The 60,948-nt window shown below is 45.6% G+C and overlaps 2 protein-coding genes across 11 annotated transcripts; both read right to left on the bottom strand.

Moving 5' to 3' along the window:
• Positions 1-3,504: 3,504 nt before the first annotated feature.
• Positions 3,505-19,292, bottom strand: TXLNA (taxilin alpha). Of its 5 annotated transcripts, none has more exons than XM_087970469.1 (11): positions 19,105-19,292; positions 16,998-17,254; positions 16,517-16,834; positions 15,971-16,062; positions 13,612-13,782; positions 10,828-11,022; positions 8,429-8,548; positions 7,427-7,501; positions 6,695-6,787; positions 5,471-5,566; positions 3,505-4,063 (listed from the first exon to the last, which is right to left on the bottom strand). In XM_087970469.1, the coding sequence occupies exons 2-11, from the start codon at positions 17,218-17,220 to the stop codon at positions 3,734-3,736; spliced, it is 1,713 nt and encodes a 570-aa protein (XP_087826595.1). In that variant the 5' UTR covers positions 17,221-17,254; positions 19,105-19,292; the 3' UTR covers positions 3,505-3,733. The 5 variants fall into 5 exon arrangements, with proteins under 5 accessions (XP_087826595.1, XP_087826594.1, XP_026529495.1 ...); XM_087970468.1 differs by having other exon boundaries at positions 19,112-19,270; XM_026673710.2 differs by having other exon boundaries at positions 19,101-19,266.
• Positions 19,293-21,551: 2,259 nt separating this feature from the next.
• Positions 21,552-51,762, bottom strand: KPNA6 (karyopherin subunit alpha 6). 6 transcript variants are annotated; one of them, XM_087970275.1, is made up of 14 exons: positions 51,502-51,762; positions 41,340-41,476; positions 39,156-39,251; positions 38,610-38,709; positions 38,031-38,125; positions 36,755-36,886; positions 35,652-35,740; positions 35,468-35,567; positions 33,507-33,670; positions 31,443-31,521; positions 29,216-29,341; positions 28,136-28,263; positions 26,472-26,650; positions 21,552-25,071 (listed from the first exon to the last, which is right to left on the bottom strand). In XM_087970275.1, exons 1-14 carry the CDS (start codon positions 51,593-51,595, stop codon positions 24,884-24,886), a joined length of 1,707 nt encoding a protein of 568 aa, XP_087826401.1. In that variant the 5' UTR covers positions 51,596-51,762; the 3' UTR covers positions 21,552-24,883. The 6 variants fall into 6 exon arrangements, with proteins under 6 accessions (XP_087826401.1, XP_026529496.1, XP_087826402.1 ...); XM_026673711.2 differs by having other exon boundaries at positions 51,474-51,746; XM_087970276.1 differs by having other exon boundaries at positions 31,434-31,521; positions 51,474-51,745.
• Positions 51,763-60,948: the final 9,186 nt, after the last annotated feature.

Genomic DNA, 60,948 nt, shown 5'->3' with positions numbered 1-60,948 from the left:
GAACGCCGTGTTGGTTGAAAATCCTCCTGAGCTTTTCAGATATTTCTGCACCGTATGGAATGACAACGTTGCTTCATTTGTTGTTCTCGTCTTTTTCAGCTATGGAGGTGCTCCTGCTGGGTTTTTCTAGATTTGATGAAGGCCCAGCTGGGATAGCCACAGTGTCATGCCCCTGTTGGAGTCTGATTCCAAGGGAGTGGAAGTGTGGCTCCGGAGGTTGTGGAGGAAACTGGGGAAGGGCACAGGCCGGCTGGGCAGTCAGAGGAAGACACAGGCCCATCCCCTCTTCTTCCTAGGGCACACAGGGAGGAACGGAGAAGGGAGCAACGTCAATGGCATGGTCTACGGGGAGGTAAGGGCCTTGATCCCTTTCATGGGCTGCAGCTGTGAGGACTGTTTAAAAGGACGGACTGCGCATGGGCCAGTGCTGGAAACAAAGTGAAAATATTTCTAGTCTGTCCATTATCATCTGAGTTTGGCGTCCTTCCCAGTGTTTGTATTTTGATATCTGTGGACATCTTCAAGCCCTTATCCTGCCTTGTCTCAGTAATTGCTTCAGTATGGTTTGTGTTGTTTTTTCTATTTATAATTTATATGTACTTTGAGTTTGAACGGAAGTTCTTCCTTTTTGTTACTGTTTGTGGGGGTGTTTTTTGTCTCCAGTCAATGATAATTGGAGCTTTAAAGCCAAGTTGAAGGAATTAAAGAGACTTCACCTATTTTTGTGACTGTGTTGCTTTTGTATACCACCCTGGGTCATCACACACTGAGGGTTCTGTGGGTTTCCTTGATGTGTTTTAGTTCTTTTCTTTTCCCTCTTTACTGGTAGGCAAACTTTCATGCCGGTGGTGTAGGGTTCTGAACACTCCCATTTTGTGTTGACCACCCACTTCGATCTCCACATCTCTTCTGTACTTTTCAATAGCCTGCTTCCACCTTTCTTTCAATCAGGTCTGTCTGTCCACTGATGTCCTTTACCACAATCTGAACTCCTTCTGACTTAAGAGATCTCTTCAAAGATCTTTTTCCATGTCTGTTTCTACCTTCAGTGTCGTTACAGATGTAATATTGTGCCTTGTCTTTACTTTCTCAAACTCTTTAGTCTTTCCAAGATATCATCTTTCTTGGCTTTGGCCTCTTTTTTTTTTCTTCTTGACAATTTCCAGAGTTTGTTCTGACATCCAGCGTGCCTTCTTCTGTTTCATCATCTTTAGCACTGTTTTAACTTTCACATTTGATACCCTTCCATGGTTCCTCTGGTTACACATCAGAGTTCAGGAACTCAAAGCAGATTCCTGAGGTTGTCTTTGAAAATAGGGGTTGAAGAGCATATTGTGGGAACTAGTAATCTTTATTCTTTTGCTTTAGTCCAATTGGAAATTTGCATATGAGCAGTTTGCAATTTGTCTCAGTCAACCCAGTCCATGTTTTGCTATTACAATTGCACTTTCTCATTTCTCAATATAGTCAATATGTATCAATATAGTCAGTTTGATTTCTGTCTGGGCATTATTCTGATTTGAAGAATATGATGGCAAGAAATCTCAGTTTGATATAAAATGACAAATTGTTTTCTGATTTATACCTAAGCCATTTAGTCCAACAGTTTTTCTCATTATTTCCAGCTTTGGCATCATTCAGCATTATATCATCGATCACTTTTAAATTGTTTAGCCACGTGGTAAAAATTGGTAAAAAGACAGGCTTCCTTCCTTGTTTTCTCCTCATTACAAGATGCCTTTGCTTGTGGTGACAAAAATGACTGTTTGCCTCCCACATCTTCCTGTATGGCTGCTGCCCAGAGAGAGAGGAGGCCTGCTTCTTTGGCTGGAACCTTTAAGGGGCCTTGGCCGACCCCGCTGGGTGTAAACAGCTTCCTGCCACTTCAGCTCATCTCTCCCACCATCACCCACCCCAGACAGTATGGAAGGGCTCGGAAGGAGAGGTGGAAACATCTGCTGTGTATCAAATTCTCACAGTATCAAAACGGGTGACACGAAAGGAAGACAAACAACAGGTACATGTTGCATTTCTATTGGGTACAAAGATACATACAACAGAAAGTCTATTGTACAACAGCATTAAAAATTGGAAGATTTTCTTGACACCGCAGAAGACAAGAAAAAAATATGGAAAAAAAAGGTGACCTCCCCAGCTTTACAATCTCCTCTTCCTCCTCCTCCTCTTGGGAGAGCTGTAGGGCCCTTTCCCAACTATTCATTCTCTTCTTGCCAGCTGACTGAATGGAGGAAAATTTCAGCAGCAACTGAACCCCAAAGAAAACAGGGGGCCCGATCTCCCACTTGGGGCAGGGGTTACATTGTACAAACTGTGGTAGTAATTATCATTTCCTAAAACTTGGCTCTTATTTTTCCAGAGGAACTGCTGGGGGACGGGACACAGCAGGCAGACTGGCCTCTTTACTCAACAACGAGCAGCCTCCCCTCCCAAACCCCTCCTGAAGTGGAAAGGAAGCTACCAGCGATAGAATAATTTTATATTAATACTTTAAATGGCCCTGATTAAGCATCTGTCTAAAAGATTTAAGTTTATGATTGCTTTTAAGACCAAAAGTGGCACAAATTAAAATGATGAATTGGCTGAAAGTGAAGAAGGGTCCAAATGAACAAAATGACCCTCCCCAAAACCCTCTTGGGACACCTTCTCATCACATGATACTGTAGATAAACAATCCATCAAAAGTGCTATTAGGACACACCTCAGGCAGCCAAAGAGTTGGACCAAGGTTGTTCTGGCTCCTGGGCCTATCGCCTGTGTGGTCTAGACTTGGGAGGTTAAGTTTTGTCTCCTTGAAAGTTACACACAGGAGAATTTACTTTGCCACCCAAAATTCACCAGGAACAAACACAGGCAGGAATGCTTAGCATGTGCAAAACAGTTAAGGAAGCAAACCTTTGGATTAAATCTTTAGTACATACATACACTCGCTTTGTCTGTGTGTTTATGTGCATGCACACATATAATCATAGAGGCAACTGTGAAGTCAATAAGGCTATTGAGACATCGATTCTGGAAGTAGCAAAGTCCTGGAGAGGATGCCTCCTCCACCCACACCGCTGAAGGGGCCACCTTGGTCTCTGTCCCCATGTCACAGTAACACATCAGCTTTATTCTCCACCTTCTCTACCTCACCCCCACCCCGCCGTGCCCTGCAAACTAGACTAAAAAGAATAATCTACCACATTATCAAACTCCTGAGTCTCCAGCACTGGCTTTAAAGGGCAGGTCTGGTAATTTATTTATTTTTTAACGAAAACTTTAGGGGGGAAAAAAAGAATCAACCCTCAAAGTCCCACTGAGATTTTTTTTGCTTTGCATCTGCATTAGTATGGCACTCAACTGAGAGCTACAACAGCCAGATGTGAAGGTGGGAGGAGGTCAAAATTAGCAAGCTTCCCCTGCTTTGCTCCCCACCTTTTAAAAGGCTCCTGGCTGGATTTGCCACACACCCCGCTACGTGTTCACACAGCACCACGCAGAGAACAGGGTCCATCTCATTTATAAGATCGATATATAAAAGGTGGATGTTACTGCTGTACATCGTGTTGGATAATAGAGAGAGATTATTTTAAAAGCCAAAAAAGCATTCAGTATTGTCAAAAGCTTTAACCTGAAAGCCCCGGAACAGTTTTCACCCAAGTTTTCATGGGGCTTCGAAAGGGGAATGGATCCACCTGGAGGAAGCTGCAACCTGCCCGCGTTTCCTTCACCTTTATGGGGCAGAGTCAGCAGCTTCCTCTGCTGGCTGCCCGGGGGCCAGGCCTGTGCTCAGTGCCCCAGGCTGCTCAGGGGGCTCTGGGTGGCCCGTTGTCTGGGCCAGACCAAAGGCCTCTTCTGCCCGGGGGCCCTGCAGGGCCAGCTCCTCCGGGATGCCGTGGGGCTGGTCCTCGACCTCTGTCCCCGTGGTCAGAGACGCAAAGGCACAGAGATCCTGGACCTTTTTGTTCAGGTCGTTGCGTTCGGTCTGCAGGGCCCGGCACAGCTTCTCGAGGCGCTGGATTTTTGCTTGGAGCCCTTCCAGTTCTTTGTCCCGGAGGGTTTTCTGCATAGAAACAACAGCAGCAGCAATTTCAGAGTCAGTGTCATGCCCTTGTTGGAATCTGATTCCGAGGGGGAGTCTGAGCAGCTGACAGGGAGTGAGAGTGTGGCTCCGGTGGCTGTGGAAGAAACGGGGGAAGGGCACAGTCTGGCTGGGCATTCAGAGGAAGACCCAGGGCCAACCCCTCTTCATCCTAGGGCACGCAGGGAGGAACGGAGAAGGGACCAATGTGGGTTACAGGGGAGAAAGAGGCCCTGATTCCCTTCATTAGCTGCAGTTGGGAGAACAGGATATAAGTGGGTCGTTTTAAATAGCTCTTTGCTGGAAGCAGAGCGTGTTTTATCTTGGTCGAGGCTTATCAGGGTTTTGGCGTCTTCCCAACTGTGGTTGCTGCGCTATCTTGTGGAAGTCTGCAATTTATCATCCTGGCCTGCCGTGTTAATGACTCCAGTGTGGTTTGTGTTGTGTTTTTTATTTCTAATTATTTTTACTTTTGGTTCGGACTGCATTTGCTTTCTTCATGGTCTGTTTTTTGGAAGAATTTGATATCAAGTCGAGGATAATTGGACATTGAGGCTCAAGTTGGAGGCATTAAAGGGAATTTATTCTACTTTTGTGACTGTGTTATTTTTGTGTCACGCCCCGGGTCATCACAGTCAGTTTTGGGAAGGAAACATCAGAAGACGGTCATCGGAAGGAAGTTCAGATGATAATCCAATAGATTGTCTCACCCCAATGGAATTAGCCCACCCCACTCACTTCAGCAGACCCCCAACTGTCAAAGCCCTTGGGCTGGAAAAGAGCCTTTTGCACTGAGGCCTGAAGAACATCCTACCCTCAGCGGTGGGATCTCCTCCCCTGCCCAGCCTTCCAGAGAGGCCTTAAAACTTGGCTTTGCTGGTTGGCTTGGAGCTGTAGGTCCTTGCTGTAGATCAGGGGTCCCCAAACTTGGTCATAGAAGGACTCTGGGCATAAAACTGTATACAGTATACAAATTTAAAATAGAGGCAAGGATATTTAAAATTTGACATTAAAAATAATTAAAACTTCTATGAAAATGCTAGGAGAGGGCCTTATAAAGAGACTAACCGAGGGCTCTCCAAACTTGGCCACTTGAAGACTTGTGGACTTCAACTTTTAGAATTCTCCAGCCAGCGCTGCGAGTTGAAGTCTTAAAGTGGCCAAGTTTGGGGACCTCTGCTGTAGATGGTTGACAGGATAAGTCCTCAGCCCTGCCCCATCCATCTCCTTGATCTCATATCTTAGACAACTTTAAAAACGTTTCTAGATTTATCTTTTATTTTTTTTATTGTTTGTAAGTCTTTTGTGAGAGATAGATGGCTTAAATCTCTGCTTAGGAAGGCTGCCCTGTTTGGCTCCGTTCCCCACCAGAAGAGAGAGCCCCGTTACCTCTTCCGCCATTTCTAGAAGGGCTTTGTTGCTACTTTCCCACCGGGACCTGTACATCGTTGTTTCTTTCTCCAGCTTCTTAATCTTCTTGGTCATCTATGGAGTGGCAACAGAAACAAGGAAAGAGCCATTACGAAGCGCCTCCTACTATTCCAAGATTCTGTGAGCCTGTCCTGTCGATCTTCAGCAAGCCAAGAACTGGGATTATCGACTATTATAGATTGAGTTTTATATGGTTCTTGCTCTTGCAATCAAAGGAAGTTGAGTATGGATAAAATCACTGATTCCTTTACAAGGAAGAAAGCCATAAGTATGGAAAAATACAAGAAATGAAAATGTTTCACTGAGTCCTGATAGGTACAAAACAGTGGCAGTGCTACAAACTTGTCTTAGAAAGAACCTGAATGAGGAAATAAACACTCCTAAGTATTTATCATAAACAGCTCCAAGAACTATAACAAATTTTCAAAAGAATTTAATTTTTTCTGACATTGATAATGCTGAAAATATATTCAAGGTGAGAAGGTATTTAGAGAGAATTAATGTGCAATAATGTCTAGAAAGCAGGAGACTGGGAATTCTAGCCCTGGGCTTAGCCATGAAAGCCGACTGGGTGGCCTTGAGCCAGTCTCTCCCTCTCCCTCAGCCTAACCCACCTCACAAGGTTGTTGTGGGGGGAAATAGGAGGGGTGTGTATTGGATGTGTTTGTTGTCTTATTTGTAAAAATAGTAAAGATGGGATATAAGTAAATAAACTGATGGATATATCTTAGGGAGTATAAGATTCTGCAAAACATTTCTAAAATTTTAACATCTTCAACCTGCAAGAATGGGAAGGGACATGGATGCTGCTGCCACAGAGCAGATCGGCCCAAACTGGCCTATTTTGTCTGATATTTTTTTCTCTAGGCCAGAGTTGCCCTAAGGCTGCAGGCGGGCAAAGATGCCGTAAAAGCTTTCTTAATCCCAGTGGCACCTGCTGCAGCCCCAGCTCCCTCAATACCCTCTGGCACAGCAGGACCACAAAGCAACACACACACACACACACACGGTCTGGGCCAATGTGTCCCAGCCTTTGCTGCCAGTTTCGGAAGCACAGTGGAAAACATCGGTCTGGACTCGAGCTCTTCCCTTGGAGGTTTTGGCACCGGTCAGTCAGAGACTGCCCCCCCCCGCATCCCCCCCACCCCCTCCTGCCCCCAGTAGCCTTGGTCCACTGCATACCTTCTCCATTTCTTGCTTGAACGTGGTGAACACTTCGCTGCTTTTGGAAAGGGTGTTTTGGAACTCTTCAAACTTCTCTGTGTAAAGAGCCAGCTGAATTGGAGAAAGCAGAGAGGGATGATTGCTCGGGATATTCAAGTTTGCAGCTGTTCTACGGGGGTCAGGTGGGAGAAAGGAAACCAAGGTGTATGCTGGCAGGAGGGCAAAGTCCTCTTTTCCAGCCCTGGGAGCGGTGGCTGTGGCCAAGTCCGATCGCGGGATGTCTACGGGTGCAGGCCGTGTCCACAAAGCCAAGATGGGAGTTGGAACCAAGTAAACCTCTGCTCCTGTGTTGATATTGCACCACTGCCTAAAAGCCACCATGTGGACTCAGTCACTTGTCTGCGACGGCATAGGCTTTCCTGCTTCAGCAGGGGGCTGGACTAGAAGACCTCCAATGCCCCTTCCAGCTCTATTCTCTTCTAAATGGCCCAGATCTACCCAATTTGCTTTGGGAAAGACGGTGTCTCCTTTCTGGGAGCCTTGCAACCCCAAAGCCAGTTCCAAGCTTCCTTTCTGGGAAGTGACGAGCATCCCTTAGGCTAAAAAGGGGACCTCCAACCTGGGCCATTTTAAGGCCTGTGAACTTCAACTCCCAGAATTCCCCAGCCAGCCATGTCCACAGGTCTTAAAAGTTGCCAAAATTAGAGACCGCCAACTGAACCAGAGCAAAGGTGCCCCCTGCCACCCCACCTGCTGCTTAAGGTGCGCCTCCTGTTGCTTCATCAACTCACACATTCTCTGGGACTCCACGGCCTCTTTCAGCAGCTGCAGGAGAGAAGGTAGAGGAGGACGAGAGGAAAGTTAGTGGCGAGAAAAAAACGGAAGTCTCTCTGACTGGCAGAGAATTCCCTTCCATAGAACCCCCCCCCCCTCTGCTTCCCCCACCCAGCTGCTATTCAGCCTCTGTTCCCAAATGCTGGGATCCAAGGATGAAAGCAAAACCAATCCCCAAAGCTTGGCACCTGCTCCCTCCAGGAAGTTCTTTCCAAATCTGGACCTCCGTGCTTCACTGACCGTTGGGTCTGATGAGGGCAACGTATGCTGCTGCCCCCAAGGAGAGAATGCTGTGGACACTGGTGGGTGCACACAGGCAGTCCTCGGCTTAGAACCCCAACCGGGACCAGGATTCCCACTGCTGAACAAGGCCGTTAAGGCTAAATGGGTTGTGTGCAATTTTATTACTTTTTTTGCCATGGTGGCTAAGCAAAAACATGGCTTAGCTTTGCAGGGAGCCATATGGTCGTTAAGCAATCTGGATTACAGCCACTGACTCTGCTTGTTGGAAGCCAGCTGGGAAGGTGGCAAATGGCAATCATGTGACCCTGTAACTGTCCTAAGTGGATGCCAGTTGCCAAGCACCTGAACTCTGATTATATGACCATGGTGGGACCGCCACGGTGGTTACTAAGGGAACAGGTCATACATCACATCTTTCAGTGCCATTGTAGCTATGAACAGTTGCAAGTCAAGGACTACCCATAACTGGTCATCAGAACTCTTCCTGACAACTCCACCACAGTCTCCTGGGATTTCCATCCCCCGCCGCCTCTCCCGTGGCAGCTCAAGATCCTTTCTCCTTTTCCGAAGCTGCCCCAGCATCTGCTTTGCCCCGAACCCTTTCCAAGGCCTGCTGGAGGAGGGCAACGTGGCCGCCCTCCAGCCTTCTGCCTGCTAAACCACGCAAAACCTCACAAAGTCCTTTTCCCGCTGGTGCCTCTCCTCCGCCTCCTTCAGCATCTCCTGGGCCTGCTGGAGCTTGGCGTCCACCAACTGCTGCTGCAGGTCCTTGTGCTTGAAGACCTTGTCGATGTGCTGCCGAGAGAAACACAACAAGCGTCAGTCCAGGGCGGCCACCACTTAGCTCCCGAGGCAAAGGTCCTTCCCCAAAGGCAGCCTCCCTCGTACCCACATGGATTCAGCCCCGGGGGAAGGGCTGAGATATTATTTCCTGGGCACAAAATGTTGCATTTGGATACAAATCATGACAACACAGGGGTACAGAAAGGTTTTTCTGAAGGGGGCTACCAACTAAGGAGAAGCAAAGCTTCTTTCAAGCTAAGCTCAGTCCCTGCTGACGCAGGCCTCCCGCGCGAATGGCAGCAATATGGAGGGGGGAGGCTGCCCCCTGCCTTCGTCCAGCATGGCTTGGTAGCTCCCTAACTGAACCCGCATCGCTGAAGAAGAATGCCGCAGAGCTCGCGTTAGCAATTGCTTCTCCATGGAGACCGAGGGGAGCAAGTGGCCAGTTTTAAGTTTCTGGGTGTTACCCTAAAAGAGGACCTGAACTGGGGGGCTCACATTGCAGCCCTGGTCAAAAGGGCCCAGCAGAGATTATACTACCCTGAGGCTTCTCAGAAAACAACTGAATGAAAAACTGCTGGTGACCTTCTACCGCTGCACCACAGAGAGTATCTTAACTGACTGCACCTGTGTCTGGTTTGCCAATTGCACAGTGACAGATAGGAAAGCACTCCAGAGGGTGAACGTCATTGCCCAGAGGATCAATGGTTGCCTTCTCCCCTTTTTGGAAGAGCTTTATAGCTCCTGCTGCCTTAAGAAAGTTCAAAACATCCTCAAAGATCCATCTCATCCTGAGCACCTTTTTTTGAACTATTACCATCTGGCAGACTGTACAGGATAATAATAAAAACAAGGACAAATAGGCTGAAAAACAGCTTCTATCTCAGGGCAGTAGCTCTGTTGAATTCTACTGTATAGTGCAGTGTTGGTGTGGTGTCGGGGTTTTTCGGTTCAATGTGTGGAGTGTGAAAGATGTGTGTTTGTGTTTATTTCCATGGTCATGATGTGCACTGAAGATGGTGTTTGATTTCGTTCTACGAGGTGCAATGACTACAGTAAACTAAACTAAAGCAAAGCAAGTTGCATTGTTGCTGTGTTACACAGCCGGATCCCTGAAGCAGCCGTCATTTTTTGAGCAGCCACAATTCAATGCGGCCGTTTGGGAAATGGCACCTGCTTCCAGCCTGTGGCCCAGCAACGGAGGGGCCTGACTTCCCCTCCCCTCCTGAGATCTTCAAAGGGTCTAAGTGAGGGGGAGGGTGTGGGGCCCAGTGGGGTGGGAAGCGGGCCCAAGAAGTGGAGGGACCCCAAGGGGCGGGAAGTGGAGCAACCGGTATCTCACGGGGTGCAGGAGGCCTCAGGATTAGGCCTCTCCCCACGAGAGACACCCCGTGCTACTCTTAATGACTGCATCAGGGAGAGTAGGGATGGGGAAGTCGCTGAGTGAGGTGATCTTGCTTCATGACCATCACCACTTTGGTGTTCTGACCCAGGCTTCATCAATCGGAATTATTCAATCAATTAAACTTGTTTTAAAAGCAAGACCTATTTTATTGCAACGCTGGGAATTGTTTTCATTCCTAGCCAGAACTAATCGTAAACAGTTCCCCAAGATAAGCACACACCTTTCAGTTCTGTGGCATGCTGCCAAAAACAGAAATATCCAAGTAACTATAAAAGAAAATAACTGAAGTACAAGAAAAAAACCAACCAAAATACACAGAGCTTCCTGCAAAGGTTTCCTCATTGAGGTCTGGCTTTTATCCCTTATGGGAGGGGCCATCACCTCCCAGCCGAGTTGCCCCTACTGCTTCAGCTGCTCTCGCCTTCTAGCAGCTCTGCACACAGGCGCACTGGGGACAGGCTCCCCTGGGTCCTCTTCCTCGCTGCTGCCAGACTCCGGAGGCTCTGAAGGCAGCACCCCACTCCCAGGTGGCCCTGGCCCCATCCCTGCATCAGACGCAGGACCCTCGTCCGAGTCCTCTCCAGACTCCCTGCCTGGTCCCCTTTCTTCCTCGCTGTTGGATTCTGCTGCCAGCTGCACTGGCTGCCGGTGAACCACAACATTGAGACCGTAATGGGGAACCTGCATTACGGCCGTAAGTCAAGGACTACCTATACACTCTCATTTCTAGAGCTCAGAGGAAGAGCTGTCGAATGACCAAGAGGCCAACCAAACCTCCTTCTCTGAGGGGAGGCCTGTCCAAGGGGCTGGCGGTACAGCTGAAGAGCAGGCCAGGGAGGGAGGGGAGCCTCCCCTCAGCTTCTCCCTCCCTGCTGCACCTGCTCACCTCCTCCCGCAGCTCGTATTGCTCTATGAGCTTCTTCAGCCTTTCGGCCAGCTCCATGTTCTCCTGGCGCAGTTTGGAGTTGCGCTCGTTGTGCTGCTCCATCTGCAGCTGGATGTCATTCAGCATCACCTGGAAGTGGGAGGTCACCTCCTTCCTCTTCTCTTCCTCCTCGCGAGCTCGCTGGACACCCTCCTCCTGCAGAAGCAAGTTGAAGAGCCTCACAGAGCAGAACAACGGCTCTGAAAATGGGAAGGACCCCGGCTCACAAACCCCAGGGGAGCTGCGGCCGGGCCAAAGCGGACGGTCTTCAAAGGACGACGAGCTGCAATCAGCCATTCAGAAACCTTCCTTCCCTCCTGAATCTGAGGCAGACTCTTTCTCTCTTTCCCTCCCTCCCTCCCTCCCTTCCCTCCCTTCCTCTTTCTCTCCCTCCCTCCCTCTTTCTCTCCCTCCCTCCCTTGCTCTCTCCCTCCCTCCCTTTCTCTCTCTCCCTCCCTCCCTCCCTTTCTCTCCCTCCCTTGCTCTCTCCCTCCCTCCCTTTCTCTCTCCCCTTCCCTCCCTCCCTTTCTCTCCCTCCCTCCCTTGCTCTCTCCCTCCCTTCCTCTTTCTCTCCCTCCCTCCCTCCCTTTCTCTCCCTCCCTCCCTTTCTCTCTCCCTCCCCTCTTTCTCTCCCTCCCTCCCTCCCCCCTTTCTCTCTCCCCTTCCCTCCCTCCCTTTCTCTCCCTCCCTCCCTTGCTCTCTCCCTCCCTTCCTCTTTCTCTCCCTCCCTCCCTCCCTTTCTCTCCCTCCCTCCCTTTCTCTCTCCCTCCCTTCCTCTTTCTCTCCCTCCCTCCCTCCCCCCCCTTTCTCTCTCCCCTTCCCTCCCTCCCTTTCTCTCCCTCCCTCCCTTGCTCTCTCCCTCCCTCCCTTTCTCTCTCCCTCCCTTCCTCTTTCTCTCCCTCCCTCCCTTCCTCTTTCTCTCCCTCCCTCCTCTTTCTCTCCCTCCCTCCCTTGCTCTCTCCCTCCCTTCCTCTTTCTCTCCCTCCCTCCCTCCCTCCCTCCCTCCCTCCCTTCCCTCCCTCCCTTTCTCTCCCTCCCTCCCTTGCTCTCTCCCTCCCTCCCTTTCTCTCTCCCTCCCCTCCTCTTTCTCTCCCTCCCTCCCTCTTTCTCTCCCTCCCTCCCTTTCTCTCTCCCTCCCTTCCTCTTTCTCTCCCTCCCTTCCTCTTTCTCTCCCTCCATCCCTCCCTCTCTCTTCCATTCTCTCTCTCCCCCTCCCCCTTAGTGTCATGATGGGGCAGCGATTGTGCCTGGCCTCCCGTGGGCTGTCTGGGAGAGCCCTTTGGCTCTCGGTCTTTATCGCTCGCGATTGTGGCCAAGAGGCTGGCTATTCTTCCCATTGTGGAGAGAGGATTTTTATCATTTTGTATTTTTAAAAATACACACTTGTCTCATTCATGATACCGGGACGCTAGTCGCACTTGAGGTGAAGGACAAAGATATACAGATGGTCCTCGACTTACAAACAGATCTGAGGCTGCAGTTTCAGTCATAAGTCGGGATGGTTGTAAAGTGGGTCATCACGTGACCACTTAGGACCTTCACTGCAGCGGCCGTGGTGAAAACCCTTTGTTCACAATGGGGTGAGATTTCACCACAAACCAGAAGTAAGAAGTAAGTCTTTCTCTTTCTGGAAAGAACATAGTTGACCTGCAGCCAGGGGACTGCAGGAGGTTGCAAATGGCTGTAACTGCGGGCCTTGCCAAGCTACCAAAGCACGGGCAAGGGACCCCGGGGGGGGGGGGGACGACAGAACTTTGGGTCACAAGTCCCTTTTTAAGGGTCCATCTTAACTTCAATTGGTCACTGTGATGACCCAAAGGGGTGTGGCACAAAGGCAACACAGTCAGATAAGTAAGAAGAGTCCCTTTAATTCCTCCAACTTTGCCCCCAATGTCCAGGTTACCTTCGGCTGGAGAAAAACTCTCCCAAGTGGAGAGTTTAAGTGGAGAAAATTCAGTCCGAAAACAAAGTACATGCAGACTGCTACTAAAAATCCAAACAAACCAAACTGAAGTAATTAACCTGACAGGGCAGAAGAAGGAATTGCAGACTTGAAAGCCCAGCAAAACACACACAGTTGGTAAGACGCCAGGAACCCAGATAAGCCTCGACAATACCAGATGATTCACAATTTGCTCCCAACAACTTTGCTGTGCGCAACTTTCTCTTTTCAAACACTGTGTTCCCAGCTGCAGCTAATGAAGGGAATCAGGGCCCTTTCCTCCCCCGTAAGCCACGCAACTCACGTTGCTCCCTTCTCCATTCCTCCCTGCGTGCCCTAGGATGAAGAGAGGGTGGGCCTGGGTCTTCCTCTGAATTCCTTCTCTCTTGTTCTACCCTCCCCTGCTCCTCCCAGCCGGACTTTGCCCTTCCCCAGTTTCTTCCACAACCAACGGAGCCACACTCCCACTCCCTGTCAGCTGCTCGGCCTCCTCCTCCGAATCAGATTTCAACAGGGGCATGACAGTCACTAAAGACTAGTCATAAATAAAGGACTATCTATCATCAGCCTCTCTGGCTCCCAAACCTAATAACCCTTTTCCTCTGGCTCAACACTCCGTTCAGAGAAGGAAGAAAGCCTCCTCCTCCTCCTCCCTACCCTTCCCTTCCCCCCAAAGGGCCAGGAGATGCCTTGAAAATTCCTGGAATGAGCTGCCACCTTGGGCTGGGGGGGGGGGGGTTGGGGGGTGAGGAATCAAGGTAGGTAATGACAATTGCATCAGCTGCCATTGGAGCCTTGTGTACCTTGAGGGTGCGGTTATGTCTTTGTAGCTCCCGGCACAGGCTTTCCAGTTTGGTGCGAGCCAAAACCGCCTTGTTGTGCTCACTGCGGAGATGGTCCTTCTCTTGCACCAACTGAGTCTGCTTCTTCTGCAGGATCTTCATCTGCTTCTGGGAGTTTCGGTGCTCCTCCAGCTGATGGGACAGAAGGGAAGGAAGAAAAATAAGGAGTGAGTATACCATGCAGCAGCAACATCTGAAGGATCTCCAAGAAAAATAAGAGCACGAGGAGATGTTTAAAAAGCCAGTAACAAAATTGTCAGCCCTTTGAGGCAAGTCAGATAGGAGACACCCTCATGTTGAACTCTACTTAATCGAGAAAGGCTGGAATAACGGAGCCTTGGAAGTAGGACATGGTTGCTCCCTTAGACTAACAAGATCCAAGGAAGGGCCACAGTGGGTTTCTTTCTCATGCTAACCTGTCTTCCCTGGCTGAGCTCCTGTTTGTAAAGTTCACCCTGTATCTTCTACAACAGGAGTGTCAAACTCACATCGTCACGGCTGCCATCACATGGCATATTGGAACACTTTTTCCCCCTTCACTAAACTGGGCATGGCCAGCACGTGAGGCATCTGGCCCATGTCCCGGGAGTTAGACAGCCCTTTTCTATAATGTTTCTCTTTCCCAGCAAGTTTAAGATGGGTGGACTCCAACTCCCAGAATTCTCCAGGCATCTTAACATTGTCAAGATTGAAAAACAGGCTTTACAATCATGGAGAAGAAAGGTTCTGACAAAGGCCTCTCTTTCCTGCTGCTAATGGGTTTTCCTCTTCGATTCTTTGCCAACCAAGCGACCCCTGGATCAGGAAGGCGGCTGATGTAAGGTGAAGCAGAATGGAGACGGCCCCTCTGACTGAGGTATAGTTATCTAGATACTATAGTTATTTTCCATCTACATTTCCCTTGAATATGCATATATGCAGACAAGTTATGTTAAATTAATCAGTCTTTTTTAACCACCGCCCATTGCAAGAATTTTCTGATCATCAAGGATGCTAACACACATACAAAAAAACAGTTCTGTCTTCTAGAACTGAACACAGTTCTAGAACTTGGATGTAGAGTGAAACAAAGGAAAAAACCCAGAAAGTCCAGTCCGGTTTTGGGGGAAAAAAACCACCTTTGGGATAACTTTGACTTGGATGTTGTGAGAATCTCCACTGATACTTGGGCTTATTCATTATCGAATCAAAGCAACTCAACGAAGAACTTTTCTACTTTTTAGCAAGAATAATCGAAGTTTTCTCTGAAGGATACTCCCTGAAGCAGTGATGGCTAACCTATGACACGCTTGTCACTCGTGACACGCCGAGGCACTTTGACTGACACGCCTGTTGGTGTGGGGAAAACCTGCACATTTAGAGGCTGCCTGTGCTCTGCTCCAATCCCTGCTCCCTGCTTGTGGCGTGGAGGCGTGGTGTCACCGCTGCCGCAAGATCTTTGCAGCAGAGAACCAGTTTTAACCACCATAAACTGAGGTTTGTCAGTTTCCTTACCTCAGGAACGCTACAGGAGGAAAGGAGATCCATGAGGTTCACAGCCCTGTAAGGTGGCCTTCCGATCCCCACATCCTGCACCTGCAGCCCTGAGACCAGGGAGACGAGTTTCACAGCCCTGTGTGATCACCCCAGCCCAGTCCGTCATAAACCAAATTATTGATATTTCTTGAAGTGACACACAACCCGAGGAAGGCTACACTTTTTCCCGATTTTCGACACACCAAGCTGAAAAGGTTAGCCATCACTGCCCTGAAGCATGCTGCAACATTTAAAAATAAATATTTCTAGTATTTTTACTCAGGCTTCCTATATTATTTTATTTCTCCCTCAACTATAACTTCACAGAAGTTTCTGGGAAGTACTTGAACCTGAGTTAGTAAATAATTTGGCCTCATCCTATGCAACTGAATCATGCAGATTAAAGCTTAAAAAGCAGCTAAAATAAACAATATAAACAAAAAAGCTTCTGATATCTTAAATGATACTATTCCATAAATTTTCACATCATCCTAAATTTGGTTTCTAAAACCAGTTTTTAAGCTTTTAAGCTTTAAATCTGGTTATTTTTGCTTCCCAAGAGTCAAGTGGCTACCCTGATTCAAGAAGTAAAACTCTGCAGCCCCACTAGCTCCCAAAAGCAACATAAAATTTTGCAGCTTGGGTTGGAAACGGATAATTCTTTTTATCTCCTGCAGCAGCCCAAGCGAAGGTGATCCGAAGGCACCCAACTCCCCTTCAGGGCACCCCGTTTCTCTGCCTAGGTGAGAGTGGAGAACATTCTCCAGCCTACTCAGCCGCCTCTCCAGACTTGCAAGGCACTGACCAGTTCCGCGTATTTCTTGCAGAGGGCTGCCAGCTTCTCCTCAGACGTACTGAGGGTGTTGAGGGTCTGCATCAGAAGAGTGATCTCCTTGCCTGGAAGTAAAGGACAAAGCATAGGCTCATTCAGAGCAAGCACAAAGATATGGTGGCCGGGCAGCAGGAGACGGCTGGAAATAGCACCATCTTGGGAACTAAAACGTCTCTAGAGCGGGAAGCAAAACTAGACACATTCCAGGTATAGTCTGCTATAATCGCCCAAGGTAAGGTAGCTGGGAGCCTCCCCGTATTTTAGTTACAAAGCCACCTTAAGAGGTAGGTGGCTTGTGGGATGCCAAAAATCACCCCAAATGATTTAACGTGGTTGCCCCATCCAACATTAACCTCTTAACTGCCAATGCTCTCCTTGCAAGTTTTCTTAAGGATACGGAGAGCTGGGGTGATTTAGCAACTGGGTGTGTAGGGAAAGGGTTCCTTCCCCAACCCTCCTCATTGCTTGGTTTTTGAAAGAACAAAGGGAATGCAGGGCTGTCAGCAGAGAACTTCCTACCAAGCCCTCTGGGCTTCTTTTTCTCCTGGACTCGTTTGTGGTCACGTTCTCCACTCTCCTCGCCGATTCCCCTGGGACCCTCCTTCTCGCCATTTATCTCAGGGCAGCTCTGCTCCTGGTCCCCATTCCGGGGCGACTCGCTTCGGCCCTTCTCCGACTCATCCAACTCCACAGGCTCATTCTGGCCGTTGTCCTCTCCGGGACCTTCCTGGTTTGAGTCCCTGCAATAAGTGCTCAGAATATCCTCCAGTTGTCTGCTCAGCTCTTCAGAAACATCAGGGACTGGCTGGCAAGGCAGAGCCTCCTCTGCCAGATGCGCTGCAGAGGGTAGAAAGCACCATTCAACATTAAGAAGGGGGAGAATCACAACACAGCCGTTAAGAGAATTAGTTAAGAATAAGAATCTTCTCTCAAATGATGATGGCTCCCCCAAATCTACATTTAAAGAGAAATAAAAATAATGAATCTCAAGGAAACACACCATCTTCTTTCTCCCTCTGCTCTTCGTTCACTGGCACTTCAAGCCTGTCATTAGCAAAGGGTTTCAAGCCGGAGAGGCCAAGTTGGTGGTGACAATCTCCACTTCCTGCAACCCCTCCAGGAGCCTCGGCAAAGTCACCATCTTCTGGCCCCAGACCATCCCTTATCTGGGAAGGGCTGGGCGGTAGAAGAGAAGCCGTGCTTTCTCCATCTTGATTCTTCATTGTGCCTCACCTTCAAAGCCACTTTTGGCAGTTGCTGTGTAAAACAAAAACAAAGGGCGTTATTTCTGGGATGGCTTTTGCTGTTAGGCAACAGCACACATGCAAATAAAGACTAAATAAGAACTGGAACACCCAAAGGAACAATAACATTACAGTCAACAAGTGGCAATTTTAACAATTGTTTGCTCTCCACGAGTTAGTACCTATTGCTGTCACACATTGCAGAATAGCACTGATTGATCAACCAGTTGCCTAAGTAGTAGTATGACTTCGGATCAGGTGAGTTCTCGTAACTGGGAGCTGCACTTATTTTGGCAGAACAATATCACAAAGTGAGTAAAGACATGACACGCACTTGGGCAGTATTGGAATATCTTCATCTTTTCCTTGATTTGGGGTGGGGTGTCTTTTTTTCTTTTTAAATCCATTTATCATTGTTGCTACAGTTCCTACATTTCATGACTCTACTTCTCCACCAGATATTTTTTTAAAAATAGGATTTCTTGGGCCACAAAGGAAGACCACAGAGCTGGTCCCTGGGCAAAGGTGGCACATCTCCTGTCCTAAGCAGAGCTTAGCTATTTGTCACCGTCAACACTTTGGAGATTCACAAATTCAGGGATCCTCTTAGCCCAGGGGTCTTCAAACTTGACAGCTTTAAGACTTGTGGACTTCAACTCCCAGAATTCCTCCTCCAGTCATGTTGGCTCAGGAATTCTGGGAGTTGAAGTCCACAAGTCTTAAAGTGGCCAAGTTTGAAGACCCTTGTCTTAGCCTCTTTACAAGTATCTCAAAAAGTGAAGGCGAGCTCACTTCTGCACAAAAGCCCCATAAGGGACGGATTCCAGTGAGAGTCTGCAAAAGCATTCCAAGACAAACCTTCTCAGCCATTCCAAGGGAAGCCCTGCCCCTTCTACAATTCTCTTTCTCCTGGGCCCTGGCACCCTCCTACCATTTTTTCCTGCACCCCAAGAGTCCCTTCCTGAAATAGTCCTTTAACGCTCCTTCTATCCCGATAACAGATAATCAGAGTTGGAAGGGACCTTGTAGGTCATCTAGTTCATCCCCCTCCCAAGCCCAAGCGGGAGACCCTACACCATTTCTGACAAATGGCAGTCCAATCCCTTCATGAAAGCCTCCAGGGATGAAGCTCCCACAACTTCTGAAGGCAACTTCTGTTCCATCGGTTGATTGTTCTCACACAGGAAATTTCTCCTTATTTCCAGGTTGAATCTCTCCTTGTTCAGTTTCCATCCATTACTCCATTATTGTCTGGCCTTTGGAGAATAGCTTGACCCCTTCCTCTCTGTGGCAGCCCCTCAAGTATTGGAAGGCTGCTCTCCTCCTCTCTCGCCTGGTCCTTCTTTTCATTAAAATCATATTAAAGAGTTGGAAGGGACCTTGTAGGGTCATCTAGTCCAACCTCCCTGCCCTCAAATATTGGAAGACTACTATTCTGCCTCCCCTGGTCCTTCTCTTCCCTAGACTAGCCAGGCCCAGTTCCTGCAACCGTTCCTCATATGTTTTATTCCCCCGCCCCCAAGCTCTCACGCCCCCTCCCCCACGGCCAGGTCCGATTCGCTGGTGGGGGCGGGAGCTGCGCTGGGGGCGGCTGGAAATCGCACTTGCCAAGGGGCGGCGGGGGAAGGGGGGTCCTCGCCTCTCCCGGCTGCAGCCCCCGCCCAGGCCACGCCCTCCTCCCGTCCCCCCCTCCGCCCTCGGCTCCCCTCCCTTCCTCCGTGCTTCTCCTCCTCTTCCTCCCCCCTCGGGAAGCTCCGCAGGCTTCTCCCCACCATACTATCACGTCACTCCCTGCCGCCGTGACGTCACGCCCGAGAAGTGTGACGCGTTCGAAGCGACTCGGCGAACCAGGCGACCACCTGCTCCGGGCCTCCGCTGTGCCGGCGCGGCTGCTGGGCCTCCTTCTCCTTCTTCGTGGCTGTCCCGGCTTCTGTCCCGTTCCAGCCTCCCTCGGCTGAGCGGCTCCTCAACGCTCCGCGGAGTTGCGGGGAAGCAGCTCAAGCCCGGACTCGCACTGCGCCTGTGCCGCTAACGGTCAGCGGCCAATCAGCGAGAGGGACCGGGAGGAGCATGCTGGGAAACGTCGGGGAAAAAGCGCCACCCGAGGCGGGAATCTGGACTGGACTACAACTCCCGGCGGTCCTCATTCCCGGCGAAGGAAAAGCGTGGCCCGGAACCACAATTCCCAGCATCCCTCGGGGCGGGAACCGGCTTCTTGCTGGGAGTTTAAATGTGAGAAGATTTCAGGCGGTAATAATAATGCATTTGCAATATGCTTCATTTAGAACAGAGGTCCCCAAACTTGGCCACTTTAAGACTGGTGGACTCCAACTCCCAGAATTCTCCAGCCACTGGCTGGAGAATTCTGGGAGTTGAAGTCCACCAGTCTTAAAGTGGCCAAGTTTGGAGACCTCTGATTTAGAATAAAATCTGACCCAAGCCTAAAGCAGGCCTGAGCAACCTCCAAGCCGAGCATCAGGCGGCGCCTGTTGGGCTCCTTGAGCCCCCGCAGGAGGCAGGATCCACTCCGGCCAAGCAGGCCCGATGCTGCCTTTTTTTTCCCCTTTCTTTTTTTAATCTGTTTTGTTTGAAATCTTGAACCCGTGACAGCCAAAACTTCTATGTCAGTTGTCTATTTGTTCAGCACTTGTAACTTTGAATGGACACGCCACCTCAGAAAGCTCAAACTGCCCAATGAGCTGCTGATCCAGTTCTACAGAGGAATGATGGAGTCTGTCATCTGCACCTCTATAACTGTCTGGTTTGGTTCTGCAACCCAACAGGACAGACACAGACTCCAGAGAGTAATTAGGACTGCAGAAAAAACAATTACTACCAACCTCCCTTCCATGGAGGACCTGTATCCTGCATGAGTCAAAAAGAGGGCTGTGAAAATAGCTACAGACCCCTCACATCCCAGACATAAACTCCTTCAACTCCTACCCTCAAAACGATGCTATAGAGCACTGCACACAGAACTGGACACAAGGACAGTTTTTCCCCAATGCCATCCCTCTGCTAAACAAATAATTCCAATACTGTTCAACTATTTACAAAGTCTGCACTATTATTACTATTAATCTTCTCATCACTCCTTATTGCCCATCCCCTCCCACTTGTGTCTGTAGGACTGTAACTTTGTCGCTTGTATCCTTATGATCTATATTGACTGTTTCCTAGCATGATTTACAATTGTTTAATGTACCCTATGACTATCATTAAGTGTTGTACCTGATGATTCTTGACTGTTGACATTTCTTTTATGTGCACTGAGAGCATTTGCACCAAGACAAATTCCTTGTGTGTCCAATCACCCTTGGCCAATAAAAGAATTCTATTCTATTCTATTCTATTCTATTCTATTCTATTCTATTCTATTTTATTTTATTCTATTGAATGGACACAGCCCAAGGATTACCTATATTATCTTTAGAATAATTGCTTTATATGAGGATCTTAGCATATTTTTTCCCCAATTTTAATGTTTAATACACTTTTGCACAGAAAGCAACATTTTGGTGGTGTTTACATATCTGCCTCAAGCTCTCCCTGAGCTCCATGGCCTTTCTCCTGAGTTGGCAGTAAACGGTGGTTTACACCAGGTGTTAGATCTGGTTTCTTTTTCCTTTTGGGAGCATAGGAGCATAGGGTGGGGGACATCAGCATTCTCATGGTCGTTAAGATCACTTTAATTTGGGCAGATCTGACTGGCTACAATGGCAGGATCAGTCTCTGTGGGGTCGGTTGGATCCACTTGGATTTCCACAGGTTGCCTGAAAAATTTGTGGAGACAAGTTTGGTTGAAGTTTGTTTTTAATTTCTATCCAGCCTTTATTACTTTATAAATAATTCAGGGTGAAGAACATCTCTTTCTCTTATTTCCCCCAAAACAATAATCTTGTGAGTTGGGTTGGGCTGAGAGTGGCCTGCCCAAAATCACCCTTTCATGCCTAAAGTGAGATTAAAACTCATTGCCTTCTGATTTCTAGCCTGGTCTTTTCATCACTGGACCAAAATGGCTCTGAAATCCTGGTTAAGACCAGAATAGAGAGCCCTGTAGTTCTTGATAAGAGCCCCCCAGGCAATCAGTTCCTCCGGACGATCCAAAGGGGCTGAGCGCATCAGCAAAACATGACTGATCAAAGGCAGGTAAGAATTCAGGTTTCATTCCACACCAAGGTTGCAGGACTAGCAATATTTCTCTCTGCTTCCTGCATTCAGAGATCGGCATTCAGCAGCACTAGGCCCTGGTTAGCATATTCTATAAAGACATCCAATTATAATTTAGTAAATAAACATGGCTTAGCATATTGATTTATATCCTTTTATTATTTTTACAAATAAATCAAGGAGATGAACACATCTAATCGTGTATGCTGCTAACATACCTCTCCCTTCAAATTTCTCAGCATTTTGATCATGCTTGTTCATTTTTGAGATTTTGGTTGAGATATAAGGATCATTGTATGGTACTGTTAGATCCGTGTATCTGACATTCTTCAATGGAAGGAACAGGGGTGGGGTGCTGGGTTTGATGCATTTAATTCTTTTCCTATGCATCCTAAATATCCTATTTCTTATAGCGTCTTTTGTATAACCTTTCACATGATTTATAACCGTTGCCTGGTGCCCCAGATGCTTGGGAAATTCTCACCTCTTGGGTAGATGCAAGGGGAGAAGGGGCCATGTTGATTGCAGTTCCAGAAAATAGCCCTGGGAAACCTACCTTATCTGCTTTCTCAGGGAGGATGGTATAATAACATCTTCACACCTGCTGAATGGTGGAATCCACATTGGACTGTTGGAAGGGGCTTCTAATTCCCTTTATCCTAGTTGCATGCCCTGAGGGACCTCAGATCTTGCTTTGAATTTTGACTTGCTTTTACCTCCCTTCAATAAAAAGATTCCTTTTGAAATACAAAGTTTTCAAGAGTCTATACTTATTTTATGAAGAGCGGAGAGGCTGGTCCTTACAGGTACATTCAGAAAGTATTCAGACCCCCTTCACTTTTATCAAGTTTGTTATGCTGCAGCTTAATTCTACTGTTGTTGAAATTCATGTTTTTTTTCTTATTAGTCTACATTCATTACCTCATAATGACAAAATGAAAACAGAATTTTAGAAATGTCTGTAAAGTTATTAAAAAGAAAAAAACTGAAATATCACATTGGTATAAGTATTCAGAGCCTTCACTTAGTACTTTTGACGAAGCATCTTTGGCAGCAATTACAGCCTCTAGTCTTTTGGACACCTGGATGAGGAAATTTGCTGCCATTTTTCCTTGCAGATCCTCTCAAGCTCAGTCAGGTTGGATAGCGAATGTCAGTGGACAGCCATTTTCAGGCCCTCCCAGAGATGTTCAATAAGGTTCAAGTCAGGACTCTGGCTGGGCCACTCTAGGACATTCACTCCTGTGTTGTCTTAGCTGTCATGTTGGAAAGTGAACTTTCGGCCCAGTCTGAGGTCCTGAGGGCTGTGGAGCAGGTTCTCACGGCCCCATCTTGCATGGATTCCAAGGTCTTTTTAATATATGGCTTTGCTCAAAGGCTGGGGGTTAGGTTGTTTGTGACCCCTGACCCTGTCGGGGCAGTATTTTAGGCATTGGGTGATCTTTTCAAATGTATATATATTTGCTTTGCCAGTTTTCAGTTTCCATTACATAAGCCACCCAGAGTTATTTTTGGAGTCATGCACCTTACATTAATCCCCCCCACACACACACACGGCTTTTAAGAGCGGGGCATTTCATGGCTAATATTAATTTTTATCAACATGCAACATCTCAACCTTATTTCAGCAAAAGGGATTTCTCTGACATCTTTGAGAGCCAACTCAGCCATGATTCCCAAAAGGTCTTTTATGGTTCCAGGAATGGCAAATGTGACATGGCTGCAAGAAAAAAAACATGCTTCAGTCCACTCATGCGTGGATCGCAGTCACTGAATGCAGAGATGAAGTTTATTAAATTTCCTTGGCATTTTTTTTAAACAATGAAAAGCAAACCTCTATTACAAAATACAGCCCAAGGCTTTCACATCCAACTTCACCCCTGCCTGAATCTCTGCTCTTAGAGGTTTTGAGAACCTTCTTCCCATGGGGGAGAGCAAGGAAGGGGGCTATGCGCACCATCTGAACTTTCATTAAGACACCCGAAGGGGCCTCTCAGCCAGGGGCTTCTCTCTGGAAGAAAGAACCAGCAGGGCCCAGTCTGTCTCCAACGAAAGCCCGTTCACCAAACTGGGTCGCTCGTGCAACAGGCCAAGAAAGAGGAGAGAACCCAAGAGAACTGTAGCCGTGGTGAACTCTGTATAGCCAGCCCTCTAGGTCAGCCTGCCCCAGAGCATCATCCTCTCTAACAGCACTCTGGAGAGTCAGGGGCCCCCTCCTCCCCGGACCAAATGAGACAAATGTATATATAATATATAAAAAATACAGAGCTTTGACTTCTTCATTTTGAAGTAAATGTACACGATACAGTTGTGAGCAGGAGGTAATTCTGAAAGAGAGACAGGCCGTGGGATGGGTGGCATGGAGAACAGATGATAAACCCACCCACCCCAGCTCCACCACACCCAAGTTGCCCCCACCCCAGTGGTCCAAGGGGGGGGGGGGAAATATTCAAAATAAAATGGTGCAAACCAAAAGGCTCCAATGAGTTTTGCAATTTTGTTTCTTCAAGTAAAGATGCAAGAGGGGGTCACTTCTCCCAGTTCACCACTTCAGTTCAGTAGCAAATGTTAAGTCCACCTAAAAAGCAGCTGTGCTTTTGAGTTCTCTTTTGTGTGTGTGTGTGTGTTTGCGCCTTCCCCTTAAGACTGGAGCGCCAGGAGCTGCTGCTCTTCTGGATCTTTAAATTGCTTCTGAAAATCCTCTCCCCACCTGGCAGGGGAAGCCTTCCCAAAGCCTGATGGGACAGTCCAATTCAGCCTGCATCCTAGGGCAGAGTTTTTCTTTCTTTCTTTCTTTCTTTCAGATATATGTAAATAGAGGAGAGGGACAAAAACAGCAGCAACTTGGCCCAATTCCCTCAAAAGGTGCTGTTTGGCAAGAGGATTTTCCTCTCCCCCCCCCCCAAAAAAAGAGACCCTGTGTGGGCCAAGTGGTGCATTTGGCAAATCAGGAAAAGTCTCTTAATAAAAATTAACATGTGCAAATTATTTTAAATAGCTGAATCCAAGCATCCAGATTAAGATTCCTTGGTTACAATTCAGATTACCTTGCCTTCTCCCAGTGGGGGAAAAAGTCACCTCTCAAGTACCCAAGTGAAAAAAAAATCTCATCCGAGGAGAAAAAAGTAATACACCACAAAAAGAAAAGAAAAAACTGGAGGAAACCCACAAACTAAAAGGCATTTGCACCCCCCTCCTCCATCCACTTCAGCACCTGCTTTTTTTGACACACTCGTGCAGCACAAAAAAACGGGGAAGGAAAATAGTGCGTTAAGTGTCATCTCCTCTCCAGAAAAGTGTCAGCTGCTGCTGCTGTGTGTTGCGAAGGAGAAAGCTGTTTGGCAACGGGTGGCGCAGGCAGGGCCGCCTTCCGCGTGGCAGAGAAGGAAACAGGGTTGGGGTGGGAAGGTTCTAGGCAGTTGACTTTCCCTCAAAGAGAGGGTCTTCTTCCCCTCGACTCCGCACACCCTGGTTATAGCTGGAAGCCATCCATGGGGGCCTCGGGCTGCTGGAAAATGAACTGCTGCTGAGCTTCGTCCACCTGGGGGGCCAGAGCAGAGTCATCGTCCTCAATGCCAAAATAGTGCTCGTACAGGTCGAAGGCCTTCTGGTAGATCTCTTGGTTTTCATGGCTCTGGAGGAACTCTATTTTATCCAGGCCTGGAGGAGAAAGACACCATTTACAAGGAATTCCACATGGGAGCTCAGGCGGCTGACCCAACTGAGCCGCCAGGAACAGGCAGCCCTCCACATTTAGTGACTGTCTGAAGCTACAACGGGGCTGAAAGAAACATCTCACACTTGCAAGGCCTGCAGGGTCTCTGGGGCCACAGAATGGCAGCTCAGGCACTCGGCAACCAGTGTGTATCGACAAGGGCTGCAGCCGCCCCCCACCCTCCGGGGGGCCAGGCCATGGGCATTCGTAACCTCCACAGCCAGCTTCCCCCAAGGAAAGCCAATGGGGAGAGCCGGATCCACATAACAAAAAAGGGCAAAAAAGGTAGGGAAGTTGGGTGGCCACCCTGCTTAGCAACGGACATTCCAGTCCCAACTGTGACCAAAAGTCTATTCGTAAGACCCCTGGCTCACAACCATCTTGACTATGCCTATCATTTTGTCTGTGGAAACATTTGGGTACTACAACTGGCGGGGGGTTTGCAACATTTCCCCATCCATCCCATCTGGCAAGGCTGCCCTTTGGAGAACATGGCAGGTGTGAATGGAGCACCCAGAACTGTTTAAAGCAGAGACAGCTCTTCTTGGGCTCATTGCACTTAGTTTTAGGAGTTGCTGACTGGAGCAACCTTCGTGGCCCAAGTTCCCTTATGCCCCTTCAATTCTCTGAATCCCAGAAAGGCAGCCTCCCTCAAACACATGGCCTGAAACGCCCAATTCTCAGCTATGGCGGGAGACGCTGGAATTCCATGTCAGCCGATTTGCAGGTCGTCTTCAGGTTAGAACAGGGTAACTGAAGCAGTGGCATAAGGCCGGGGTCCCCAGCCCCCAGCCCTGGCCCACTGCCAGGCTGCGGCCAGTTCAGAACTGGGACAAGCAAGGTGCATGGCGAACACGCGCACCCCTCCACTTGCTCGCGCACAAAGCGCCATTCACGCCAGTGGCGGGTGTTTGCATGAGCGGCAGGCACTTGCACGAGCGCGCAAAGCATTTGCAGGAGTGGCAGGCATGCGCGCCCATTGGTGCAAATGAAGTTGTGCGCGTTCACAGGCGTGCCATCTCCTCCCCCTGCTGGCCCACCAAGCTGGAAAGGTTGTGGACCGCTGGAGTAAGGAGTAGATGATCACCTCTAACCACTGAGAGTTGAGAAAACTGGGGCAGAGACAGAAGTAAAGTCAGGTAAGTTACTTCTTCTGTGCTACCCAGTCATACGCTGCAAAGTTGTTGTTTGGTTTTAAATAAAAACACTTTGAAAAATTAAAATGCTTCCAGCTTGATGCTGAAAAACATCGGGTTGTTAGGGATGCCCCACCGGGAAGGAATGGCACAAAGGGGAGCCTCCATTTGCAAACAGCCCCAGCCCACGTTCCAGACCCGGCCCTCACCATAAGCTTCCTCAATGAGGCTGCAGTAGGGGTTGATGCCGGTGCCGCTCTGCTTGGCCTCCTGCTCTCCCAGCCGCAAGATGTTCTCCAGGCCATTCAGGGCCACCTGAACTATCTTGGAGTCCATGACGGTCAACAGATCACACAGGGGTTTAATGCAGCCCAGGTTTACTAAGTATCTGGAAACGAAGCAAAAAAAAAAACCAACAGAAGATAAAACTACTGGCAAAATTGAACCTTCTTGGGAGAGTTGCTTGCTGAGAAGACACGCCGTCTTCCCCAGTTCCTCTGAAATTCAAGCTAAGACTCCTACACTTAGCAAACTGTAAGAGGAAAATAAAAGTATTAGGATGCGTATAATTTATTCTATGTTTTACTATTTGCCTCTCTTCCCCATCACAGAGCTGTTCTTTATGGTCAGCACATAACTGTGTAATACTGTAAAGAAGGATAAACCCTCAGTCGTCGTGTATTAGAATAGTAAGTAAAATCCACATGCTCTGCAGGACATAGAATCCGAGGGGGGGAAGGGACCAACCCCCCTACCCAAAGCAGGAGACCTTATATCATCCCGGACAAATGGTGGTCCAAATCTTTTCTTGAAAATCTCCAGCAATGGACCACCCACAACCGGGGTAGGTAAGCTGTTCCGTGAATTAATCGTTATTACTGTCAGGAAATTTCTTTTTAATTTTAGGTCGGATCTCTCTCTAACAAGCACCCGCCCACTGCTTCTTGTCCTGCCCTCTGGTGCTTTGCAGAATACTCCTAAGTCCACCCTCTCTTCTCTGTGACAGCCCCTCAAGCACCGGAAGACAGCGATCAGGTCGCCCTTTATTCTTCCCTTTGTTAGACTAGACATACCTAGTTCTCTTAACTGTTTGGCCTCCAGACCCCTTTTCCACTTTGTGGCTCTTCTCTGCACTCTTTCTAGGGTCTCAGCATCTTATTTTGTATCTTGGTGATCAGAACTGGGTGCAGCATTCCAAGCGTGGCCTCATTCGCGCAATATAAAGTGGCACTATCACTTCTCGTGATCTTGATGCTGCCTCCCTGTTGGGCTTTCTGGCAGTTGCAGCACCAAAGCAGTGGGCCACCAGGACAGACAGCTATTGCCTCATCGAAACCAAATCCTCCATACAGGGGAAATGATTTGGTGGAGGAAACCGCGTGTCTTCTTACTTATTCCTTGGTTCACCTCAAGGACACGACTTTCTTGTCAGCCTCTGATCCGACCTTTGGTCATTTTTCTTATCAGCTGACAGACAGTGAGGCAGAACTTCTTACCTTTCACGTTCCTCATTCCTTATTCACAATTTTAATGCTGTCACCTGCCAAGAGTCGCCTTGTGACAAGATGAGCAGCAAACAAATTTAATAAAAAATAAACATTAATGACTGGAAGCTCCTTAGATGAACAATTAATGTTGGGTTAACTCATTTTACCTAGGTATCCAATTCTTGTTTAGGGGAAAAAAATAATTTAAATTTAAACATTGGAAACAGAGTAAAACTTGTCTGTGCCAAGAACATTAAGTTGGCGAAGGTTTCTCCCATGAACTCCAGGGGTTCTTTTAAGTTTTTGGTTGCCACAAACCTGTTAATATAAGAGAAATGCAATCACAAACAAAAAACCCCGACTCCAAAGTGAAAGTTGGGCCTTACTTAATCTGCTCCGGCGTTCCTCCTGATGTGGCGTTTGTGATGGCCCAGGCGGCTTCTTTCCTGGTGCGGAATTCCGCCTTCTGCAGGATCTCAATTAATACTGGAAAGATGTTTGCGTCTATGACCGCCTGTAGGGCCAGAGGAAGGACAGGGTTAGCTAGAGGCTGAGCACTGGGCCCAACCCCGGTCCCCTCAAGGCAGAGGAACAAACAGGCGAGGACAGAGCTGTAGCACAGGTAGTCCTCACTTAATGACCAGTTGTTTTATGTCCACCAGAAGATATGACAGCCACCGCACAGATGCGTTATGGCCCATAAAACAGTCCTGGCCATTGTAACAGGCTGCACCATCCCCTTGCAATCACGTGACTGCATGTCAGCCAAGTCAGCTTCATGACCAGTGGTGGCATTCCACAGTCAAGTGGCTGAGATTCACTATGTTTTTTGCTGGTTTCCGGCAAAAAAAACAAAAAAAAAACCTTACCCGGTCATATGAATGGGTTTGCTTAATGACTCTGGTGTCTGCTTAACACTGTTTCAAAAAGGCTGAAAAAGGACACCACCAGTACATTGGTGGCTGGGTTGGAGGTTAAAAGCAGTATATTTCTTTCAGGAGAGATTTCTCAATATGATTAAATAGCTTACTATTTAGAAGATTTTCTTCTATCCCCTTGGAGCAATAGAAGCAGGGTGGGGAAGCATTGACTTCCAGGTGAATCCTGAGAATTCTCCAACAAGCCTAGAGCCTTGCTGAGAATTCTGAGATTCAGTCTAGCTATTGGGAAGGTTACCAAATTGATGAAGGCTGAAATACCATCACCCAATCAACTGAAGGGTTGCTAGATAAGGTTTGTCTTTTTGCAAGTGACCCAAAGGCATGTAAGAGAGAGTGGATGTTCCTGGAGGGATTCGTAACAAGGAAATCGATTTGGCATGGCTGAAAAATGTCAGAAATATAGAAACTCCAGCTCCCTGTTTCTACACGTAAGACCGTGCCCTTGGGGGCAAAGAATCCTCAGAAGAGTCCGAAAAGCAGCCAATCATTTCAGCCTCAGGGGTGTCACTTCCTCTGGCTTATTACCTGTATCTGAGCTCTGTTCCCTGCTGTCACATTGGAGATAGTCCAGCAAGCTTCTTTCCGGATGGACTCTTTGGGGCTGCTAAGCAGATGAAGGAGACAAGGCAAAGCTGAGCAATTTAGGATCACCTAGAAAGGAAAAGCAAATCAGGGCCCCGTTTCAAAACTTCTGCCCACCTCCATGCAACAGAATGGGTGGGTGGTCTTGGGGAAAGAGAGGAAGAGATGCTCCCTAGGAGACAATCAGGCAAGAGAGGCTGGTGCCTCTCCCAAATGGATTCACAGTCAGAGGAAGGAATTTAGGAAGGACCCACCCTAAGGGATCAAGCGGGGCCAGCGGGAAGCAAGACTGTTGTCAGCCCTCCGGCTGGAGGAACCAGACAGGAAACAGGAGCTCATTCTGCATTAACAGAAACTTGCAAGCCTGAAGAGACAAACTTCCTGCCACCACTTTTAACCGGTTAATGCATCAGGGTGGGCCCTTCCTAAGTTTCTTCCTCTGACCCTTAAGTCCCTGGGGGCTACCTTTGCTTTCGTCTTCTAGGCATCATATTTTCCCCTCGTGTTCCCCCCCCCCCCCAAGATCATCCATCCATCCATTGATCAATTACAGCCATCTCATAGGAAACAGCCCTATTAAAATATTACACTATAACAAAAGAGGGGATCATAATTTGGTTACAGATACCGGAATGCTGAACCAGAGCAAGACCAAGCTAAAGTTCAGCTGGCCTTCTAAAGAAAGCAGCAGCAGGGAGAGTCTAATCAGGAGAACATTTTGGAGAACTACCTTCCCAAATCAGACCAGGAGGTACCACCTGAAGGACACACATGACTGGGTGAAGCTGCTTACCTGTGTCAGTCCGGGTCCCTTGGTTATGGGACCAGATAAGCTTTGGTTACCTTTATGGGCAATAAACAGACATAAACAGGACAGGTAGAGCTCTCTTTGCATTTCTTAGTGGGGTTTCACATATTTCTGGACCACCTAATTTGTTTGGCACCGTTGTGTTATGGTAGTGCCAATAATACTTTTTAATTAAAAATACTTTTAAAACATATGTAAACAGGGAAGTGGAAAAGCGAAGTACCAGCTGCTAGCATCAATTTTTACTTACAAGACTCCCACCCAAGAAAACAGGCAGGAGATTGGCGGTGGGTGTTTCAAAGGGAACAAGCTCAGGGACCTCCTTTTTATGGGGGGGGGGGGGGGTGTCTCTGAGAAGCTCCACATTCCAAAGCTGCCACAAGTGCCACCTTGTCTTTTTGTCTTGGGTCCTGGGTGTCCCATCCCCCGCAGCTACATGAAATCTATTGCAGAGTCTGGCCAGGGTTTCTCTATCTTGGCAGCTGGAAGTGTGTGGATTTTAATACCCAGAATTCCCCAGGCAACTTGCAAGGGCTAAAAATGTCTTAATTAGAGAATGTAACTTGATATTGTGAATCATTCCAGGAAGGCTGGGAAACTTCCAAACTAGTGCCCAGAGTTATTTTAAACATGTGCAGGTGAACCAATTGAGGCTTAAGCTAGATAAAGCCAGATAAAGTGGGACCAGGATATGCAGATTTGAGATAACCCTGGAAAGCCAAGGGGGCCTTTTGGGAATCCACACTAAGTAGAAAGAAAGTGACCAAAAAGGTGGAGTCAGGCTCAAAAAACAGCTACCAGCCAATCATGGTCCAAACTGCTTGAACTTTAAGACTGGGAACCTTTCAAGGGACCCACATCAATAAGGAGGACTGACATCTGGGGAGTGTCAAGGCAAGTGTGTCTGTGTGTGTGTCTGTGTCTGTGTGTGTGTGTGTGTTAATTTTCATGACAGACCCAAACATCCACTTATTCTCCTAAGCCCGTCTCTTGACTTGCTTATAAGGATGATAAGGAGAACAAGAAGATGCCAAATAAAAAGATAGCAGAGAGGAAGGTAATTTCTAGCCTTCAGTGAATTGCAGTAAGAAAAACAAATGTAGTGTTCCCCACTCCAATGAGTAATTCCTGCCCCTGACATTAAGCCAGCCTCTGCTTTACATCATAGTTTGAGTACCAATTGCCTTATCACGGCCAGATTCCCCAACCTCTCTGCTTATGGACTGGAAGCGAAAGTCCTGGAGCTGGATTTCCCCCAGATTGGTGGTGGGTATTTCAAAGGACGGCTTGGGGAACAAGCTCAGGGGCCTCCTGGGGGGGGAGCCTGCGATGGGCTACACGAGGCCCACCCACCCCCATCACCTGGGTTTGGATATCGTCCCCCGTCACAATGTTGCCAACTGCTCTCAAAGCTGGGGAAGCCACTTTGTAGTCGCTGTGCCTGTGTGCAGAAGAAGACAACAACACACTCAACGTTAAGTTTAACCTCGCTTATTCATCGAGAATGCATTCCATCAGAGAAGAGAGCCTCGGTGGCGCAGTGGTTAGAGTGCAGGGCTACTTCTGCTGACTGACAGCTGCCTGCAATTTGGCAGTTCGAATCTCACCAGGCTCAAGGCTGACTCAGCCTTCCATCCTTCCGAGGTGGGTAAAATGAGGGCCCAGATTGTTGGGGACAAGAAGCTGACTCTGTAAACCTCTTAGAGAGGGCTGTAAAGCACTGCGAAGCGGTATATAAGTCTAAGGGCTATGGCTATCAGAGACATCCCAGTAAAGTCTGCTTGTGCAAAGCCAGGACTCAATCCAGGAAACCCCATAGAGGCCAGTGGGAGAATCAAGGAAGTCCCTCAACTGTTAACTCAGCTGAAATCCACCACATGCTCCTCTGGGCTGCTGGCTGAGGAGGCTCAGCAACATCTGGAAGGCTATGCACCTCTTATGACCAAGGTGCATTACACCCAGTCCCTGCTTTCGTTAACATGTTCAGGCTAGGCCAAAGTCTGGAGCACCAGAGTCAAGGTTCCCATGTCAAATAACAGTCTTAAGCTACAGATTCTCTGGAATTCAGGTAGTCCTGGACAGAAGGTCATAATAGAGACGGGCATTACGACCAATGGTTCGCTATGGATATGTTTTGCCAAAATGTTTTCAGCAAAACCATCATAAAATGCATTCAAATGGCCATGGGACATGCAAGTGCTATATATGCAACCATGTTGCCGGATGCCCAGAGTCTGGACATATGACCAGGCTGGGGTCCTGTCCGTCAGAATCAATTCACAGGGCTGGAGGGCGCCTTGAGGGTCTTCTAATCCAATCCCCTGCCCAAGGTAGGAGACCTTGTACCAACTTGGACAAATGACTGTCCAAGCTTCTCTGTCTAAGCTTCTCAAGAACCTTCAGAGACGGAACACTTTGAATCCAGGTCCTAAGTCCCCTTTTGGGGGTCAGTTGTAACTTGAACGGTCGCTAAGCAACTAGTCATAAATCCAAGATTACTTCTAGAAAGCTGGACCTGCACACAGCAGAAGTTTGCTAAGCAGCTCCCCCATCCTGGCCCTTTGGGTGGATTCCAGCTGCTTCGATGTGCTGGGATTGATACAGTCCCACCTACTTGGAAACACTAGATTCAGGAGGGGTTAAGCTAGGACTTCAGTGCATCCCCTCCAGCTCCCACCTTCCCTCAAGCTCTCCCAAATGTGCCTCAGTTCACTCAGCCCCCTTCCGATCTATTCCACTGGGGATGGGGGTGTAGGGGGATGGCAGGGACACCTGCACTGTTCTATCGTGATGGCAGATTGCAGCAATCTTTTGTGTGCGATGTGCGTTCCCACCATCCTCTCCCCACCTAGGAACTGGCTGAACCCTCTGCTGATGCTACCCCATATTTTAAAAGAAAGGAAACTGCCTCAGTATCATGACACAGATTAGCATTTGTCCTCTTTTGAAAACCAGATCGACTTCAGCTACACCAATTAATGTGTCAGAAAATATTCAAGTGTAATTGTGAAACTGATTTAACTTGAAGAAGGCACATGACCCACTCTCAACTTTGTAAGGCAGTCCAGGGAAGAAGCATGCCCAGATGTGCTAGCAGTGCTTAAGCTTTTATTCACAGAAACACGCACGCCTGAAGTCCACTTCTCCCCCTTCAGCTTTCTAGTCCAAAAACCCAGGGAGGACCCTCCCAAAGCATTTCCCACCCACCCCCTCCTTCCGTGAGGGCACAGCTGCCTCTTAGCCCAGGGCTGCCTTTCCTGCAGCTTCTCCTGTCTCCCGAGGTCATTCCGACACAAGACTCTTCGCATCCGATTTCTCAGAATGAACACAGTTCGTAAACTATTATTTGTGGCATATGTGAATCGAGCCAATTACTCAATAAGCTATATAGCTAAGCAAACCATAATTCAGCACTTTTACACTTACATTAGCAATTCCACCAGTCGCCGGCACACTCCTGAATCTATGACCGCCTGGATTTTCTCATTGGGTCCATCCGACAGATAGGAAAGTGCCCAGCAGGCATCTGCCAGCAAGTCTGAGTCACTGCTGAAGAGCAGGCGAGACAAAACTGGCAAACAGGACGACACCTGCACAAAAGCACAATTGCAAGAGACCGTGAGAAGAGCGGCCCAAGAGATCAAGAGGAAGTTTCAGGCATTTCAGCAGTTCTTCACGGAGCTTTAGGTGTGCAAGATCAAATCTTGCATTTCATGCTCAACTCAGAAGTACAGTTTGCGTATTCAAATCGGTGCTTCATGCTATACTCACATTAAACACTTATTTTAGAGCGGATACATCACTCTCCTGTCCACAGATGCAGCAGTTTATTTATTTCATTTAGTGTATGGCATATCATACATGGACTAGCATTATATATTAACATTTCATCTACATTAGTAAAACACCAAAAAATATAAATGTTAAAAAATACTGATGATCTAGGCCAGGGGTGTCCAACCTTGGCAACTTTAAGACTTGTGGACTTCAACTCCCAGAAAAGCAAAGCTGGCTGAGGAATTCTGGGAGTTGAAGTCCACAAGTCTTAAAGTTGCCAAGGTTGGACACCCCTGGCCTAGGGAAGTGCAGAGCATCATTTATATTTTAAAAATCAGCTACTGGACCAGTTTTGACAGCTGGAACCCTGCAGTCACACTGAGAGGAGGATGCCAGGCGGCACTGATACGGAGAGTCCTGGCAGACGCCGTACGAGGTGTGAATCCTATTCAGGATTGTCCCTGGCTGACGTGGCAGTTCAAAGCCTGATACCCTTTTTTTGTGGGGTCACCAATACGTCTTCCTGTGTCTGGGCACCCAGAGGCCCATTTGGCTTTCCACTGGGAACCAATGTTAAAGTTCCTGGGCAGATGTTGTGCAAGGGCCAGTGAGGGCTTCCTGGATTTGAGACTTCTGCTGATAAAGGAGGAAGGTCGGCATGTCCTGGTAGGAGTGAGTTGTTCATAGTTTCCCTGCGTTCTCTCAATGGTACATCTAGAAGCCAGCTAAGTCAGAGTGGTTTTAATACATCTGCTTACAATCCTCAGCCCCGGAACCAGCAAATCCGGGGGCTAGACGGGAGACAGACTGTATCTGTCCTCAGTGTGGAAGGGATTGCCCCTCTCGAATTGGCCTTTTTAGCCACACTAGAATGCCGTTTTAGAACCTCTCTTCAGAGCACGATACCATCGTCTCTTGAGACGGAAGGATCCCAATTCAGTATTATAACCCTCATGTCGCTGAGTCCGTCATCTCACGAAGGCAGCTGCTAAGCCCTACAGGGGCTCCATATTCTGCTGTGGAGTAGCCCACCCTAGTGCTGATGATCCTAGGGTGGCAGCTGAAGCTCCCCATTTAGTTCCAAAGACTTTCTGGACTATGTTATTTCTCGCATTGATTTTTGCCACCATATTCTCTAGGTGTATCTTATAGAAGACAGCCCGGTCCAATTTTATCCGAAGGTAGCTTGGGTGGGGATTACAGGGGAATATGTTGCTCTTTAAGTAGACCTTTGCTAGATACAGCAGTAACTCTGGCTTGGAATTATTACTCACAACGGTTATCTAGTCTGTTGGATAATAAAATACTAAACTTTGTACAAGTTGCTCAACCTGCAACCAGCATTATCAGGGCTGAAGTTACAATGAACACCTGCCCAAAGGTATATGTTTTATTGTTTTCACACATACTACACTTAAGGTGCTTTTAAACGCAAGAAGGAGAGCTAAATGATAGGAGTCTAGACAAAGCAGAGTTTCTCAACTGTGCTGGCTGGGGAATTCCAGGAGTTGAAATCCACCCATCTTCCAATTGCCACGGTTGAGAAAGTCTGTGGAACACAAGAGAGGCCTGTGGCTGGGAAAATAAAGTAATACACATTTGGACCATACCTTCTCAAACTCTGGGGGTGGGTACTTCCCTCTGCAGAGATTCGACAAAGCCCAGACCGCATTTCGTGTCATCGTCAACCTAGTAGATTTTGTGAGGAGCCTAAAATATAACCAAACGATGCTTAAGTCCACATTACAGCCTTTGGCTTAAACCAAGCTAGAATTTCTCCCAGGGGCTACTCACAACAATAGAGGAGGAAGGATGCCACAATTTAGGACATAGTCACGGCAGGCAGAGCTGTCTCCAGCGATGTTCCCCAATGCCCAGACAGCCTGGAAGAAGAGCAGGGGCTTCAGGACTCAGTTCTTGAGATATGTTCAGAGCAACATCGAACAGGTCAAGTCAGGCTCAATCAGGCCTTGCAAATGAATCGCTGACTGTAGCCACTCCCATCTGTTTGTTATTATTGTGATGAACACAGTGCAAAATAGTCTAGGCAACTTTCTCAACCTAGCAGCCCTAGCACAGGGAGGAAGACTGGACAATGCATCCCCCTGCAGCTGTCCCTCTACACAGCTACTGCTCCGTGTTTGATTAGTTCACCCCATTCTGTAACCCAAGACTTTCAATAGCTATTGTGGGTCTATCCTTCTTTCTTGCCAACTGGCCCAGCTCTCATGCCATACAAAGCAGCTTGCATTACCCTGGGCAGTCCGACATATCTGTGACATCACAACAGCAGCAGAGCCCGAAGGTTAGACACTGAGTCCCGGGGTAATAAGAGAGGCAGTTGGTTCCTCTTAGGGTTGTTGTGAGAATAAACTGAGGGAAGGAGCCCTACCCCAATGTATGCTGCCTTCCAGGGGAAAGGCAAGTGATCAGTGTGATGTAATTACACCATAATTAGACCGTGGGACATAGAGTAACAGGGCTGAAAGGGACCCTGAAGGTCCTCTAGTCCAGCCCTCTGATCGAGCAGGAGGTCCCACACCATTCCAGACAAATGGCTGTCCAGTCTCTTCTTAAAGGTCTCCAGTGACGGAGCAGCCACAGCTTAAATACAACTGGAAACCTACAATGTGGTGGGATAGTTGAAAGTGTAGACAAGCGATGCAAAGTGGCTAGTTCACAGTCAAAAACATTTCCAAGCTCCAGATACCTCCCTCCTTAAACAAACAAATTTTAAAAACACTCAAATCTTGTGAGAATCAGTCATTTCAATGATTTTTTTAACTGGGAAGCTGGTGCCCTTTTAGGACACCATTGATCGCGTTTTGTTCACGACTTGAGCTGGCTGTCCTGCCGCAGAACAAAAGCTCAGTCGGTAGCCCAGGTCTGAGCCTCACCTGCTCTTGGACATCTTCAAAATCAGCACTCAGCAATTCGATGAAGATCGGGACTGCCCCCGCCTCAATCACTATCTTAGTTTGTAGGGAGTTACCTGAGGCGATGTTGGTTAATGCCCACGCAGCTTCAAACTGGAAGAGAAGTAGCCAGTGAACGACTGACTCCCGTGGAGGTCCACAATCAATGAGACAAAAGTTGCTTTGGGATTGAACAGATCAAACTGGGGTTCCCATTTGTTCCTTGGGGGGGAGTTGGGGGGGACGGGGAGGGAATCATTCCACAAGACAAAATAATTCAGAAGTGAGACCTCCTAACTCTGGCTGCCACTTCTAACCTGCCATTTCAACCAAAACCTTCCAGAGGACCATTATCTGCGGAGGAAGGTGTGCACCAGCTCCAGAAGCCATCAAATAGATCCCATTTCACTGACACCAGTGAGGAATTCTCTTGTGGCAAGATGGCAACAGCCTCTTTGAATGGCAGCTCTTCCTTCAGTGGTGCTGCTGCCAGTCTTCTACCCCCACCCACCCCTTGCACAATGAACCTCCCCCACCCGAGCATGCAAATCAAAGGCAGAGGCGCAACTGAGGAGGGGCTGCCTGTTTGCCACCACTCACAAGACCAAAACCAAGGAGAAAAGCTGGAAGGAGGCCAACCAGACCAGGAAGGCAGAAGAAAGCCAATACAGAGTTGGATCCCGATGGAACCACTGGTGTCTGGTTCTCAACCCTAAACTGCCCTTCAGGAAGGATTCTTTATATTAAAGCATGATTAGTAATGTACATCTTTCTGAAGGACTGATAGTCTATAATTATTCAGGAATAAAGAACTAATAACAAAGTATTTCCTTTCACACATATCCCTTAACAAAATACCCTATGGCAAGGCTCTTCAAACTTGGCAAGTTTAAGACTTGTGGGCTTCAACTGCTGGAATTCCTGAGCCAACATGACTGGAGGAGGAATTCTGGGAGTTGAAGTCCACAAATCTTAAAGCTGTCAAGTTTGAAGACCCTGCCCTATGGTATTAATCCACAGTGGATTATGGCTTCAGTCAAACTTGCAGACTTTGAAATAGTCATACAACAATGGTTTTAAACTTTAACTAGTAATTTTATTAAATATTATAGCCATAAGTGTCTACTTTTGGTGTTGTTTTGTCTTTGGTCAATTGGATCACGACCACCAGCATAAGCAGGACAAAGAAAGAGCAAGCTGTACAGTTGATTAAGATCTCCAAAGAGCCAGCCCAAGAAACAGCTGGCCCTCCTCTTACCTGTAGCGTGCTGTTTTCACTTCTCTTGAGGAACTCAACAAACCTGTCCACAACTCCCTGAGTACTTATCACCTCATCAATTGGAGGATTGGGCTCTAAAATAAAATTTAAAAAGAAATGGAAGGGAGGGAAAGTTAAATATGTATCAAACAGTATTGCATAAGGCTTGCCTATCGTTTGGGAGAGTGGGGATAACTCTGTGCAGACATGCCATCACCAACATGACACATTTAATCTCTCCATCTAACTGCCTGCCCACTTAAGTCTGTGATTCTGTACAATACAACGTATGCTTGCATTGTATCCATGTTTAGCCAAGTACGTTCATTACACACTACTGGGCACGTCAAAGCCTAACTGCTGAAATTTAAGGCATTTAAATAAAGTTATTTGTAATTCAGTACAGTTAAAAAATGAGCAGCTCAGATAGTCTGCTACTATTAGATTTCATCTCTTCAGTCTACCCACCTATAGAAAATTTTCAGATGTTTCTGGCAAAGTATTTGAACAAGAAATATATCTTGAGGGTCTAACAGAAACACTAAGTTAATCTCACCAACTTTTCAGAGTTAAATGTACCTTTTGAAAGAAGCTTCCTGAATCGCTGGGTAGTTACTAACTGAAGATCAGGATCTTCAGAGAACAACATTTTCACCATCTCCATTGTGATCACACCCTCCTGAAAAGATCAGATGTTAATCCACCCATCACCAAATTCAATGCCCGCCTTTCATAACAATTCTCAAACTTTAGATTTACTTCAGGACTATTCCAATTTTCAAGGAGAAGATCCCAGGCTAGGGTTAAGAAGAAAGACATCTAAATCCCAGAAAATTCTTTTAAAAACCTTCCCAGAAATACAATAAGGTATATTGTACCAAAGCAGATAAAATGGGTCCCCTAGCCCAAGGATGGAGAACCTGAAGTCCTGCAGGGGTAACCCACAAATCCCCTTTTCTAGCTCGAACCCGATTGCCAATGCTCAAAATGAAATTAGCAGGATGATTTCCTTAGCTTTTGAGACAGAAAATATTGACTAAGTACATGGAAGTTTTTTAGTATCTGTAGATGTCTTACTGATATTGACCGAGAGAGAGAAGTAAGAAGGAAGCACACTCTACTTACACTACCAATTGTAGAGCTGACCGAGGAATCTACCAGGGGACTGTCAAACATAGAAGCATCTTCATTAATGAGCTCCACATTCCTCCTTTTAAAGAGCTGCAATGGAAAATGAATGAAATTATAAGGGGAACAAACCAAACCCTGATCCCAAGCGGTCATTCGCAGATTGCTAAACAGCTCCTCTGCACTTCAGTGTTGTAACCCAACATTGGTAACCATCCCATCCCACCTTTTGATCTTTCATCAAGCAGAACCCCATCTCCTAATTGATGCTTTCTGTTCTGCAAGTAGGGCATCTATTGGTGGCTTAACTGAAAAACAGCTTGACGTGATTATTCTTATTCTTTAACACTATTACAAGGCAGAACCATCCTGGAGCCAGGTCGCACAAGGGCTTGGCACTCACGATCTACAAATGTAGAGGGACACACCCATTTCATACTCCCTATCACAAGTCACTCCAACCATTCTCATGGCTTCATTTCTCTAAACGGTTCTTACCCCTTCAACTACCAACTGCATATAAGTGATATATAGAATTTATATGAAATACATACACATGCCCAAAGTATTTTAACAGAAAAGAACCCAACAGAAAATACTATTGCTTTGCACCAAGTGTCAGCAGGCCTAGGGCAGCCTCCTCCTTCCTTTTTCTGAAGATCAACCAGAACCAGACATACAACAAAGCTTGCACTTTAGAGTTAAGCCATGAGATGCCTCTGAACAGCTGCTCACAGCCCAGAACCGCTCTCATTAACCCTTTTGTCATCCACAATGCAACCTTCTGGTTTCACTACCAAGCAGACACACATTTTTCTCGCTAGTTGAGCAAGTAGGCCGTGGGAGTGCCAGGAGCCAGAAATTTACCCTGGTTTATATTCTAAGATAGCAGTTTATTAGTAGATCCTGAACAACCTTCAGCCCACTCTATAATACAAGTAGTTCTTGACTTATGACTGGCTGCTTAATGACCATCTGAAGTTACTATGTGTCAGCTGGTGCTCCGTTCAAAATCCAAGAAAGAAATACTTAGACTCTTGTAATTAGAGAAAATATATCTTTTACTGGAAATCAGTGGTAGCAACAAGAAAATTCTGAATCTGGGGATATAAGCACGTACATCACATATATCAAGGGAGTGAAATGTTCCCACCCCCAATAATTCAAACGGTTCTTCCAATTAAAAGTTGTGAACTTCATCATGTGGACATCTCCAGGTGGTGATGATTAGTTGACCTTGGCTTATTCAGATAAAGGTTTGCAGTTGCACAGAGAAGAGAAAGCTAAGCAGGAATTAGAAACCCTCCCCAGTTTATACAATATCAGTTAGTAACACTTTCAGCTCACGTCCCATACAGTTCCCCCTTCCACCCCCCATTACTCATGACAGCCAGAAAGAAGCAAAGGAAAGGAGGAAGATCTTGAAGGCTGACACTATGGACATCCAAAAGGTACTGACTGTATAACCGAGTTCCGACAGCTGCACGCACCCCATTGTCACTTGACCGCATCTGGTTCCTCAGCGACTAACCCGATTGATGGACATTTGAAGCATCTGACAGTTATGTGACAGTGATCTGTGTTTTTACAAAAGTGCCCCATAGAGAACAATGGGTTTCACTTAACAACCACAACATTTATTTAACAACTGATGCAAAAAGGGTTGTAAAATTAGATCTGGTCACACAATGTCCAACTTTACAGCCACAATTTATGAGCATAATGGGCAAGCTTCATTACTTTCATAAGTCGAGGATTATCTGTATTGCACAAAGAAGAGTCAGCCTATTACAGCTGTTCATAATTTAAAGAATATTTAAATAATTTTACTGGATTTAATTTGCTTCATTTTTATTGCTTTCCAAACCTCAAAAGCATAAATAATTTTAGCTTAATTTTATTACTACTAGCAGGAAAGATTCTTTAATTGCCCTTCTCCCATTTCCTGCTACAACACAGCACCAGAAATGAAATGGTATAGGGACTTTTGCTTAAGCAAGGAGTTAGAAGACCTCAACGGTCCCTTCCAACTCTGTTACTCTGTTATTATCTGTTTTGCTGCTCTTCAAAGCATTGACTGTCAAGTACCAGATAAGCCCCAAATGACAAGCAGAAACAATTCTTCTCCCTCACTCCAGGCCTTGGAGAGGGCAATCAAAAGAGGAAGCAGGGCTCCCTTACCTGCTGCTCCCGTTTCTGTTTGCGTAGCTGGATCCCCTCCTCTTCTCTCCTCCGGCGCATCTCCTCTGGGTTCAAAGCTTTGTTTTTGTAACTTTTCATTCTGTAGTTGTTCTCTTTTGCTGGGCTCGCCATGGTTTCTGCAGGCCAGGAAAAAAAAACACAGACACCAACTTTTTTTTTTTTTTTTTGCATTATCAATAGAAAATAGGCTACTCACATTATGCCCTGGAGCTGAAGGACACCAAAGGATGTTTTCATCTGGAGGCCTGTTCAGATTCTGCAATGAGTCACTCCACTGCATTAATCTGAACAAATCCTTGGTTTTACCTATACACCCTAAAACCCTTCAACATTTTTCAGTTTTACAGGGCCTTTTTAATTAATCTGTACAAATACGATTAGGTGAAACTTGGTTTCAGTAACTGCAAGAGGGATCTTGGAGTCTTAATGGACAAACACTTAAATAGGAGCCAGAAGGGTACAGCATCCATCCAAAATGCCAAAGGCTGCATCAACAGAGGGATAGAATCAAGATCACACAAAGTGTTAGTACTGCTTTGTAAGGCCTCGGTAAGAGCACACTTGAAATACTCCATCGGTTTTGGTCGCCGCAATATAAAAAAAGATGTTGAGAGTCTGGAAAGAGTGCAAAAAGCAACTAAGATGCTGACTCTCTTGTTTTGGAGCCCACTCATTTTGGTATACTTAAAAGAACCTCCAACTGATGGTTTAAAAAAATACCTTCAATGTCCAATTTAGCCCAATATAAGCTTTAAACTCCATTTATTCTATTTTGAATTTGCGTGCTACAAAACATCAATAGGAAATTGTATTACTTATCTCTAAATTTAAATACTGTGATCTTGAGACAATAACTAGAGATCAAGTTTGGGTTTTCTGGGATTGCCCAAAACCTGCTTATGGGATTAAATGCAGAATTGGAACTCACAGGTAATATCCATACACATAACAATCTGTCTTCCAATCAGAAAGACCAAAAGGCTTCCTCTCTAGCAATCAATGGCCAGATGAGCAGAGATTAAGACCAAGATGAACACTAGAACAGCAACTGTTAACAGGCCAGATATCTTGCTTTTCTTTTTCTTCAAATTAGATGTTTTAACATTCTTTTACTGTTCTAATGCTTTTTATTACTGTTCTTATTGTTTTAACGTATTTCTCAAATTTTAATTGTAATATATGTTTTGAATTGTGAGCTGCCCAGTCATCTGCTGAGATGGGCGGCTACAGAAATCAAATCAAATAACTCAAACAAACAATACCCCAAGCAAGGAACCACCACTTCAGACAAACAAGCTAATGGTAAACAACAAACCAATCAAGGAAGCATCAGGTCCAATCCCACCAACACTGACTGAGCAAACCCTACTCCTTACTAGCACTGATGGTGTTATCTAGTTTGGTAATGAAGTGTCTGCAAGAAAACTACCCAGCTCAGAGAGCACAAAAGACCCAACAAACTCTGGGCTTATTGGTTACACCCGACACGATTTCTCAAGAAATCAGAAGGGAGAAGGCAATGGAGACATGGGCACCAAGGAAAAGCTTTATCCTAAACCTGTATCCAGGGGTCCTGGGTGGATAATAAAGGCATCCTGTTTATACACAGGTTGGTAACATCCAAAGTTGGAAACAGAGCCACCATAGCCTACAGTACTTATCTCAATCCTCCTCTACTCACAAGCCACTAGCCTTTTAATTAGTCCTGCTCCCTGGAGTTCCCTTGCCATATTTTCAGCATGAAATCAGATACAAACAACTTTAGAAACTTTTTCTGGAGTTCACAATGCAACTGCATATTTGCAGCATCTGTTTCTATTTAGACCAATTATTTGCTAAGTCTTGCTTAACTAGGTAACATTCTAAACTCCAAAGAACTTTTCATGCAAGATTAAGAAACCTAACAATGAAATTGTTGAGCAGGTGAGACAATCATTCTGCAAACTGGGAGAAAAAAAGGAATAAACAAACACAGTCAACATATGTCACATTCTTCATTATTGAACTCAGTAGATATCTGTCTTTGAAGTATCTCTAAAAGAAAACTTTGCACTTTCCAGTGTACAATGACCAGCATATTGTAAGAATGGCTCACTGGTTTAAATGAGTATGACTATGTTACGTGTCATCTTTAAGAATTACTGCTGGAGGAAATATAAGAGGGAGGGGAGGCATCCGGCAAGAGAAGCCATCTGCAAACGCCAGCAACAGAACAGGCAAGCTGCGTTAGACAAAGTAAGCCAGGAAAAGCCAGAATTCAGCAGGGGCCAAACATGTGGCCAATACCATAGAATAAAGACTGAAACTACCATTACCTGATTTTCCTAACCTGAGAAAGCTTAAGTCCCAGGCCAGCCATTTTTACTGAAGCACATCCACAGTGTCTGCTTCAAATTTTTCACTGTACAAGCTGAGTGTGTCCAGCCCTTCATGCAGAGAAAGGCTGGAGAGAAAGGGTGAACCCCATTCCTAGGCTTCTGGTCCAATTCCCTTATAGTGTCATTAGCGGCCCAAAAAGAAAAAAAGTAAATGGGAAAGTAAGATGGGCTCAAAATCCATTCTGGTCACATAACCCAAAGAGAAACTCCCTTCCTTTTTTCTCAGAAGGCTTAAAAATTCCTGGCCTATTTTATTATCAATTTTGATCACAAATAAGCCACAGAACAGTTATTCAAACTGATACTTCAAAACTCATCCATTAAAATTAAAACATTAAAACCAAAAATACACAAAGCTCATCCTAAAACCAGTGGTTAATACCAAGAGTCTTATTTATGCCAATCAATGAGCTCACCTGAGGACCCACAGCCTGTCTCCACATGAGACTTAGCCAAATGGCTCGAATTCATGTTACTGCACACAGACTGACTCCAGTTCATGTATTCATACCTGCATTTTGTGGGAAGGGAAAATCAACACATACAGTAATCGAGCTACTGAAGAGAGTGTTTTGGAAATCAGGAACACTACCTCTGTTCAATTTAATTCCTTTAAAATTGTATTTAACCTGGCAACAATACTGATTAAATGTATACACAATTATTCAAATTATTTCCATTTTCACTCTTTGGACCCACCCAATCTCCCAAGCGATCTGTCCCAGAACTCGTACCTTCCCACATTTTACTGAAAGGTCTCTGTAATCCAGAACCAATACTTTACCAGCTCCCTGTTCCTGATCTGAACAAGCACAGCATTGCTACTTTATGATGTAAGCTGCCAAGAACTGCTTGATGAGGCAGCAGACAAATACATGCAACAAATAAATACGTGCCATTAGCTAATCTCTCCCAGACAACAAGAAAAAGCTGCAGTAAGTGAAAAGCTATGCTTTTGCTAAACAAACAAATCCAATCATATCCCACATTTCAATGGCATAGAGGCCAAGCACCAATGCTTGCTTCCGGCAAAGTGCATGCTCCATTAGTCTAACATGACCTGTATATTATGATATCTCTTGTCACCTCCACCTTAAACCCTGGTTTACCTCTGTTTTTCAACCGAACAAGAAAACTCCTTAATTGCTGCAAAGCTAGAAAAAACTGTCACAAACACAAAGTCACTACATATCCAAGGGCCAGAATAAAACAGGGCTGGGAAGAAGGGGAAAAGAATGTGATTTGGATTATAAAAAACATAAGAAATTAGAACACACTATGGTTTTCATATGCACAGCCTTGTAAATAGCAAAAACAAAAACAGTACGTCCAAGAATGAAAGCAAAAAACAGACAGCATGCAAGATAACCATCATGTAACCATGACCAAGTTAAAAGTGATTACTTCCTTCTAGAATTGCTCATAAGCTGCCCAGGGACAGGCAAGTAAAAGTTAATAAATAGCAGTGCAAGCACTTGTCAATTTACACCCCTTGGAACAAACCTCCCACTCCTCAAGTTTGTTCCATAGACTTTTTTAAACAACTTAAAGATGGTGAAGGCAAAATAGGAGTCGGAAAACTGGTAAGAGACCAGGCTTATGAGGAAATTAAAGAAACAGTGGCTGTCCTCATTTCCCCATTCAATTCAGACACACCATGTATTGTTTCTTACTTAACATGTTATATGTGCCAAACTGTATATACATTTATATAATTTATTTTTGGAGAACATTGATTCATTTACAAATGAATCATTTCACAAAGCATCCAAAATCCCACAGAGGGACTTCGGGAGTGCCAGGGACCATCTGCCAAGCTGGGGAAGCTCCCCAGGGCTTCTCCTCAATGCAAGAGAGGGAAGAGAACAGCCTGCCCTTTCTCTCCCAAAATTTTTAGCCTCTCTGGAGCCCGGTCACAGTCCCTCCTGCCCACCCACCCAGCTCACAAAGGCTAGCTAGACCCAGACATCCAGACAAGGCAGCATTCGACAGCACAAGCTGGCTTCTGTGTGAGGGAGGATGGAGAAGCATGCAGAGGTTGGGGACGTCATCACCAGGTTAAGAAAAGTGGGCCATCCTTTCGTCAACCAGTTGCATGAGTCCAGGCAAAAGTCTGACAGCAGCCTGGAGGAGCCTCTTTGCCAGCCATTCTGGCAAACAGCAGAAGCAACAATCGTATGGTCACAGTGACAGCACAACATTACAAATTTGGTGGCATGATGCTCTCTAAGACTGTTCAGCTTCTGTGTCACAAAATATAGGTGACAATTTAAAAATATGCTGATTATATTCACCAACTACAGGTGAAACTCGAAAAATTAGAATATCGCGCAAGTTCATTTATTTCAGTAATGCAACTTAAAAGGTGAACCTAATATATGAGATGGACTCATTACATGCAAAGCAAGATAGTTCAAGCCGTGATGTGTCATAATTGAGATGATTATGGCTTACAGCTCATGAAAACCCCAAATCCACAATCTCAGAAGGTTAGAATATTGTGAAAAGGTTCAATATTCTAGGCTCAAAGTGTCCCACTCTAATCAGCTAATTAAGCCATAACACCTGCAAAGGGTTCCTGGGACTTTAAATGGTCTCTCAGTCTGGTTCAGTAGGAATCACAATCATGGGAAAGACTGCTGACCTGACAGTTGTGCAGAAAACCATCCTTGACACCCTCCATAAGGAGGGAAAGCCTCAAAAGGTAATTGCAAAAGAAGTTGGATGTTCCCAAAGTGCTGTATCGAAGCACATTAATAGAAAGTTGTGTGGAAGGGAAAGGTGTGGAAGAAAAAGGTGCACAAGCAGCAGGGATGACCGCAGCCTGGAGAGGATTGTCAGGAAAAGGCCATTCAAAAGTGTCGGGGACTTTCACAAGGAGTGGACTGAGGCTGGAGTCAGTGCATCAAGAGCCACCACACACAGACGGATCCTGGACATGGGCTTCAAATGTCGTATTCCTCTTGTCAAGCCGCTCCTGAACAACAAACAACATCAGAAGCATCTTACCTGGGCTAAAGACAAACAGAACTGGTCTGTCACTCAGTGGTCCAAAGTCCTCTTTTATGATGAGAGCAACTTTTGCATCTCATTTGGAAACCAAGGACCCAGAGTCTGGAGGAAGAACGGAGAGGCACACACTGCAAGATGCTTGAAGTCCAATGTGAAGTTTCCAGAGTCTGTGTTGATTTGGGGAGCCATGTCATCTGCTGGTGTTGGTCCACTGTGCTTCATTAAGACCAGGGTCAACGCAGCCGTCTACCAGGAGATTTTGGAGCACTTCATGCTTCCTTCCGCAGACGAGCTTTATGGGGATGCTGACCTCATTTTCCAGCAGGACTTGGCACCTGCCCACACTGCCAAACGCACCAAAACCTGGTTCAATGACCATGGGATTACTGTGCTTGATTGGCCAGCAAACTCGCCTGACCTGAACCCCATAGAGAATCTATGGGGCATTGCCAAGAGAAAGATGAGAGACATGAGACCGAACAATGCAGAAGAGCTGAAGGCCGCTATTGAAGCATCCTGGTCTTCCATAACACCTCAGCAGTGCCACAGGCTGATAGCTTCCATGCCATGCTGCATTGAGGCAGTAATTGCTGCAAAAGGGGCCCAAACCAAGTACTGAGTACATATGCATGCTTATACTTTTCAGAGGTCCGATATTGTTCTATGTACAATCCTTGTATTATTGATTGCATGTAATATTCTAATTTTCTGAGGTTGTGGATTTGGGGTTTTCATGAGCTGTAAGCCATAATCATCACAATTATGACACATCACGGCTTGAACTATCTTGCTTTGCATGTAATGAGTCTATCTCATATATTAGTTTCACCTTTTAAGTTGCATTACTGAAATAAATGAACTTTTGCACGATATTCTAATTTTTCGAGTTTCACCTGTAGGAAGTCACTTTTTATGAAACTTTTTATTCAAAACACCTCATGTGCATAGAGAAGCCACAACATACAGAATGGTTTTTCAACTAATTGTGACCAGCTCAACCCACCCATTTAACTGATTTGTTCATGTCCAGATACAGGTAGTCCTCGACTTACGACCAAAATTATGAGCCCAAAATTTATGTTAAGTGAAAATTTGTTAAGTGAATTTTGACCACTTTACAACCTTTCTTACCACAGTTGTTAAGTGAATCACTGCAGTTGTTAAGTAACATGTTTGTTAAGTGAATCAGGCTTCCCCATTGACTTTGCTTGACGAAAGGTTGCGAAAAGTGATCACATGACCCTGGGATGCTGCAATGAATGAAGCAGTTGCCAAGCATCGGGATATTGATCACATGATCACTGAGGTTGTAACTCTGAAAAACAGCTGTAAGTCACTTCAGTGATGTTGTAACTTTGAACGGTCATTAAATGAACTGTTGTAAATCAAGAACTACCTGTACATAACCGCATAGTCTTGCTTTTGCAATTGCCCCCCACATATCCTTAATATAAAATTCAAACTACCTTGTACCATCCAGACCTGGTGGACCTAAATTCCCAGCCCATAAGTCTGAGAATTATGAGCTGAACTTTCAATACAACTGGAGAGTATAGAGTTGAGGGAGGTTGCCTTAGGCTTAGATGGATTAGGATTTTCTCAAAATCACAAAACAAACTCCAAGCTTGATATTTCTGTAACTGCACAATTCAAAAGATATTCCTGAATGGAAAGATTTCAAGGAAACAAGAAGAGAATATTTCAAGTATTCTTCTTTCCTGTAAACTTTATTTCATAATTATAACTGATAAATATAGGATACTAAGAATTTGAATAGACTCCTAAGTTACTGAGTATTTTGTAAGCTTACTGGTAGGAAACTGCTTTTAAAACTGTTTTTAGGACATAAAAGAATAGCACCAACTCTGGCTGCTATGCCCATTTAATTCCTTGTTATTAAGGGACATTTTTTAGGAAACTGGAAAAACTACACAGCACCTTTTTAATAATCCATTTTAAATTAGCTTTCTTGTCCACTTCCTCCAGGACATATAACATGGCATTACACAATAAAGAAAGAAAAGAAACATAACAAATTAATCCAACTGAATAAAAGGAATGGAGTCTCACATGTTATCCCTGAAAGGGTTCTCTACGACTACGTGGAGCCAGTATGCAGAGGCAATCAAGCTTTTCTCGACTCAGAACCACAGTTCAAATCTTCTATTGCTAAGAAAGACATTTGTGTGAATTTTGCTCTATTTAAAGATGTTTCTTGCCAGTTAAGTGAATCACTGAAGTTGTTCAATTAATAACATTGCTGTTAAGTGAATCTGGCCTCCCTATTGACTTTGCTTGTCAGAAGGTCGCAAAAGGCATTCACACAATCCCAGGACACTGCAACCGTCATTAATATGAAACAGTTGTCAAGCGTCTGAATTTTGATCACGCGACCACAGGGATGCTGCAATGGTCATAAGTGTGAAAATAGTCAGAAGTCATTTTTTTCAGTGCCATTGTAACTTTGAATGGCCATTAAATGAGTGGTTGTAAGTTGAGGACCACCTGCAAGAAAGGACAGAGATAGTCACAGAATTCATTTGCCCCCTGGTTGTGTTTCCTTTCCTCAATTTCTACTACCTTGTAACTCTATTGTCAAGGTCTTTAAATTATGCTTGGGGGGGAAAAAGCACAGAGGGGACTGATCTATTGGTCTCATGATTCTGAGAATGCTGTGAAGGATAATACCCATTTGAAGGACTCAAATAAATTACTGAGGGCTTCACCACCTTGTCCCCATTTGCCATAATTGCTTACACAATTCAGAGCCCTCTTCTCTAACCCTGTAATGCCCCCTTTGTCAGATGACTGATTATTTTAAAGCCTCAAGTGGAGGCCCTTCCTAAGATATTTATTAGCATGCAGAGGTAGCCCATATTTGTCTCCTAAAATTACTGAGAACAGCATATAGATGTGCCACACCCAAGAACTTCCCCCACAGCATCACTGCACATCGGTGTAAATATACCCTAAACTGACTTACAGACTACAGAAATCAACAGTGATTGCCTTCGTTATATCTTTCACAGACTGGTAAATTATTATTATCCAGTCATGTCTGCAAACTTAAGATCTCCCATCAGGAAAAATGCTAACTGAATGTGCTAATAAATCAATAATAAATGAAATTGGTGAGATTCTGATTTTGAGGCATAAAAAGGCAACACGCCCTTTCATTTCCCCTCTCTGATACAGACCTGTAGACTCCCAACAAGTCACAACTTTCAGCACTTCTGCAACACTCCTAAGCAGGTTCAATGATTGAGCCTTGTATACAAAAGCTGCATTTTCCCCAAGTAAGCCCCCCCCCCCCCAAGGGCACCAGCAAGAAAATAACCCCCCTGATCTATCACCGTATTTTATGGTGTTTGTATCCTCATACAAAAATTATTGTACGTGTTACATAATTGCATATGATGCAGAGCACATTTTTTGTTATATTTATATAGAAGGTATTTCTTAGGCTAGAGCAAGAGTCTAGCTAGACACAACGACCGTTTTTCCCCAAACGCCATCACTCTGCTAAACAAATAATTCCCTCAAACACTGTCCAACTATTTACAAAGTCTGCACTACTATTACTATTAATCTTCTCATCACTCCTTATTGCCCATCCCCTCCCACTTGTGACTGTACTTTGTCGCTTGTATCCTAATGATTTATACTGACTGTTTCTAGCATGATTTGATCGCTTATTGTACCCTGTGGCTATTATTAAGCGATGTACCTTATGATTCTTGACTCTTGACGAATGTATCTTTTCTTTTATGGACACTGAGAACATTTGCACCCAGACAAATTCCTTGCGTGTCCAACCACACTTGGCCAATAGAGAATTCTATTCTATTTAAACTTGGCCACTTTAAGACTTGTGGACTTCAACTCCCAGAATTCCTGAGCTAACATGACTGGAGGAGGAACTCCGAGAGTTGAAGTCCGCCAGGCTTAAAGCGCCCGGTTGGAGACCCCTGCACAGTAGCCTAATGGCGCAAACGCCCCCCCAGTAATGGCAGTTGAGGCTCCCCTCATGCCCCCGTCTTTCAAAGCCCTTCCGGGCCCAAATCCCATTCACCGCATCGCGCCAAGCCTTGCGGCGCCTCGGGAGCGAAAAGGCCCGCGGCTCCCTCCTCAGGCCCGGCGCCCACGGACGCCCCTCGGGTTTCCAAGGAGGCCCGTTCGGGAAGTTTCCTCGGGAAACGGGAACGGGGGAAAGGAGCCTCTGGAAGGGAAAGCGGGCACCGGCGGGGCGGCCTCGGAGCCTGGGCCCAGCGTCTCCCGCCGGGCGCTTGGCCGCCCTGCGCGGGACCTTCGGGGTGGGAGCGGAGGCGAGAAGCTCAGCGGAGGAGAGGAGGAAGGAGAGGCAAGACGGCTCCGAGGGGGCTCCTTCCCCCGTATTCACCCCAGCCCCTCCGAGCAGCGCCCCGCCGACTGCTTACTCGGCCTCCCGGCAGGACTGCGGCCGGAACGTCGCTCTTTCCCCCCACAACCCGGAGGCCCAGCGCTCCGCCGGGGTCCGCAGGACGCGGCGGGACGAGGGCCGGCCTTGCTGTCGCCGGCGCCTTCGGACGCCTCGCCGGCCACGCCCCTCCGCCCGGAGCCGCCGCCAGACGCGGGGGGGGCGGGCGGGCGGCTGGGCTTCCGGGGCGTGATGCGCGGGAGGGAGGGCAAGGGGAGAGAGAGAGAGAGAGAGAGAAAGAGAGAGAGACTCCGCCGGCCGCCTCACCCATCTCCGCCGCCGCTCCGTCCCGTACCTCCTTCGCCGACAATATGGCGGACAAGCCAATGGGCCAAGGCACCAAGGCGGAGCTTAATAGAGGAGCGACGGCGGCCGAAGCGGGACAGCATGCGCGCCACGAGCCTTCGCGCCCGAAGCTCCGCCCCCGCCCCGCCGTTTGGCTGGGATCACGGCGGCTCGGGGCTGAGGTTGCGAGCGAAGCCCTGGTGGGGACCGGAGCCGCGCGCGACCCCTGCCCTCGCGGGACGGCCGGCTGCCCGGAGGCGGTTCATGGGGGGAGGAGGCGGGGAAACCCGCCCAGAGGGACGGAGAGAGGCTCTCCTCCTCACTTTCCTCCCGGAAAATAATTTTTTTTTTAAATTTAATTGTTTTATTTTGCAATTTTTAAAAATCAAATTTTAGAAAAGGCTCATCTCCCTCACATAAAGATTCTGGGCACAAACTGTATACAATATAAAAAATTTAAAATAGAGGCAAGGATAGTTAAAATGTGACATTAAAAATAATTAAAACTTAATGTAAATGCTGGGAGAGAAAGACTCTAACCCAGGGCTCTCCAAACTTGGCCTAAGACTTGTGGACTTCAACTCCCAGAATTCTCCAGCCAGCATAGCTGATAAAGAGTATATGATCGTAGGGTTGGCTCATAGCTTGCTGGAGAATTCTGGGAGTTGAAGTCCACAAGTCTTAGAGAGGCCAAGTTTGGAAACTTCTGGGAGCCCCAAGCAAGATGGTGGGGAAGATCTTTTCAAAGGCCCAGGAGAGGAGACACCACCATCCCATTCACCTCTGTGGGAGAATATCAGTACTGGAGTATTGTTAATCGCAATTGATTGGTTAAACAAGGTATTTACTATATCTTTTTTAAAAGCTGGCCTTTTAAAAATATTTTTTAAATGATTTTTATTGTTTTCCACCAGTACAAATCAAATTTACATTTTCAACAGCATTTGCATCAACATGTAATATTATCTTATGTTTCTATCTATTCATGCATATCACTAATAATTATTATCTTTACTTATATTTACTATTAATATCTAGTTTTATGTATTTTACCTATCTGCATGTCTATGTATCACTCTCTTAGGAGAGTCCTGCATCAATTTTAGTTTAATGCGTGGTTTCTTGTCCAGCCAGACAAATTTAGTTGTTATTTTACTTAGTTCATCGAAAAAATGGTTTTCCTAATTTTATCAGGATCATCTGGAAGAGATACATCAATTTTGGTAGGGCATTCATTTTCAACACTGCAATTCTTCTTAATATTGATAGTTGTAGTTTCCCCCATGTTTCTAAGTCTTTCCTGATTTGTTCGATTAATTTGGTATAATTATCCTCTTTTACTGATAAGCACCTAGCGGACAACCATATTCCCAAGTATTTTTTTTCCACTCTGTAGTCCCATTTTACTTTGTAATTCTGTTTTCTGTTTTGTAGTGCAGTTTTTAATTATCAGTTTTGTTTTTATTTATTTTCAATCCTGCGACTTCTCCAAATTTTTCTATTTCTTGATGTAGTATAGGTCCATTTTTGATTGGTTCTTCCACTATGAATACAAAATCATCTGCAAAGGCTTGGACCTTGTATTCTTCATTTCTAATTTTAATCCCTTTTATTCTTAAATTCCGTCTGACTGTGGCAAGTAACACCTCTAAGGATAAAATAAATAGCAGATGTGATAATGGGCATCCTTGTCTCACTCCTTTGCCTATCTCAAAGTCATCTGTACATTCTCCATTCATTAGCACACTTGCTGTTTGGGTAGAATATATAGCTTGTAGTGTCTTTACTATGTTAGTACCAAAATTCATTCTTATTTGTTGTAGCATAAATTTCCAATTAAGATTGTCGAAAGCCTTTTGTGCATCCAAAAAGATTAGTGCTGCTCGCTTTTCGGGGTGTGCTTCATAACACTCGATTGTATTTAACACTATTCTGATATTGTTCCTGATTTGTCTATTTGGTAAGAAGCCGTTCTGGTCCGAATGTATAATCTCGCTTAAAATTGGTTTCATTCTCTCTGCCAAAATTGTCATAAATATTTTATACTCTGTGTTCAATAAGGAAATTGGTCTCTATTGCTGTTTTCAATTCAGACCAAGTAATATCTTTGTTTAATAATTCTTTCATCTCTTCCCCAATTACTTCATCCCTCATTTTATCTAATAGTTTCTTATCCTATCCTCATTGACCTCTTCCTTTTTATATAAGTCTTCAAAATACTTATGGGCAATTTCTTTTTTCTGTTCTATCCCCTCTTGTGTATCTCCGTTTCCATCTATTAATTGGTAAATCAATCTTTTTTCTTTCCCTTTTTTAAGTCTATAGGACAACCATCTCCCTGGCTTTTTAGCGTGCTCAAAATACATTTGTCTAGTTGTATTCATATTTATAATCATTCTCTCTTGTTCAATTAAATTCAATTTGTGTTTAGTTATTGTCATCTAGTTTTACAATCTTGAATCCTTTGGGGTACTTTGTAATTGAATTTCTAATTCTTTAATTTTTTGTTGTAATTTATTTTGCTGGGCATATTTTTCTTTATTCCTCTTGGCGTTATAAGAGATTGTTATGCCTCTTATTACTGCCTTCATTGTATCCCAAATATTTTATTTCGTAGTTGCTCCATTGTTATTTTCTTTTAAGAAATGATTTAATTCCTCCTTAAGTTTGTTCGTATATTCTTTTTCTCTAATTAACTGCGTATTTAAGGTCCACCTTTTCCTGGTTTTTTTTCTACCTTTCTAGATTATCTGAATTGGATTGTGGTCTGCCCATTCATTAGGTAAAATTTCAATCTCTTTTATTTCATTTGCTATTTCCCCATTCATCTGTGCCATGTCAATTCGTGTCCATATTTGGTGGGGGTTTAAATAAAATGTAAATTGTTTTTTTCTCAGGGTTTAACCTTCTCCATATATCAATCAAATTTAACTCCCTCATCATTTCCATACATATTTTTGGAAGCTCTCTTTTTTTCCTGTTCCTCCCCCCAATACTGTGGTCTTTTTGATAATCAGCATTAAAGTCCCCTATGATACAAATATTATTTTTTTCCACTGCTACTATTTTTTCATGTAAATACTTAAAAAACTCTTTTTGCTCTCCATTCGGGGCATAGATTACCACTAAAAGGATTGGGATAGCATTGATCCAGATCTGCAAAACCAGAGTTCTTCCACAAGGGTCCGACCATATTAACTCTGCTTTCATGTCCTCTTTCATATACACTGCAATCCCTTTCTTTTTCCCAGCATCTGCTGGTGCAGTAAATAGCTTCCCTAATTTCGGGCATTCTAAATATTTTTCATCAGATTTCTTTATATGAGTTTCTTGTAGGCATACTATGTCAGCGTTTTGCTTGATTAATTTAGCTATTGTCCTTTTCCTTTTTATTGTAGAGTTTAAACCATTTATGTTAATTGACAATATTTTCCTTTCTTCTTCCATTGTTTAGTTTTGTTTTGCTCTTTGTCTTGTGACTGGTCCGGTTTCTCTTTGTACTTGAGAGTGTATCCTATCTTCTCTCTCCTGGCGTGGTTGACTATTTCCTTGATTTCCTAAAGCTCCATATCTATTCTTATGTTGGTCTTGATCTTCTTGGGAGTTCGTTTCCAATTCGTCCTTACTGCTCTGCTCTTCTAGGCCTACCAACCGTTCATAAAATTCCTGGGCCTTTTCCATAGTATCTATTTTAATTTTCCTTTCCTCCCACGAAACTAACATCCCCTCTGGGATTAACCATTTAAATAAGATTCCTTTTTTATTTAAGTGGGCCGCTAAAAATTTATAGTCTCGTCTTTGATCTCTTACTCTTCTCAGTATTTGTTTGAGGACCGAGATTTCTTTGCCTTTATACGTAATTGATTCTTCTCTTGATATCTTGTACATAATGTCCCAGACGTTCCTTCTCGCGAATCGTATATGGACTTCTCTTGGGCATTTGTGGCATCTCGCATAATTTGTACTAACTCCGTAGACTCCATCAAACTCTCTCAAGATGTCATCTTTGTCCTTTTCCAATAGTTCTACCAATATTTCTTCCATTACTTGTTCCAAATCTTCTTCTCTTGATTCCGCTATATTCTGGAATCTCAAGTATGTAGCAGCTTTGTCCATCTCTAGGTAGATGAAGGAATCCTCCATTTCCTTGCTCACATTCTTTAGTTGTTCATCTACCCTTTCCAGTTTCCTTTCAGTTCGTTCTGTTCTTTTATCTACCTCTTTTATTGTTGCTTCATTTTTCTCCAAGGCCTGTTGTATTATTCCAACTTTCTCCTCTACTTTGGAAATATCTGCTTTCATTTCTGCTTTTAGTTTCCCCATCTCTTCTTTTAGTCCATTTATATCTGCTCTCATCTCATTGTGGTTTTTCATCATTGTTTCTTGCAACTTTGACATCGATTTTTGTAGAGTAAGCAGGATTGATTGGATATTAACATTCGAGGAGGTGGTTTGTTTCTCCAATGGTATTGTTTCTTCAATTGTCTTTTGTGCCATGGGCGAAGGTATTGCTGACATAGTTGTTAGCGTCGAGGTGGCCTTTCTTCTGGTTTTCAGAGTTGTAGTTGTAGTTGTTGTAGATGCCATTTCTTTTAAAATTTGTTTTTGTTGTTTTAATATATTGGTTATGTTGTCCCAAATTAACATTCAATGGTAACAGTTGATAGTATATATTAAAATTAATCAATAATTCAATTAATTAATCTATCCCTCTCTTCAATATCTAAGCTCTGTATATATTTAGTAGGGTGATGTTTCTTATAAGCAGTAATATTAACCCAGTATACTTTCAAATTTGAATTCTATATCACATATATAATTTATATATAGCCTAACCTTTCTTATTAATTGTTACTAAATCTCTATATGTAGGTTCAAAATACTCCTAATAAACAATATTTAATCCTGTCACTCTAATCTAAATCTTATTATCTAAAACTAAATATATATAAATGCTCTAAGGTACTATCTCTGTAAGATGTTTCCTCTAAGTAACTATCTTATCAAACCCTTTTATTTTTCCAATATTCTTGATCATACACAACCATATAGTAGCCAAACAGTGAATCAATTAAATGTTCAAGGTGATTCGCCCAGTAAATGCAACTATTAATATATAAACATTAATTGTAATCAGTGACTAAATAGTACTTAAAATTATTATTTCCTTTATCTTTTCTATGTATATAACTGGTAAGAATATAATTATCAATATTACTAATAAATCAATTAAATCAAACATTGCATCACAATTGCAGCAAACAATTTCCCTCTGCCTCGTGTGTGTATGTATGTATGTATGTGTATGTATGTATGTATGTATGTATATATATGTATATATGTATATATGTATATATACTTGAATAATACTATATGGAAATCAAAAAAATTGAGAGAGGAGCTAATCAGAACACCAGAGAGAGATAGAAAAAGTAGAAAGAGAAAAGAAAAAGAATCTTAAAATAGCTGTTCCACTTTCAGTCACTGGAATTACACGCTTGCGATCCGGATACCCCAAAATAGAAAATTGCTGAGTAATAACAATGTCCTCTCAAAATCTCAGCTCACTCAGTTATATCCAGTTCTCTTTTAATCTTTTCTTGGGGATCTTAAATTCAGATTTTCTATATTTCTTCAGTTAAGGCAAACTATTCAATTGGACCGATACACCCTCGGATCAGCAGTCAAAGACTTTTTCAGAGCTTCCAAAAAGTGTCTCCTTTTGCACCGCATTATCTCCGTTTATTTCACTTACTCTGATCTTCTCGTCTCAAATCTAATGCAGTCTTTCCAACAGAAAGTGATCCAAGTCCCCCAGACCTTCCAGAGGCTAGATTCCCTTCGGCTAATAACAATGAAGCAAGTCTCACCAACCTCCCAGTCTTCTTTGTTTCTTTTGTTACTGTCCTTATTTTCTATCTGTCCAGCCCTTTCACTTTCACCCGCCTCACCTCCGTTCCTTAGCTGCTTCCATTTAGAGCTCCGATCAGATTCTTTCAACAATTTTCTGTGGATCCACACCGTTTGGAAAAAACTTCCTCACTCGCACCTTTCACCGTTGATCACCGCAATCTCTCTCTCACTTGCTTCCTTTTGTCGGTGGCAGACCGGACTTTGGGACCGCCATTAACAGAATGGCAGTCTCTTGCTCGTCAGGCTCTGAGTGGTTTCTCTTTTTGAAGAGTGGATTTTACAGAAGACAATGTTGAAAAAGCACTACACAATCTAAAACCATCTCTATCTATTGGACCGGACAGAATACGTTCCTGCTTCTTAAAAAAGCTATCCACTGCCATAGCCGAACCTCGAAGCATAATCTTTGGAAAATCTTTCAGGACCAGCTCCTTGCCAAACCTATGGTCACTAGCCACGGTCATCCCCATTTTCAAAAAGGGAGATCCCAGCCTAGTTGAAAATTACAGACCAATCTCCTTATGCTACGTCACCTGTAAAGTCATGGAATCAATTATTAACCAATCCATTATCCTCCACTTAGAGACAAACAACCTACTCTCTAATAAACAATTTGGTTTCAGAATAAAACTATCCTGTAATCTGCAACTCTTACACTGCAAAAACATATGGACTACACAACTTGATCAGGGCAAAACAATAGACGCAATTTACATAGACTTCTGTAAAGCCTTTGATTCAGTGGTACACGACAAACCACTATTAAAACTAAAATCCTATGGTATCTCTGAACACCTGCATAACTGGATAGAAGCATTCCTGTCAAACAGACAACAAATGGTCAAAATTGGAAACATCCTATCAAATTCTGTACCTGTCAACACTGGTGTCCCCCAAGGCAGTGTTCTAGGACCAACACTCTTCATAATCTACATAAATGACCTCTGTGATCATATTAAGAGCAACTGCGTTCTCTTCGCTGATGATGTAAAGCTATTCAACACCATAGATAATTTTCCTACCCTTCAAAAAGACCTCGACTATGTATCAGAATGGTCAAACAAATGGCAACTTCAAATCTCAACAAATAAATGCTCTGTCTTACATATTGGCAAAAAAAATCAGAAAATAAAGTACAAGCTGAATAGTTAAGACCTTGTTGATGATCCAAACTCTGTCAAGCACCTTGGAGTACTCATCTCAAATGATCTAAGTGCTAGAGCCCACTGTAACTACATAGCCAAAAAGGCATTAAGAGTTGTTAACCTAATCCTAAGTAGCTTTTTCTCTGGTAATATCACACTACTAACGAGAGCATACAAAACATTTGCTAGACCAATACTTTTTTTTTTTTGTAAACTTTGAGTTTTCACAAAAAAATGCAAATAAAACATCTTTTTTGAAAGTAGCGTAATCCCGGGTTACATTTCTTCGTACAGACACAAATTCAATTTCATGCTCATTTTTATGTTCTATTCCATATCTTGTTACTAGTTTACATTTTCTACATAGCTTTTCCCCTCTTTTAATTTTCTCAATTTTATTTTAATTATCTCAATTCAAATCATTATATTTATACTTTTTGTCTGTCCTGTTTCAATTTCATATTATCTTTTCTCATTAAACAAAGTTTCTCCTGTAATTGCTGATTGGAGTATGACACCTTTATATCTTTTTAAATTTATTCATTTAACTCTTATTTAAGCTTCAATATATACCTTAAAGTTATAACATTCAATGTAATACCGTGTTTCTCCAACAATACGGCCTCCACCAATAGGAAGCCCCAGCATGATTTATTGGCATAAAATCAAATTAAGCCCCTCCCCCCAAATTAAGGCCCATATTAAACATGCGAAATGGGGGAATGGCGGGGGCTTGCCGTTAGGAAATACTTTGTTGCATGCCCGGATATGGTGCTGCCTGCGTTGGTGGAGCACTTCATATCGGGAGACCTTCCGCCACCGTTAATTTCCCTTCTCCTTGCTGCCGTGGCGTTACAGGAACGCCGGCGTTTAGGCGCAGCCACGTGCAGCCAGTCAGGGCTCCTCCTGCAACCGGAGCCCTGAGGAGACACTTGCTTCAGGCGCTCCTGTGGCCGCCTTCCCTTTGCCTTCGATGGTAAAGTGAATTATTTTAAAACCTCCGCTCATCCTATCAGGGCCGTGCGAGCTGAGCAGAGCCGGGAAAGCAAGCCGTGGGTATTTCCTGGTTCTGCCCAGCCCGTCACGGCTCTGCCGCGCCCTGGCGGGATGAGCGGAGGTTTTAAAATAATTCACTTTACCTTCTAAGCAAGGGAAGGCGCCACAGGAGCGCCTGAAGCCAAGTATACCAACAACAAAAGGCAAATCCTCAAGGTGGGCTGGAGGGAGGTGGCTACGTGCCCCGGGCTGCTTCAATGCAAGGTCCTGACTTGCAGCATCCTGCCGTTGCGCCGCGTCCTCCCTCTCCGACTGCAAAACTCATGTGCTTCGCCAAGCGCTCCGAGCGAGGCGAGCTCTTTCATACATAGAGAGAGAGGGAAGACGCCGGCGTGCTCCGAGAGGCTGGCTCTTTCTCTAGCCGAGGCTGACAGGAAGTGCCTCCAGGGCCGTGGCAGGCAAGCCGCGGGTGTTTCCTGGTTCTGCCCAGCACGCGGCTCTTCCACGGCCCTGGCGGGATGAGCGGAGGGCCCGGCGGGAGGCACTCGTTGCCTTGGTGACATTTCGGGTGCCTCCGCCGCCTCCTCGCCCATTGCAGGGTGGCGGTGGCAAGCGGCGCTTCGCTGAGGGAAAAGAAGACAGCGCAGCCACCTTGCTTGCTTTCCCACCTGCCCGCCCCAGATGGCCTCAGGAGCGGCGGCAGTGGCAGCAGGCGCGCACACTCCTGCCAGCGAAGGGAGGAGAGGCGAGGAAAGAGAAGGGAGTGCGGCAGCAGCGGCTGTCACAGTATCGTCTCATAGCGGGGCAAGGCTGGCAAGCTGAGGTGGCCGCACCAGAGAGCGTCACTGCCGACCCCTTTTCTCTAGCCGATTCTGACTGAATCTCTATCCCGCTCCTTTATCCTCACACGGGTCGGGCAGTGACGCTCTCTGGTGCGGCCACCTCAGCTTGCCAGCCTTGCCCCGCTATGAGACGATACTGTGACAGCCGCCGCTTGCCGCCACCACCGCCACCTGCGATGGGCGAGGAGGCGGCGGAGGCACCGAAATGTCACCAAGGCAACGAGTGCCTCCCGCCGGGCCCTCCGCCATCCCGCCAGGGCCGTGGAAGAGCCGCGCGCGCTGGCAGAACCAGGAAACACCCGCGCTTGCCTGCCACGGCCCTGGAGGCACTTCCTGTCAGCCTCGGCTAGAGAAGAGCCAGCCTCTCGAGCACGCCAGCGTCTTTCCCTCTCTCTCTGTGTATGAAAGAGCTCGCCTCGCTCGGAGCGTTTGGTGAAGCACACGAGTTTTGCAGTCGGAGAGGGAGGAGGCGGCGGCGCGGACGCGGCGGCAACGGCAGGATGCTGCAAGTCAGGACCTTGCATTGAAGCAGCCCGGGGGCACGTAGCCACCTCCCTCCAG

Source organism: Notechis scutatus, chromosome 8, assembly GCF_049901735.1.
Source record: "Notechis scutatus isolate UNSWTSFEM ecotype Mainland chromosome 8, rNotScu1.2, whole genome shotgun sequence".
NCBI classification, from domain to species: Eukaryota; Metazoa; Chordata; class Lepidosauria; order Squamata; family Elapidae; genus Notechis; species Notechis scutatus.
Note: the sequence above shows the minus strand (reverse complement) of the source record. Positions and strands in the feature narration are given on the sequence as shown.

Bases quoted from the DNA above. Each gene is read 5' to 3' on its own strand.
- KPNA6 (XM_087970274.1), bottom strand. From the start codon at position 51,595: ATGCTGTCCCGCTTCGGCCGCCGTCGCTCCTCTATTAAGCTCCGCCTT. The intron at 35,741-36,754 runs GTGAGGCTCAGA...CTCTTCTTCCAG, and splicing joins TTGAAGATGTCCAAGAGCAG to GCTGTCTGGGCATTGGGGAA. The intron at 31,522-33,506 runs GTAAGTGTAAAA...TTCTGCACACAG, and splicing joins CGACTGGTGGAATTGCTAAT to GCACAGCGACTACAAAGTGG.
- TXLNA (XM_087970469.1), bottom strand. From the start codon at position 17,220: ATGAAGAATCAAGATGGAGAAAGCACGGCTTCTCTTCTACCGCCCAGC. The intron at 16,835-16,997 runs GTGTGTTTCCTT...TACCCTCTGCAG, and splicing joins GCAGAGGGAGAAAGAAGATG to CGCATCTGGCAGAGGAGGCT. The intron at 8,549-10,827 runs GTGAGCAGGTGC...TTCTCTCGGCAG, and splicing joins AATACGAGCTGCGGGAGGAG to CACATCGACAAGGTCTTCAA.